The 63,201-nt window shown below is 39.6% G+C and overlaps 1 protein-coding gene across 1 annotated transcript; it reads left to right on the top strand.

Moving 5' to 3' along the window:
• The first annotated feature begins 19,718 nt into the window (after positions 1 to 19,718).
• On the top strand, positions 19,719 to 49,563 carry LOC150087891 (nose resistant to fluoxetine protein 6-like). Its single transcript, XM_090370497.1, has 15 exons — positions 19,719 to 20,055; positions 24,227 to 24,456; positions 24,644 to 24,758; positions 25,467 to 25,560; positions 31,553 to 31,644; positions 32,505 to 32,675; positions 37,743 to 37,839; positions 38,804 to 38,887; positions 40,288 to 40,453; positions 40,644 to 40,723; positions 44,272 to 44,394; positions 44,993 to 45,113; positions 45,211 to 45,397; positions 48,927 to 49,069; positions 49,258 to 49,563. The coding sequence occupies exons 1-15, from the start codon at positions 19,737 to 19,739 to the stop codon at positions 49,525 to 49,527; spliced, it is 2,292 nt and encodes a 763-aa protein (XP_090226623.1). The 5' UTR covers positions 19,719 to 19,736; the 3' UTR covers positions 49,528 to 49,563.
• The last annotated feature ends 13,638 nt before the right edge of the window (positions 49,564 to 63,201 follow it).

The raw sequence follows: 63,201 nt of genomic DNA, 5'->3' as shown, positions 1-63,201 counted from the left end.
GCAGCCACATGTGGTGCGTCAGCAAATGTGGCACCACCACTCTGGAGCTAGCATGTGCACGATTTTCTCAATAAATAATTTGCTAACCTATGGATTAGCCTTGATGGTCCCATTCCACGGCCTCTTCGTTCCCTGGATATAACGTCTGTGGATTTCTTTGCATGGGGCTACGAAAAGGAAAAGGTCTATGCAAAAAAAAAAAAAAAAGTTAACAACGTCACAGAGTTAAAAGAGCTGATTGAAGAGGCAGACTAACGTTTCTCAAGAGACGCTTTAAAATGCTTGTAATGAAATCGGCTACCGTCTTGACATTCTACGAACTACCAAAGGTGCCCATGTGAAGTTTCACTGAAGTGCGGTTGTGGGATAAGAAATTCTTTGAGTTGCTTTATTAAGTGCAGCAAACCATTTTACAATACAGAATACAACAAAAGTTTAATCGAGCTTCATAACGGGGTGAATAATTTATAGACACCCTGTAAATTAAAACTAAGGGGAGACCCAACATCGAGCTCTGAGGGTTCTTACTTGTTACACTGGTTTACTCTGAAGACTGTTTGTTTGTGATCATCCTCTGTCCAGGGGCCTACCATTGGCTCTTACCTTAAAATCCCAGTTGTTGTAGGTCATATTGCAGACTTCTACGAGGAAAAATATCAAAAGTGATACTATAGTCTAATTATTACCTGCATTCATTTGGCGGTCAGTCATGACCACCACTTAACGAACGCGTGCCGGAATTTCTTCAAGATACCATTCTTGTTGAGATGTTATTGAACAGCATCCTTAACTACAGCCTCAGTGATCTTCACTACCACAAACGTCAAATTCATTGGCCTATGCACGGCCCTACTCATGTGGCAGATCGAGAAAATTATGATAGGAGGGACACCGAAAAACGACTGGGGGCACTTGCCCCGATGGCCCTACCCTGAATCCGCCACTGGCCCTTCCATTAATATCCGAACACCTGCCTTTTGACAAAAAAAGAGCTTTTATTGTGTAATTTAATATTTTGTGCTGAAATCTTTATCTTTTATAACAGCCTTCAATCTTCGCGGCATACTCTCAACCAGCTTTTTATAAATGTCACGTGATATGTTCCTCCACTCGGCCTTTAACGCAACCACCAGTTCGGCCTTGTTCTTTGGACGATCTCGACGTGCACGTACACTACGATCCAGTACATCCCAAAGATACTCGATAGGGTTCAGATCAACACTCTGGGCTGGCCAATTCAACTTTTCCACACCCATGTCCTCAAACCCCTCTGCTACGACCCGAGCAGTATGGCATGGCGCATTGTCTTGCTGATACAGGTACGGGAATTCCCCGAAGTATTGCTATAACGTTGGAAGCGCATAATTGTTCAGGCTGTCCTGGTATTGCACAGCATTCATGGTTTTTTCGATAACGACTAATGGGCCTAAGCCAAACGATGAAAGCAGCCCCATACCCTGACACTGCTTCCCCCAAACTGCACTGTTGTGAGAATACAATCAGGAAAAAACTGTTCCCCTGGCATTAGCTACACCCAGGAACGGCCATCAGACTGGTAGCGTGCGAAGCTCAACTCGTCTGTCCATAGCACTGCTTTCCACTGCTCTTCAGTCCAGGATTCGCCCTCCTTACACCATGTTAATTGGCGTCTGGCATTTATTGAGGTGATCAATGGCTTGTGAACAGCTGAATGGCCATTGTAACCCATATCATGGAGTGTCCTTCGATATTAGTCCCAATGACATGTCTGCGTGGGTAGCACAATGGTATCGTCACCGTCCTCCCCACACCGGGTGGAAAAGGCCTGGGTTCGAATCCCGTCGATGACGCGAGGAACTTTAATGGGCTTTTTTCACTCCGTGGCTGAGTTTGTCGGTCTCAGGCGTAGATAGCAAAGTTTTTCTCCCCAGTAACTGAGGTTTTTTCGTCCGGTAAAACAGGCAAATCGACCATAGAACATACGCAATTTACAGACACAAATACGCGTTAAGGTATTTAATTACGGGCAACCCAAAAATAATATATATATATATTTTTTTTTTTAGTCTCAATGACATGGGTGTTGGCGTTTGTGTGACTTGCGACAATGGCAAATCACGATTTGGCGCACAGCACTTCGCAGAATTCTCTTGTCCCGTTCTATTAGTTTTCGGGGTTTACCAGGCCGATTTTTGGCAGGCTCAGTCCGATTCCTCTGCCATTTGCATATGACGTCACTAACCGTTGACCTAGACATCCCCAGAGTGACTGCAATGTCTCGTAAAGAACGCTTGCTTATGTGTTAATTCTGTTGAACGTGTCATCTTGCATGCCCAATTTGCAATTGTCTGTTCGAAGTCCAGTGTGCATATTTATAGTAGTTTCTGTGACGTGTTGCATGCATGGGACCTGTTTCCCCTTTCCCCATGGAGGGGAGCGCGAATATTAATGGTAGAGCAGTGCAGCTCACCTTGCACTATCTTTGTGGATTTGGGAGAATTTGCACTCTGTCAGTCCATCGGAATTTTTCTGGTGTTTAATGGGGCTCTTGTTAATATTCTCAACAGATTAATATGCACCTCACCTAATTGTTATATGCACCAGTATACTCTTCTATGCACAAAATGCGGCCATCGTTGCACTGTTCAACCGTCGCGGGTAGCAGTGTATACAGTCACCTTCTCTTCACTACACCGGATTGGAGAGGGACAGGTTCTCATCTTCTCAATGAAGCGAGGAATTTGTATCGGCTTTATGCACTGCCTTGTTGAGTTAGTGGGTCTCACGCGTAGTTTGAGTGTGTTTTGTCCCTGAAAATCCCATTTTTAGTCCAACAAACAGGCAGATCAACCACAGAACGCACGCAATTTGCAGATACATAATAAATGCGGGCAATATAGTCTAATATGTGCCTAAAAACCTAAAACAACAAAAGCACTATTCAAGGTTAGTGAGCGTTGATTGAGCTAGTTAATGTTTGGCTTATGCTTCGCCATTGCTTTGCCATTAAGAATGAAACTTTGCAGCTCTGTTCAGATCCCAACTGCTGTTGGCGTCTTAAACTCCTGAGTGATGTTTGGCAAGGATGTCTGGCGATATTGTCCTACAACCACCTGAGTGCGCAGTGATCACGTGGAATTGGTTTCCATTGACTTCATACGCGTTACTAGAGTGTGGTGGTACTGTAAGGCTTCTGTGTCATTCCATCGACAGTCCAATTTGGATGTTGTAGGCTATGTGTAATTGCACGAATGGACAAGTCAGTAATGTGACATCCAACAATAACGCCATTTTCAAAATCAGCGAGCTCAGCCCTACATGCCAACATCAGAAACACTAACTTTAAGTGGCTCAAAAGCCTTCCTTCTATACTGGTCTGAGTCACTTTTTTACCGGAAAGCCCAACGCGCTGTGAAAACAAGGCTGTAAGGTTCGTCATCGCCGATTTCTACGCTACGTGTTTTACAAAGACCCCCAACAAATGGAAGACAAAACAAAAAACCTTGGGAATGTGTAGTTTTTTTTTTTTTCTGGTAGTTGTTGGCGCATCGGCTTCTGTGGCCATAATGCACCTCCCAAGTTTTTGCAGTACTTTGATCAAAGCCCGAGGCGGGATTCGAACCCGCGACCTTTGGGTTGCCGGGTAGGCACTTTACCCACCCGGCTAGTCCGGTCGGCGGGAATGTGTAGTGAATGGACAAGGTCATCCATTTTTCAACGGTCAAGTCGCATGTTTGTGTGCTCCCAGTTTAATTACTATGTTCTAGTATTAGCTTCACCAAACTGATCCATATTTGACATCTACGGAATCCAGGAAGAGTACGCTCTACGCCAATCCTTTCCATTTAATTCCACAAGTAACAGGTACAGTGCAATTTTCAATTTTAAAATTAATATTAGACGACCGATAATGTTACTGCTGATTGCCAGAATTCTGGAACAATAGGCTTCCATGGTCAAAAGTGCTAGTATCGATCCTGCTGTTGGAATATTCCAATCAATTCCCTTAGGAATTTTCCCCCAATTCCAATTCCTACTCAGTCCAAGTATTGATCTACAAGTATCCTTAGGGCTTGTAAACTGTGGGGGGGGTAAAAGAGTGTTATTTTACTTGTCTCTTCTTTTTTTGTATTAATTTATATTTATTTATTTATTATATTTATTTTATTTATATATCCCGTTATAAACCCCTCCCACTTTAACACCTGACTTGATTGATCTCAGAAAATCCCAGACTCACGGGGACCCCAATTATATTAGGTATTCTTCCACTGGACTGGCTGAGTTTCGGAATAACAGGCACACACACATGAATGTAGAATATACAATGTTTATTAACATGTCATACATAAAAACTTGCAATAATATCTAACTGATTATAATATTTGGTTGGAAACTTGTTATCTTTCTAACTTTTAAATGTGTATATATCTTGATCTCAAACCAATTATTTCACCAACAATTATCCAATTCTAATACATATTCTTATACATTATATCATGGTGTCTCTTCATGTTTTTACATGGGCTTCGATAGGGCGTAGTATTCACCTCATACAATCCGTCTCACTCTACTCCTAAACAGCCTGTATAATGGAACAACAAACTACCAGTCAATGAACTGGCTAACAAAATCCTTAAGAGTTCGTTTCTCAAACTTGTAAGGAAAGTACATTTATTCAATCAAACATTTTCTTGTAGCCAGGTTAACAGTAAACATTAATCAACTCAATTAAATAGTACCCTTCTGATCAATTAGTCCACAACTCCTTAATAGTTCACCTGTTAATCAACTCCTACTCCAATCAGATATACTCACAATAATTCAACTTTCATAATAAATTAAAGTTCAACCTTTAACTTCACACTAGTTAGAAAACCTTTACTCAATCGTAACAATTCTTAGTTAATTATTACCTCTTTTCTTTCTATCAAACTTTAATATATAGGACTTCACTTCCAATTACAGATTACTTACGCCTTAATTATATTACACTTATATACATATATTCATCACTTAGACATCCCTCCTTAACTATATAGCATTCTCCTATAGTCCTTCCCTTATTAATATAGGTACATTTATTCTCAGTAAACTTCCTAACACTTACGTGATTGTCTGGACTTTTCTCCCTGCTCGGATTCCTTTCCTATCTGCCCTTCGTGTACTGGAATGCGGAAGGCGCCCATCCGGGATCACGGTAATCTTTCTGATGTTTTCCTACAGGGTACTGCGCGGCTGGATTTAAATCTGGATCCTATATTCCTTTCTAGTCGGCATTTTTTTCTTCCGTGGACTGAGGTGCTTTCCTAGTAGGCCAGTCGTTCGACTGCTCATTTGATTATTCTTTGCCTAAAGAATTCTCAGAGTGTGTTTCTCTTTTTTCCTTCCATACTGCTTCAATGTCTACAGGTGAACATTCCTTCCTATTGTAGTCGTACGCAGAGTTCTTATCACAACTTCCATCTACCCCAGGACTTAGACCACGACTCCAACTTAGACCACGACTTTCCTTCCTCAGAAAACTTCCTCGAACCTCCCCAGTATCAATTTTTTTCAGACCCTTCTCTACGTTCTCTCAAAAATCCCTCCGCTTTCTTCCTGGCCAATCGTTGACTTCCACATCCTTTCCTTCGTGATTCTTATTCGTCTCCTTTCATTTCCGTGGGCGTGTTTTTTCATCCTTTTTGTGTCCGAACTTCCGTTGGTCTGGAAATTTCTGGCAAATTCCAGAAAAATAAACGTAAGTTCCGGTCAACTAAGCAAGTTTCAGGCCTTCTTTGTGACCTCACATTCACATCCATTACTACCTCGCCCACACCTGCTAGAGTCGCACCGTGAAATCTTTAAGAGGGCCACTCCCGCACTCAGTGCCCTTTCTATAGAGTATATGCTCCTGTCTTAAGTGGGATTTGTTTCGGTCTATTATACTTTTACTGACTCGCTTAAGGAATCCTTTACAACCGAGATATAACTAACTGGGAGTGTCTGGAATAACCTTCAAATTCCAGTGTTTCCTAACCCATGATATTTGATCTGAAAACTAACTATTTACACTACAATTAATTCTCCCAATATTTAACAAAACTTTATTAAATTATTGTAAGGATTGGTCCTTACAAAACAATTGTCTGGAAATCTCCATTTGGCCAACAATGAAGAAATCTAAATCTTCTACCTGCCCACGAAAGGAATGTGCACAACTAAAACGGTTAAGTGACAGGCCAATATGTGCCTCTGGTGTCCAGCCAACTAAATGTAGCTCTAGCGTTTCTATGAATAACTCCCCGACCTGCACCACTGGCGCTTTCAGATTTCCGAACAGAAAAACCACAATGAAGAAAACACTTAGAAAAGCAAAGAATACGCGAAATAACATTACAATTATTGGAGCGCCTGATTCGGACGGCATACCTGAACCGAGGACGCCCTGAGCAGTAACCCACACTGAAGACCATAAACCACAATCCGCTGCGATCTTTGAACCCGGTACCAAAAACAGAGATATAAAAAGAAAAAATTCAGAATTGCATGCCACTTGTATTAGCGAGATAAATAATTTTGAAAAAAATATCTCGGCCAATGGAAAAAAACTAGAAAACTGGGTACAACGTCTCGAGAAAACTGAGGATTTAATATTGCACAGAGAAGGGCATGGAACAAAGGGCTTTGAGATGATACTTGAAGGCATTAACAAAATAGCCGATACACTTGAAACATACCTAAGAACCCCGAAAAGCCCAACTAAAGAAGAGGAAGCCATACTCAAAAGGAAAGTGGGTACTCAAACATCAGATCCTGTCTCTTCCTCGCCTAGTGAGACTGTACCACAGCAATCTAAGGTGCAGAGTAATAATAATAAACCTGCTCTTGAGGTCTCTAGTCCTCTTGAAGAAATGCTAAGGAATTCTGACTATTTAGAATTTATCAAAAAATCACACAAAGAAAAACTCCAGATTCCTTATTAAGAGGTGATAGATCCTCTCAGCTAAATAGACCGAACTAGACTACACACCAGTTACCAGCTACACAAGGAGAAATAATGCATCAGAACACCAGAAGACCAACTAAAGCGGCCGTCAGAGGTTCAGAACTGAACTACAAAAAATCCGAACAGCCCAAATCGAGCTATTTGCAGAAAAACATACAACAGCATTACTTCCGACCAACAACGAACAGTAATGCAACAAACACAACTGATGGTCACAACATGCCGTTTGAAAGTAGCTCCAAGAAGACAGTTGAACCAAGAGCATGGAGAATGAAATCAGCACCTATCAACAGTAACGTCAGCACCTATCAACAGTAACGTCAGCACCTATCAACAGTAACGTCAGCACCTATCAACAGTAACGTTACTTCCAAGCAAGACAAGATCTTCTTCACCCAAGCAACTCAGAATCGTGATGCAGTTATTGGCTCTAACCCTAACACACTGGGTATTAAAACGGTGCAGCGTAGAGAAAGGAGGGCAAGCCTCTCCAGCATTTTTATAATTCGACTATGCCCGGAAACAACAGTAGAACAAACTGAAACTCTTCTGAAGCAGCTCAACATACCCGGAACCCCCATAAAAGTCCATACCAGGAATCGATCCTCTTCCTCTTTCCGGATTAAGATCAAAAGTCCCAATATAGAAAAATATCCAGATATCTGTGTTTAGAAAGATATCTAAACACAGATATCTGGCCCGCAGGTCTCTTGGTAATGCCATCGTTTGGCAATCATAATGAACAACCAGCGGTACAAGCGATCTCGAGACCAAAGACGGGCAGTGTGCCTATCTCTGCATAGCTAGGCAGCGAACCACTCTGTCCCTTCCAACTTACAATCATGCAGATCAATGCACAACACTCTAGATGCGTTGCTGATGAGATCAGGCTCATTGCAACAGAATATTTACTTGGTATTATATGCATTCAGGAACCTTATGTCTCTAAGCACATTTATGGGCAATCTTCCAAAGTTATGGGATATCCCATGACTACAAGAATCATCCAGTCCTCTGCAACAGATCCTAAATCTGCCATCATCATATTCAACAACAAGCTAGATATCACCGTTAGCTCTGGCTTGTGTAATCAAAATCCACCTGTATTTTAGTCTCTACATCAACTGTCTCATTCTACTTGCTGTCACTATATTGTCCACCATCAGCAGATATTAATTTATCACAAAGATATCTAGAACAGGTGTTTGCTATTTGAAATCCCACATATTTAATAATTACAACTGATTCAAACTCAAACTCTTTCTTATGGTTCAGCAGTGCCTTGGACAACAGAGGTAGGATTTTCGAGCAATTTTAATTCACCTACAATTTAAATCTGCACAACTTACCCAACCAACCGCACACCTTTTCAAACGTCCGCGAAGAATCAAACATTGATTTAACCATTTCAACGTCCGCCATGTCCTCGAGGATCTCTGATTGGACCATACATACTGACTACACAAAGAGTGACCACCGAGCAATCACTTTTAAGGTATCTCTCCTTTCAAATACTACAGGTCCCCCTCCTTCTCCTCCTCCAAAAGACCTTAGAAGATTTTCTATCAAAACCATCAAATGGCCTTTATTTATGTCTTCAATTTACCAGGATTTTAACGTTGACACTCGCCGGTCTTTGAACCAGTTCAATGCCTCAGAATATGCATTCTATGTACAGGCTGCCTTACTTCGTGCTACAGAACGCTCCGCTAAGAAGAAAATTAGCAAGCATACTGCAGTTCCATGGAGGACAGCTGAACTTTCCACTTTGCGTAAAAAAGTACACAAAGCACGCAGAGACTTTCAACGGAGAAGGTACTGGCCTGAGCTAGAAGGCACCAGACTAAAAAATATGTATAAAGGCCAGCAGAATGAATACATAAATACAATTGCAAAACAAAAACTTGCCTCCTGGCAACACTTAGTTCACTCCACAGGAAATTCTGATCCCTGGGGTCTATTATATAAAATTAGCAAAAACAAGTATCACTCTCATGAAGTGTACAACACTGTACAACAATACAGAAACCACTAACTGGAATGACTCAGTTAACGCCATCCTGGATCGCTTGCTTCCCCTGGACGATCTCACCACAGAAACTCCAGAACAAATATCTATCAGGAATAGCAACTCAACTTACCACTCCTCATATGAAACGGATCTCTTCACTCTTCCCGAGCTAAAGCTGGCCCTAAGCAAAATAAATATCCATAAATGTCCGGATTTAGATTTTGTGGAAAATGCTGTAATTATCAAATTTTCCGAAATCTTTCCAGAAATACTTCTAACTATGTACAACAAATGTCTTATTGAGGGAATATTTCCTAATCTGTGGAAGGTAGCTCTGATCAAAATTATCCACAAGCCGGACAAAAATAAATCAGATCCCAAAGCATACAGACCCATCTCTCTTTTGGCAAACCTTGGCAAACTATTCGAAAGATTGTTAGCACCCAGAGTAGCAGATTTAATTGAAGGCCAAAACTTAATGTCTCCATCGCAATTTGGCTTCAAGAAGGGAAAATCCTGTGAAGACGCCTAGGTCTCTTTAGTTAACCACATGTCAGCTTCGCGGGCTAAATATGAAATGGCCATATTCGTTGAATTCGAGAGAGCTTTCGATTCCCTTTGGTGGTAGAACGCTCTCAGTCGTCTTACCAAAGCCAAGTGCTCTCAGCAACTGTTGCAAGTTATTAGAAGCTACTTCCAAAATAGACTCATCCAAGTAATGTCGAAACAGCAGTCTCTCTCAAGGACCATCTCAAGAGGATGCCCCCAGGGATCAGTACTGGGACCCCTCTTCTGGAACAGTTTTGGAGAGCTGACTCACGCAAAAACCTGACAATATCTCTGCCTTCGCCTATGCCGATGATTTGGTTCTTCTAATTCCAGGTCGATCGCGCCTTCAACAATCAGCCAATATAACTCTTTCTGAGCTAATCAAGTGGTCAAGCATACATAAACTGCGAATATCTGCCACAGAAACAAAAGTGATGGTTTTTAAGGGCAAGTTAGATTACAGAAGACCTCCAAATATAAAGATAGACGGAAAGCAAGTCCCTTTTGTTCCTGAATTAAAACATCTTGGCGTAATTTTAGATGACAGGTTAAACTTCTCCTCTCATATTAATCGCCTCGCCTCGAAGATTAAGAAGTTCACTGCAGCAGTTATCCGAATTTCCAAATCGGATTGGGGACTAAATAGGAAGACTCTCTTACTATATTATACAGCAGTATTCGTACCAATAACAACATATGCTTCGGGAGTCTGGTTTCATAGAGCTGTCAATGTTAAACTCCGTTCCAAACTCATTTCCATTCAACGGATTATGCTGCTTGCCATGCTCCGGGCCTGCCGGACAGTGTCCTCGGCTGCTCTGCAGGTCCTTACTGGAGTCTTACCACTAGACCTGCATGTCATCTTCAAAGGACTATGCTATCGTCTAAAGCAGGGAGTTCCCGGCGAGATTCTCGGCATCTCGTGCAACTTAACTGCTAACATCAAAGACGAGAAACGGAGAATCTGGAACTGGAATGAACTTATCAGTGTGTGGCAATCACGATGGGATTCCAGTACTACTGGTCAAGTCACCCGCTCTTTTGTTCCTGCAGTTACCTTCCCTCTCAACAAGAACGTCCGCAAATGGTTTTCTCCCAGCCTAACAACATCGTATATACTTACTGGGCACGGCTCTATCAACTCCAAAGTATTTCAATTTGGCTTGTCTGACACCAATCTCTGCTTGTGTGGTGTTGAGGAAACCTGGACGCACATTCTGTATCGCTGCAACCTGCACCACGACGGCAGATCTACACTACAAGCTGCTGTCAGCAACTTCTATGAAGGAAATGAAGTGGCGCTGATCGTTCAGTCGTTCTCAGCTCTACAACAATTCTGCTCCGCTGTTTTCACCAAAAGAAAGCAACTCTTCTCAAGTTTATCAACATATCAACAACAAGGAACCAACCCTTTGAAAACGTTTTGAAAAAGGCCGATGAAAATTTGTCTCGTCATCGACGAGACTCGAACTTAGGTCTTTTCCACCTAGTGTGGGGGAGGACAGCGATTCTACCAATATGCTGCCCAAGAGGGCTATTGAACTGAAGGCACTATGAAGAAACTTGTATGGTCATCAGCGTTTTCACCATACACAGCTCTCTTTTGCTGATGAATTTCTGTAGAGTTAGTTCCATAGTTCCATTGTAATGCGGCATCTTCCTATTAGAAAGCTAAATGGAGCCAAGTTTTCACTATTTCTCTCTCATAACTAAAATACTGACATCTTTCTGCAGATTGTGAAAGACTGTGTTACTGCATTGCTACAGTTTACTTTACTGCGAAAAAGAACTGAAAATTGCTGAATAGATTAATTTAAACATAAACCAACCAATGCCATATTTTCACTCCACTCGTCGTAAAGAACAATGCATCCTTCAAGGAAAGTTCTCAAGTGCAGCCAAACATATCACATTTGCCCCATATATCAGTAGAGTTATAAGAATTGAAGGTATTACACCTGATAGTTGTTGGAAATTGTAATTTAGGGACAAAAAAGTTGAAGGGTAGAGTATTTTAGGATCGTGCGCAAACACAATAGTAAACTTACAATTAATTCGTTCCACTGCTTGCTAACTTCGTCCTTTCTATTATAAATAATGATAATTGTCACGCCATGCCTGAAACGTTTTCAGAATTTTATTTTGTGAACATCACAAGGAAATCCTTATTTTGTATACGCATCAGTAAACGTTTGACAGTTTTCTCAGAATAGTGATATTTGATTAAGTTCAAACCCACTGTCAACAATAATTCAGAAATATATGCGTATAGTTGGCGTAAAATTAAGTCAATGTAAGCCTTGTACTTGAGGCGTTACTTCTACTAAAATGCAGGGAGCCACAGGCGGTTCAAGGTCACTTCTCTTCTCACTGCGTACTAAAACTATTAAATTAACGATTAAATGAACACAGGAGAGTATATAAATCATTCTTGTAACGAAAACTAAAACTTGCAGCTGTGGTGCAAAACCTTGAGGTCCATTTCAAAAAAAAATAATCTCGCGTTATTCGTTGTTTGATAATAAAAACCTGTGGTTTCTCTACCTTCCTTAATATCGAAAAACCCAAAACAATTCTACTTAAAATTGTATAAAAAATAGTTATAGATTTTAAATATAAATATGAAACCGTTGATCTTTTCATTTTGCCGTTTAAAAACTGTTAATCGTAGTAAACTAACTACGCGTGACCTGAATTTCTTTGCAATGAATTCAAACGGCAGCATCGCAATCATTCACCAGCCTGCTGTTTATTTTTAATTCAATGACAGGGAAAGGTTTTTTCAATTAACTAAATGCGACGTGTGTCCCAATGATTTCTAAAAAAGGAACATCATCGGGTTATTTCACGTATTGCTGACATTCGGAACAGATCTAAAGGCTTTGAAAATAGAAGTGTTTTGTGAAACTTCAGAGAGAAATTATTAAAAATCGCAAAATTCTAGACAGTGGCGAAACAACATTGGTGTGCAAAATTTAAGGACCAGTTGGGTTTTCCCTTGTAGCTTCTCATAGGAGTGGCCGGATATAGGAAAATCATACCAAACGAACCTCGTGAGGTACAGAAATGATGACGGAAGCAAACCAACACAACAACGGAAACAAAACGATATAGAGGGACTTTATTCAAAAATGGCAACATAGCACTGGCTGCCATGATACAGATGCATCACTGCTAAAGATGGAACAAAGGGAAGAGGTGGTCCTCAGTAGGAGATATGGCCACCCCTAATGTCGATGCAGGCTTTGCACCGCCTGTCCATACTTAGAACAATGTTGTTGATAAGTTCTTGCGGTAACATCGTCCATTCATCTGTCAGTGCCATCTTCAGCTGATGAACATTTTCTGGTGGGTGTGGACGTGCCGCTTGGCGTCTCCCCAGAGCGGATTCAGATCTATTGAACGGGCAGGCCAATCCATCCGAATAATGTCCTCGCTTTTCAAAAGCATATCAGCAACTGCAGTGTGATGGAGTGTGGAGTTATTGTCCAAAAAAATGAACACGGGGCCAATGGCACCTCGGAACAGACGCACATGGGGAAAGGATTACTTCAGTACAGTAGCGTGCACCGGTTACATTACCACCTTCCAGTATCTGAAGTTGTGTACGTTCATCCAAGATAACGCCTTCCCAGACGAGAACACCTCGACCGCCATATCGATCGCTTTCAGTGATGTTTGCGGGGTGGTATCATGTGCCAACCTCTCGCCAGAATAGCTGACGTCCAGAATTGCTGCCGAGACTGAATCAACTCTCATCAGTAACGAGTACCTTACGCCACTGCGCTGCTGTCCAGTCCTTGTGTTCGATGCACCACTGTGAATGGTGTCTCCAATAGGCACGTGTTAAAGGGACACAGCGTACTGGCCGTCGGACAAACATAGTGTGCATAGTGTTGGGGGAAAGGCGCCTCCGGTGGTTTCCCACATCTGCGCCATATATACTCTGTGGAGACAAACAGTATCTCTGTGAAAGCCAGAAAAAATTTTCGTGTTGTAAATGAAGTATTATGCTGGGTTCTGTTGGGTGTCCTGGCTTTTGGCCGCAGGGCCCCTGATGGGACCCCACGTTGCCCGCACACACCACTAGGAGGTAGCCAGGCTGCCCATAACTCTGTGGCTAGTCTCCTCCAGGTCACCTGAGTTTCCTGGAAAGAGACCAAGTAAAAAAAAATAATAAAAATAATAATAAAATAAAATAAAATAATAGGGTACAGGGAGTACAGGATATATACTGGAGAGGGTAAAGGAAAGGAGGTATAGACAGAGCGACGGAGGATGTAAGGGAAGGCATCCTCCACAGGTTGGGTGGGAATTCTCTCACTTAAGCGGAAGTGGAAGAAGAAGCCTCTCGAGAGGGTGGGAAGACAATCACGTATCAAGAGGGACACGGATGAAACAATTCAAGCGATCTGAGTGTCAAGTCCAGTAGCTAGAAGGTGTCACAATCTAGGTGAAGATGTTCAGTATATGAGAAAAGGGTGTTGATCAATGTGTATCAGTTCCAGGACGTTGTACCAGTGATCTTCTTCTGGTGAAGAGATCATGGGCGAAGGCAGAGAAAGCGTAGTACTGGTCTTCCTCATTGATCAGAAAATGTTCATTTCCTCGAGGCAAGGCATGTATTTTTGATATGAGCAACGTTCGCAGGTCCTCGTAGAGCGGACAAACATAGAATAGGTGATCCCATTCTTCGTTTTCACCACAAAGACAGCGAGGGTCATCCACGATGTTCATAGAGGCAAGTTTGTGATTTATGGATCCATGGCCTGTAATCAGGAAAGTGGTATATAACCCTGGGCTATACCATGCTGGAGCTTCAGGGTAGATCTGGGCTATTATATATCAGGTAGATCTGCCTGAGAGGGCATAAATTCAAATTGAGGAAAGACAGATGTAGGATAGATGTGCGGAAATTTGCCTTTAGCCAGCGGGTGGTTGGTAGGTGGAACAGACTTCCATCCCTTGTCGTGGAAGTTGATAGCCTAAATAAGTTTAAGGCTCAGCTGGACAGGTATTTCGAACGAACAGAGGGGTGAAGTGGAAGTGGTTATTTTTATTTATGTTACTTTCTTTTTTTTTTTGGCTGATGCTGCATAGGCTTGCTTTCTTGCATCAAATGCCTCTACTAATGCTAATGCTAATGCTAATGCTATTTCAGGTAAGAATTTTTTAGGGATGGAACCTTTGAGGGTGGTATTCCATCTGTTTTGCCAGACGTTAAGAAGGTAGACTGCAAGGCGCTTTTTTTCTTCTTTGATGGTGTTTGCTGGGTTTGTAGTGAAATCCAGGATGGTGGTAGGGAGTCCCTTTGCGAGCCGGTAGTGCACGCCTTTGCGAATTATCTGCAGGTCCAGAGGGAGAACTCCTGCCAAGACTTGGAGCGTGAGAAGGATATTACGCTGGATGGAGGTGAGCTTCCTTTGGTTACGAACAATGAATGCACGATGATACCAGACACCTGCACAGTAGGTTATAGTGGGAATAAATACAGCTTTGTATAGCATATGCAGTGAGCGGCGATTTAGGCCCCAGTCAGACCTGCTGATCCTCACTACCATTGCCGTGTAGTTCCTGACTTTGCAATGAAGGTAGTCTATATGCGGGTAAAACGTGAGCTTGGGGTCGAGAATTACCCCAAGGTACTTCATCTCAGTTGTCAGTTTGATAGTTCTACCAGCAATTTTAACCTGCGGCGGCCTGCTTATTTGAAGGGTTCCTCTGAGTAGAATTGAAGTAGTTTTCTCAGGGGATATATGTAGTTTATGGAGGCTGGCCCATTGTTGTTGCTTTGTAAGGGCTCCGTTGGCTGTTGTTTCCAGGGAAGCTCTGGAGTTTCCAGTGACTGTCAGTATCAATTGGGTAGAAACATCCCCCACGTCTAGGTTCAGGAACTCGTCCATGACCACATTCCATAGGAAAGAACCAAGGACAGAGCCCTGGGGGCATCCTCTGTAGACATTTCTGGAGACTTGTCGATAGGCATTTCTGACTGTAACGCTTCTATTGTGAAGATAGTCCTGTATGCAGCTGTAAAGATTTGCTGGAACGCTAGCGTCTCTGAGTCTTCGTAGTATACTTGGCCACCAGAGCAAGTCAAAGGCCCCGGCGAAATCCAATGATATTATTAAGAAGTATTTGGTGGCTGAATTTTTGACTGAATCTGTGAGCTGTCGAAGAGCATCTTCTGCTGAATGGCCTGCCCGAAAACCGAACTGGTTTGGGAACTGGAGATTTGCATTTTTATAGTGTTTTTCCAATCTGGATAAGAGAAGACGTTCAAATATTTTGCTTAAAACGGGAAGGAGTGCTATGGGTCTGTATGACCTTGGCTGCTCTGGTGGTTTACTTGGGTTCTTCAAAATGAGGCGTAGATTGGCCTCTTTCCAGTCATCTGGGAAGAGTCCAACTTCCAGACAATGGTTGTACAGGCTGAGAAGGAGATTTGATTGCGTCTCTGCAAGCTTCTTAATTACTTCTGCTTCAATGAAGTCTAACCCTGGGCTTTTTTTGTTTTTCCAATGGAAAGTTTTAATTCATCTAAGTTGAAAGGCTGTTCTATAGAAGTGGTGCTGTAGGATGCGTTTTCAGTACAGATTTCTTGTTGCTGGCTGGATTGAGGATCTGTGTTTAGCGGGAACAGGGTGTCCAAGATGTTGTTTACTGACTCTTCCCATGTGAGGATTATGGTGCTCTGCGGGGTGACCGTCGGGCAAACAGTCCACACTTGTGGAGTCGCCTGGCCACAGTAAACCGCGATATCCTGCGGCATGTGCTCCTGTGCAGCTGGTTTGCAATGGATCCGCTGTCTGGTGTCGGTCCCTCTTGGCATGTAGGAGTATATAGTGGTCATCATTGGGCGTTGTTTTTCGTGGACGACCACCACTGGTCCTTCGAACAGCTGTACCTGTCGTTCTGAAGGCCAACCATGCACGTGAGACGATGCTATGGGGGATACCGAACTTGCAGCCACACTCCTCGCACTTCGACCTTCCTCGAGTTTCCCAATTATTCGACCTCGGGTAAATTAATCCAGATGTTGTCAAGTGGCCATTTCGTTGTCTGTAGCACTCTATGAAACCAATCGAACGTTTGTAACAATTGCGCTCACCATTCGGTAATTTGCACATAACTGCTGAACTACTGCTTTGATCTGTTTATGTGAGCCCTCTCATCACGATTCAAATTTTTGAATGTACACCAGCTTTCTACTGAACGGCCACAGTTATGCAATTGCCACAGGCTGTTTCGTTTCATTTTGTGGTTGTAACCTTTAGAAATAGTGTTGGTCCTTAAGTTTTTCCAACAAGTGTAGTATGCCATCAGATCTAACCTTCCTTGAAAAGTCAGCGGGTTTTTTTATTTAATTAATCAGAAGTGTGGCGTGCGAAATAACTGAGTTATTCAACTCAAAGAGCGCTTGGAGCAACTGGAGTAATTGTTATAGCGCTAATCCCGCCCTATCCTTTGTTTTAAAATTACAGGGCAAAGTAATGACTTAACGACTTAATTTACCACACCCACCCCCCAAGATATCTTCCAAAAACTTCAGTTTAATAATAACTTTGAGTACTAAATAAAAAGTATAAAGCAGATTAAATACGTAATTTAGAAACGGCTCATGAATTTCAACTGGCAAAATCTCTTCCAACTTCCCGTAAACGATGTCTTAGAAGCACTTTCGGATACACTACACTTTATTGCTCTTGAGGGGCCATCAAAACGCATTAAAATTTCCGACTGGGCAAATTCCTGGTTTAGTCCACAAGTAAAATATGCTTTCAAGAACAAGCAAAATCTCTTTAGAAAATGAAAAAACTGAACACCCACCTGATTATATTCCATATAAAGAAGCTAGACACGGTTCATTCGATTGAAACGCCAAGCTCACTATGACATGGTGCGATCACATTCACAGAAAGGAAGCAGGATGTATAATAAGAAAAGGCGTACTGATATAATGCCCGAGCACAGCTTCTCAGAATGGACCCAAGCCACCTTTGAAACACTTCTGGCAGAAAATATAGTTGACAGTGAAGCCAACACAGAGAAAATCCGTGAAGCAATCAGCAAACTGAAGATAGAGGTCTATGCTGAACTGTCTGAAATCAATATCGCTGGAGATGACGTTAAAGCCACTGTGAATAGCCTCAGGAATAAAGCTACAATTGTTTTTGAAAAATTCCCCCTCTTCATGATTAAGATCAGCAGTGTATACATCATAGATCTGCTCCTTTACATCTTCCACAAAATTTTAAGTGAAAACCACTTTCCCATTATATGGAATTCGTACTTCGTTAAACCTGTTCTCAAAAATAGCAATCCTAATTCTGCCAAAGACTACAGGCCTAGTGGAATTGGATGTTCGCTTCAAAACCTATTTGAGAAATCCATTTTAAGTACCATCAACCATCACTGCTTCGGGCATAGACCGGAGTACCTTCATTCAGTGATCCCACAAAGATCGACTACCACGAATCTTATTGAGACTCTATTTCGAATTCAACGCGCCCTTAACTTCAGACAGCAATTAGATATTGTCTTCTTAGACGTTGAATCCTCTTTCGACAGTATATCCATCTCGTCTGTTACTATCACCTTGGAGGAATATTTCCATATAATTGGGCACGTATTAGCAATAATAACGAGTTCTTTGAGGGAGAGACACATCACTGCCATAAATGGAATTTCCAAAAGACCGTCCAACTCAACAGGGAAGTCCCACAGGGTGGTGTGCTCTCTGTTACTCTCTTTGCAACAGCACTGCATCCTTTCCTGGCCCAAAATCAAAAACAAATTTGTGGTATATGCAGACAACGTGAAATTTTTCATCACCTCGAATGAACAAAACACATCTTTAGAACGCAATCACGAAGTAAACTCCAAAATCGCCTAGTTGCAAGAATACCTTAAGATGTACAACGATCTTCAAGCAGACCCAGAAGAGATTTACACAGAGAAGAGGTACATGAATGAAATGTTTCAGAATCCATTACTCCAACAATAAATGTTGAATGAAGACCACAGATGAAAAGAAAACACAATGCATTTAAGCAGTCTATTTTATTGCTGTTACAGTATTTTTATTGGCATATTTGAAGTATAAAATTAAAACATTACTGTAGGTAGTTTATTCTTTTATAGTATTTTGCACATTGTGCAAATATAGTTTTTGTTAAATTTGTAGTGAGGAGGAAGAAGAAAGGAAACTATTAAATTTCAGTTAGTTTCCTTTGGAATGATCAGCTTTATACATGATTATCCTTACTTTTGTGCTATTTCAGTCTACAAGAGATGGTTGAAATATGCTCATCATATTTTATGTTACTGTCATGTTTTGCACATCTTAATTATAAGTATTCCTTATACACCTGGAATGAGATTCACTATCTTTAGCATTTGAAATATTTGTTTACGTTTTACAACTTATCTTTCTGTTATCTCGCTGTAAATAGTGGTGTAGATGTGAACATTTTCTAATTCCTTGTAAAATTGCATATTATGCTTACGCTCTCTTTCTATCTGCCTGTCATGTAAAAACAAGGCAATGAAATGTATAATACAAGAAATTTATAATACAAGAACAGCAGGGTGGGAAACATCAACCATGTTTCGCACCCCTCGCATATTTGTATAACTGAAGTTGCAACACCCTTTGATAACTCACATCTTGGCATATAAAATTTTACAGAATAATGTGAATAGTTTTACATTTAAGTCCAGCACGGGCAGACCGTTCTATTTAAAACCACCTATACGTTTGTATCAGCTGTCCATCTCAGCTGCAGATCTTACTCGGATGCAGGGGCTGATATCACGTGTGCTTATTACGATTTTTATATTACTTCATTTAATTTTGAAGATACAAAACACAGTGGTTATTCGATCTGCAGCAAAAAACAGTTCCTTTACCAACAAAAATTGCTATTTTATCCTATCAAAAAACGACAGTGAAAATATAAAAAAATAAGACATGCACGGATAACCGCCCGTGTAGGACGCGATAGCGCACGACGTCACCTGAGTCTGCGCGCATGTACTCTTTTTTTTTTTCCATCACTCTTTCTCTATATAAACGTACAAAAGATGAAATCCTTTCATTGGAAACACGTGAGTTTCAGGATCATTTCGATGAAACAGGAGCAATACGCGCAGGCTTCGTACACTGAACTTTCTTTTGTTTATGTTTAAATCTCTGTTTTGGAGATGGGGATTGCTACAAAGCAAGTTATTTGGACTTTTGTAAGCGTATTGCTGATATTTGCTCTCGGATGCAATTGTAGTATTTCGAATAGCAGCGAAGTGGAGAATGTTACCACGAGCGAAACTGTGAGCACATACGGTTATCGGGATGACTGGATAGCGTTTGAAGAGTTTATAAGGACAGCTGTGAAAAAAATTGTGAAGATTTTACTTCCTTTGCTTGTCAAAGCCGATTCTTCTCTTGATATAACAAAACCCTGTATGGGCAGCATTCAAAAGCTTGTGTTCGACCTACTGAAATTAAAATCGTGGGCGTTTAAAAGTGAGTCGGATTTCATTGGCTTTAATTAAAGAATTATATAATAATCATTAACTAACATTTACTGATACTAACGGCTAGTATTTACAAATACTAATACAAATTAATCTAAGAGCGAGATGACATCCACGTAAGAACTCCTAATATACAAGTAGGTGACAAAATAATGGAAACAGAACAGTTTCTGTTTACACGGAAATGGGACATAGTCGCCACATTAGCCGTGTTCAAGTTCTTTTCTCTGGTATTTTAGTGACATTCAAGTTTTAAAATTAGATTTTATTTTATTTATTTATTTTTATCTTGAATAATATTCTATTTTTAGTTTATTTTTCATGATAATCTGAAACACGATAGATTGTTAGAACCAGACAGCTGTAGTACCTCTGTACAACGGTGATCTCTTGCTTAAAATAAATAGATCTCTTACCAGCATTCCTTTCGTCGTGTACAACGGGACTGAATCTTGAATTAGGTATTGAAAGCTAGCTTGGCTTTGGGAAGAGACCTTAAGATTGTACGTTGATGCGCGTTCTGCTGTGTAAATTATTGTCAAAAGAAACTTTCCAAAAAAAAGTAATGCCAGTCTGGTGAATTAAAGAAACAAACGTCAACGCCCCATCGCATACAAGGTGCTTGAGGGTGCACAGTGGATATAATCACATTTCTTGAAGGGATCCGCTTCATCGGAAACAGTTTCCAGATAACCTGTGGCATCCACGTGGTTCTACAACTGGAATTAAGGGGTCCAATGTTCACCATGAAACAATCCACACGCCATTACATCGCCATCACCAGCCGGAATTATTAATGCCTGCCTGGATGGATCCGAGGATTCATGATATGTTTTTCCCAGTCTGATCCTCCCATTGTGAAATAGTCGAACCTGGATTCGTCAGACAAGGCAAAGTTTTTCTACTACTCTACCCTCTGATGTTGTTTCTGAGCCTATTGCAAATGCACCTTCTAGTTTTTGGCTGGTAGGAGTGTAACCCGGTCCGGCAGTTGGGCTGCGATATCCCCGATTACAAGGTGAGGCTAGAAGTGCATCGTGCATTCTGAAATTCTTCCTTGGTTAACATTGTTTTCTGGGTTGTTATATTACTGACTGTAGCTTTTCTGCTATGCTTCACAAGCCTTGTTAGCCTTCCTTTGCTTTTCGCATCAGTGAGCTGTTTCCGACCACAAGATCGCTGCTGGCTAGATCTATTTGGTTATTGGACCAATTTCGGTTCACCCGAGACATGTAGTAGGTTTGTGAGCAAAAGCATTATCGGTGAGAGCAAAAGCATGAAGGCCAAATGCGGAATAAATCGAAGGATATTCACAAAAAATGGTGGAGTGTGTTGCACGGAGGCTAGAGACTGTGCAGCCCTGAGTAGCACATTTGGTGTAATCACCATCCTTCCTACAGCTGATGAAAAAGACCTGAGTTTGAATCCCCATCAATGACGCAATAAACGTTATGGGCCTTTTTCACAACGTGGCTGAGTTAGTAGGCTTCATGCGAGGGTAGCGTGATTTTTCTCCCTGAAACTCGTGTTTTTCGTCCAGAAAACGGCAGATCGACCACAGAAAACACAATTTACAAACATGATATCCACAGAAATGGAATTGTCTAAAGTAATTAAGATTTCGCACCAGAGAAGGGATATTATAGAAATCCTTGCGGGATGATTTCATTTATGTGCGGTGAAGATGATACCAGTGAGTCTTTTAAGATTTGATGTACCATTTTGGTTTTAAATTGTCCACCTCGTTATATATTTATTTAAAAATCGTCGTTGAAACAAATGGACTCCGTAGACGATTAGTCAGGAGTAAGAGTGCAGAAACACACGCTCTTTGAGTAGACTGGAGTTCAAACCCCTGACTGATAAATGCGGTCGATCCGCCAAACCACACTGGACCAGCGTGGCAGATTACGGTCCATTTCGCTCAACATGAATTGTTTAGGAGGCTTCGATCCTGCATTGGATTGATAGTGGCTGCAGTTTACCGTTATTATTTTTTTACAGAAACAAGTACTTAATGTTTCCTTTTGCATTTTGAAACAAGTTACAAGAATAGAAACATGTTGCCTTTGCATTTTGAAATCTTCTTGGAATGAACTCTAAATGGCCTTATTATTATTCAACTGATTACTGCAAATATTGTTTTCGTTCAGGAGCATACGTACAAAATCCTTATCTACTGAAACTATCTTAGTTTCAAGGAAGCAGTGGCCTGATAATTCAGTTAATACTTTACAGGAAATCACCGCATGACTTACTGTGTGATAAATACTAAAAATTATTGGAATTTAATTTTTCAGCACAGTAATAAAATTAATGAGATTTTATCGAATCACTGTAAATAATTATCTATTATTTATAAATAACACCATTCCATTTATTCATGTTATCACTGGTATATTGCAAGGTGTAGATGCTCCTACTTTTCAGTGAATACGGGCGAAGATGAAACTTCATGTTTTTGAACAAATAAATAATCAGTTGGAGCCATATATGCGTTATAAGGGGAAAAGATGATTTAATTGTTAAATCCACATTCATGAATTTAACCTGTGCAACCAGGGCTTTGAGCAATGATGCATTCTGATGGAGAAGCAAAATATTTACTGGTATTTTTTCCCACTTGCAAGGTAATTGATTAATAACAATCCTTTTGTATCCCAGAAAACTAAGCCAACACTCTTCCAACTGATCGTTGGGTTGGAAACTTTTTGTGGTTGCAGATCCCTTGTGCTTCCATTGCATGCTTTCTAATTTGGATTCAGGATCGAAATATGTTTCATCGCCAAATACGAAATGGAGTAACAATCTATCTGAAGTACAAGAATTAATTTTAAATTCTATTTTGATGACCCCACTCTCTGATGTTGGTCATGAATGGAAAGGTTTCAGGGAACCCATTTTATTTTGCCCAAACTTTGGACATTCCCAAATATCATATATTATTGTTAAAATTCTCCTATGGGAAATGTTAAGAACATTTCAAGTTCAGATATTCCTCTATTTTCTAAACTTTTTAATTCAAGAATAACAATCAATTTTAGAACTAATTACTTCAATGGCTAATCAATGCTTGGATCATGCTTAACTGACTTCCTTCATCTTTGGAACTCTAATAACCATCATACAACAGTAGCATAACTCGGTCGGTGATATTTCCCCATAAACTAGTCATTCTACCATTGATTTCTTTAGCATTTCTGCCCTCTTTAGTAAAACAATCTATCTTTAGACAAAAAAATGAGCTTTTATTGTGTCATTTAATATTTTGTGTTTAAATCTTTTGCTTTTATGACGGCCTTCAATCTTCGCGGCATACTCTCAACCAGCTTTTTATAAATGTCACGTTATATGTTCCTCCACTCGGCCTTGTTCTCGACGTGCACGTACCCGACGATCCATTACATCCGAAAGATGCTCGATAGGGTTCAGATCAATACTCTGGGCTAGCCAATCCAACTTTTCCACATCCATGTCCTAAAACCACTCTGTTACGACTCGAACAGTATGGCATGGCGCGTTTTCTTGCTGACACAGGTATGGACCTTCCCCGAAGTATTGCTATAATGCTGGAAGTGCATAATTGTCCAAATTCACCTGGTATTGCACAGAATTCATGGTTTTATAGATAACGACTAATGGGCCTAAGCCAAACCATGAAAGGAGCCTCATACCATGACACTGCCTCCACCAAACTTCATTGTGGTGAGAATACAATCAGGAAGGAACTGTTCCCCTGGTATTAGCCGCACCGAAGAACGGCCATCAGACTGGTAGAGTGCGAACTTCGACTAGTCTGTGCTTTGGGCTGTTTTCCACTGCTTATAGTTCAGGATTCGAGCTCCTTACACCATGGTAATAGGCGTCTAGCATTTGTTGAGGTTATCAATTCTGTTGAATGTGTCATCTTGCATGCCCACTTTTGCAATTGTCTGTTCGAAGCTCAGTGTGCATACATGTTTATAGCAGGTTCTGTGACGTGTTGCATGCATAGGACCTGTTTCCCCATCCATGGAGGGGTGTCCAAATATTAATGGTGTATATAAACATTAAGTTAGAAAAATCTACAAAACTTTCTAGCACAGAATGCAAATTATAGTAATATTTATTTTCAAACAAGTAATCTTCAATATGACAACTGTATTTATTTTCTTTTTCAGTGGTTGATGCTTGGGGAAAACCTGCTGGTGGTCTCTTGTATGGAATAATTACAAGCTTTGGTTCGTATGATGAATGCGTAGATATTGTGGTGAATGACAGAAATGAAAAGGAAGCATTTCGAGGGGAGTATTGCGCCTTAGATATCCACCCTAGTTTGCCTCCAAAGAAACGATGGTATACCATAAGCGAAGTTCTTCCAGAGCTTCGCAATATTTCGGCCCCTGACTCCGTAAATATTCTTTCTGCAATAATCTGATGACGAGAAATTACTATTGGCATTATTTCCATATTTTCCATGACACAGAAATTAATAAATGCTATTAATTTAGTAATAATACTTATTTACTTCTGTGTCAGAAAATTTACCGTATTTTCTCTAATAAAAAAATATATTCTGTTTTATTTACTACTTCTAGGTGATGAATGAGGTTGTAAGTTTTGCCCAAATCTTCCACTTTTCGTCCATCCGCTTTGGAACGTGCTTTCCTTCAACGTGTAGTAAAAAGGATGTTCAAAGGATTGGACAATCAGGTAAGGTCTTGTATGAAGTTTATTTAATATTACATTTTTCAGACTGAATTATTTATAGAAACTCTAGAGAACTTGCAAGTTATGGCCATAAAAATAAATATAAAACACTTCCTTAAACCAACTACAGTTAGATTTCTTCAACCTAATAAACACCAAACAATATTAGCCTTAATTATACACTGTCTTACCAAATGCAATGGGTAGCCTTTTCAGTACGATAACGGTCCATATTACAAAGTATGGATTGGGACTGTGAGGTTTGAACAGAATAACTTCGAAACATTGTGGAGGTCAGCACAGATCCGACCTCAATTCGACTAAGCAACTTTAGGGGGGTTACTGACTTAGGGGTTATTCACAAATTTTATAACTGTGTTTAAAACCTTTTGAATCCTCGTAACAACTAGAGGAGTTTTGACCATCTACTGTTACATTAAGAAATACTCCAAATTAAGTCACATTAACAGTTATAAATTTTTATTTCGAAATATTTATTTTTATTTAAAAATAACGTGCGATTTTTTTATTCATCGTGCAAGCTGCAGGGGAGGTAGAAGTACACCCACCTCCTCTTTAGCTTGCACAGTGGAGGTGGAGCACTTTTGCCCCTTTTTAAACTAGATATATTTGACATACAGAATTATATTTTAAAGGATGGATTAAAAGATATTTTAAAGGAAACATATTAGAGCATATTTTTTTATTTAGCTATCAACATGATTGGATTGAAAACTCGTATATCAGTACCATTTTGCGAAACCAAACAATTCCTGAGCGTTAATGGTGAACAAATTGCCTTTCTGTAAGTATACTTAAGTTACTTTATACAATAGATACATTAAAAAAAATGTTCTGATAATTTTTTGTTCGGGTGTATTATTTTTTTTTGTTAAAAAAATAGTATTATTTTTTTTTGTTAAAAAAATAATACACCTGAATCTAAATAGATACAGACTACATAAATATGTATTTTATGTAGTCTGTATCTATAGCAATAATTACTGTACTTCGATATTTAAAAATGCACTGATAAATATTTAGAAACGTGTAGAAATATAAACTCATTTCAAACTGGTTCTTGCACAGCAAGTGTTGTACATTTTATAAATGTATAACTCGGATGTTTGGGCTTTCACATAGACATGTAAAATTTTGCTTTAACGGAAATTTCATATATAAAACAAATTAGAATTTTCAATGCAAAAATAATTAATATAAGTATTCATAAATTTTAAATATAATTTACACTTTTTTACCTCCACAGTTTCAGCATTTATTTTCATGCAAGTGACAAATTTGATATATCAATATCGAAAAAATATATATATATAAATTGATATGTAATAAAGTTTAAAAAAAGTTAGCCTGGAATATATCAGATACTAAATATCGATAACAGTCTGGGAATTTCAATTTCCTTCATTATTTGCCATAAAAATAAGAGTGAACAAAACGCTCCAGTCTATAATGAAACTGTTGTATAATAATTTCAGATAATAATTTCTCTGGCTTGCCTATTTAGACATTTTCCATGGCTAAAAGCGTAATCAACGCCATTACATTACAACTGCAAAGATTGTCAATAAACCAAATTAACAGTAAAGGATAATTGCGCATGCGTCAATTTCTGGAGAACGGTCATTGGGCATGCGTCATTTTTCTTCAATTTTCTTATGTTACCACACGGCACAGTTTGCTTTTCTAGATATGAATTTCAACAAACCGCACAACTCAATTTTTTTGCACTTGCGTAGTTCCCATTAAGCACTTAGCCACAAGATAAGACGTGGTGTCTTAAATATTTTATTTTTAATTATATTTAATTTTAAAAATAAAAATAAACTTTTATAAAGTTATTAATTTTTTTAAAATAAGAAAGAATAGTTAACAATTTCGTTATTTGGACAGAATGAGCGGTATTGTTTCAAAAACCAAATTCTTATAGATTATTTTTTAAAAAAATCCTTTCCAAAAATAGAATTTTAAAAAATAAACGTGGCAAGTTAAAAAAAAAGAGTTATTTCGTATTCCTGTGTTAATTACTCAAAATTTTGTTGATTTTCTTATTGGTGAAGTTTATGAGTCATAATAAACTAAATATCTTTATTAAATGCAATTAACGTAATTTTATAACTTAATTATCAATGAACCTGTTGTGATAAGAAATTAAAAGCCGATCTTTATCTTGTCCGGTTACTTTATTCCATTTGTCCAATATTTTATAATTTTAAACTATAATGGTCCTTATCTGGAGCTCAGGGCATAGTGCACATAATGGACATAGCGTGGTTGTTTACTCGGCACCAGAGCTTTCCCACAAAATGACACTGAGAAGATGTAATATGCAAAGCCAGAAGAGTGTGAGGTGTGTTAGGCACCGCGAGTAATATGTTGGTCTGTTGTTTGTGTTGTTCATCTGACCACTTAGCCACTGCGAGATTCCATCACCAAGGAAAGCAACCTCCGAGTATAAGATCCCGATAACCAGATTGAGCCAGGACAGTAAAGGGACTTTTACAAGGATATCCTGCTGCAGTCAGACAGGGACTGTCTTTTTTTTTTTTTTTTTTTTTTGTTAGTTGTTGGCGCATCGGCTTCTATGGCCATAACGCACCTCCCAAAGTTTTAGTATTTTCTACTCTGATCCATGCCCCGCGACATTTAGGTTTCCAGTCAGGCACTTTACCCACCCGGCTAGCCCGGTCGGTGGACTGGTTAATGAGAAAAATAAAACACAGCATAGAGAAGACGAGATTAGGCAGGGTGATGATAATGACAGATAAGGGTTTCCCTGGCGAATGCGCAGTTTTAATTTCAAGCATGTAGGGGCTCTGAAGAAGGGTGGGATAGTGTGTCAAAAAAGCAAAGGTTGGTCAACAGAGCGTTCAATGAACATCCTACTCTTGAAGGACTCCGGCATCATCCAGGATCTCCAAACAGGAAGGGAAATCACCAGAAAAGTTGTATTCAGTCAGCATAATGGAGTGGAGGAAACCATGATAGAAGAGAGTCTGTAGTATGGTGGGTCAAGTCCACAACCGGCCATCCCACCTAGGACAGACCCTAGGTCAGCAACAGTTTCGATGCTTGTCTTCATAAGGAAATACTACTTACACAATATACATTATATACAGTCTGGAAGGTCAGGCTTTATTGGCATAATGTTCCACCTAGAAAAACGAATTCCATTTCTGCTGGAAGAGAGGGTACAAGGCAAAAGTTCCATGAGGAGTGCCTAAGAATGATCCCATCCGGTAACAGGAAGTTCAGGTCATTTTTCCGAATATAATGAAAGTTGATGGTATCCAGAGTTGAAGTAATTATTCACATGATATGCAGTATACACGAAGCGAAAGACAGGCCACAAAAGGCTGTCTTTCGCTTCGTGGCTTTTCAGATTCCAGCTGGAGCAGGGGATTCCAGGGTAACAGAGAAGCAAGACTAGAGCACCCACCGACAGGGCGAAGCAACAGAGATTCTAAGGTTAGGATACGATCAGGAGGAATCTGTCTCGTGTAGAGGGCCCAGCCAGCATGGTATATTAAGACTGAAGACTGTGGGAGACCATGAACGCCTGTGGTAAGAGATACCACAGATTCTGAGCTTGATGTAGTACAAGTGGGCGTTCAGAGATCAACGCTTGGAAGGCTTGTTTGGATGTGATAAACTGTTATTCCGGTTGAAATTTCGTGATACTTAGCGACTGCAGCAAGTTCAGTTTAAATGTAAGGACGGCACTTAGAACGTCCGTTCAAATCATCCTCGTGTCCATGTTAGTTGAACTGACTCTATAAAATAGGCCAGCCGTGTATTAATGTCATATTTGTGTAATGTGTGTGTGTGTAATGTTGACTACCCAGAAGCAGATATCACTAGGAAAGCTGCTTCTGGATATTCGTCCACACAACGGGAAGATGGGCCAAGTCCAATAGATGGAACACTCTTTTGATCTCAGAGGAGACCAACAAAACAAAATAAATAAATATATATATATATATATATAAAATAATATATATATATACACTGTGCTGCCACCTTTATTAGGTACACCCCTGCTATGCACACAAATTGTTTGTCCCACAACGTCGCAAGTCACATGACCACAGTTGTGGATATAAATATAGCAGAACAACCTTTCTAGTATCAGTTAAGCGTAGAAACCGTAGCATGAATGAGGGAAAGGAGTGATCTAACGAACTTCGAACGTGGCATGGTAATAGGTTCAAGACGTGCTGGACAAAGGATCTCTGAAACGGCAGTTCTCCTGAACGTTTCACGCACCACAGTTTCAAGGGTGTATCGAGAATGGTGCAACGAACAGAAAACATCCTTTCAACGGCACTACGCTTGTTGATGAGAGAGGTCAGAGAAGGATGGCTAGAATTGTGCAAGCTAACAGACGGGCCACAATGTCACACATCATGTCAGAATACAACCTTGGTGCGCAGAACAAAATATCGCACGGACCACTAGTCGCACTTTGCTGTGAATGGGCTACAAAAGCCGACGGCCACATCGCTTACCTCTGTTATCAATGAAGAACAAGAGAGCACGCCTCCTGTGGGCACAGCAACGCCAGCACTGGACTATCGAGGACGGATTGGAAAACAGTTGCTTTCTCTGACGAGTCGAAGTTCCTGGTGCATCATGTTGATAGAAGGCTCGGAATTTGGCGAAAACAACATGAATACATGGAACCCGTTATGTCTGATGACTACTGTGCAATGTGGTGGGGCAGTGTTATGGTGTGGGGGAATGTTTTCTTGGCACACGTTGGGTCCATTGATACCCATAGATTCACGTCTGAATGCCGCATCATACCTAAACATCGTTGCTGACCAAGTGTATCCGTTCATGTTAACAGTTTATATCAGTCAGATGGTTACTTACAGCAGGATAATGTGCCGATGCACAAAGTCCGAATCACTATGGAATGGAACAGGTTCAGGAACATGACAATGATTTTTCTTTGCTGCAGTGGCCCGCTCAGTTGTTATTGTTGTTATTTGGTTTGTTTAGGAGCATTAGCAACTAAGGCCATATTGCTCCGGGGATATGAGGTGATCATTCCCTTACCTTTCTGCATCCTCCGTATTTGGTGGTCACGGGTTCGAACCCTGGTCTAATTAAGAAGCTGGCCAAGCGCTGCTGCTCCTGGCCACGTTGCTACGTAGGCGCCTCCCGCTCAGTACCTGGATCACAATCCTATTGAAATGAGCTGGAAAGGGCTGTTCGCTGCAAGCCTACACCACCGTAGAATCTCAAGGAACTGCGTGACACACTTATGTCTGCATGGTACTCCATTCCTGCACAACGTTTTCAGCATCTTGTTCAATCCATGCCTGGACGAATTAAGGCTGTTGTGAAAGCTAAAGGAGGCTCAACACTCTATTAAGTAGGTGTACCTAATAAAGTGGCGGCACAGTGTATATCTATATATAAAATAATAATAAAAATAATAAAAAAATAAATAAAAATAAAATAACATTAACTTAATAATAATATTAACTTAATAATATTAAAAATTAATAACTTAATAATAATAATAATAATAATATTATTAAGGGTGAAGGTTGGCATCAGGAAGGGCATCCGGCCGTAAAAATTGCATGCCAAAACAATAAAAAACGCTGACCCCATATAATATTGGGAAAAAAGGCGAGGACAAAACAAAAAAAAAAAAAATCCTATTGATAACCTATTGTAGCTGTGCATACTTAGAAGATAGTAATGCTGGGGCCTCTTGTTCCAGAGGGCTCTGCATTGAGGTCCAGAGACTGAATGATTGGATAAGACTTGATTTTTTAAATGTCTGACTGGAGACCACATTGATGACAATTCCTTTATTTTTGATTTTCTCACCCACCTGACTTTTATGTTGCTTAATTGTGGTTTGGTAGTTTCGAGTACTTCAGCCTTCACCTCTTCACTGGCGTTTAACTTATTATCCTCTTGCACTTTCAAAATTAACACACATGACAGTGCTTTGGCCTTTTAAGCAAAGGCTGCAAACGGAGGTTGAGATGGCTGTTCCAGGGTGACGCATCTGGTGGCGTATGATTAACATTAGCTGGTAGGCGTTCAGCCATTAGTTTTTTTTTCAATATCTTTAGCATTCTGGTTATTTTTAGGGCAGCTTCCTTGGAGATAGAATTCAGCTTGCGAGGCAACTTTCTAACCTCCTTCTGAGGATTGCGACTCTATCAAACACCGTGGGGTATATCTGTTGGAACGTCATACATCTATGTGGTGGTGACCTCCAAGTCCCCCTCATGTGAGCTCTTGTGAGCTCACATGACGTCATGTGAGCTCACAAGGGCTGTGAAGCGAGATTTATGGGACTTCGTCAAAATACAAATAAATTTCTTTAAATAGATTGTATTTATTTTTGTTATTTGATTTCTATATAAGAAAACTTTATTTTGCTTTTTAAAAAAAAAATTAAAACACATTTTCTGTCTAACCGGTGTTGTCTGTAATAATTTCAAAATTATCAAATTTATGGTTAAAATTAAATCTACTTTAGATATTCTGGCTGTGATTTAACATTTTGCATAATTTTTATAGCCTATTTATTATTATTATTTTTTTATTATGTACACTAGGGGAATTCAATAAGGGAGTTGATAATAATAATTGAATCGAATATTTAAATAAATATTCGATTCAATTTATAAGGCTTTATCAATGACGTTTTCTTCCAAAAACAATATTTATCTATGCATACATGGAAAGTAAATATAATTACAGAAGCTTTGATAGCTTTTACGTAATTAATACATTGTGTTTTACAGATGTGTTGTGGCTGTCTTGGTCTCTTTAGTTCTCCTGGGAACAACGCTCGACATTTTTATCAGACATGGATTCTCAATTTTATCGCCAGAACGTGAGTGTATCTTTAAAAAAAACTGAATTTTTTTAGAACTGTAAAAAGAATATACAGTAAATTCTACAGCACTCTCGGAGATTAGAGGCGCCTTTTAGAGTGGAACCTCGAGCTCTTTAAGAGGAGTACATTTAAATAAATACTAGGCACTAACAATCCAATTTATTCACATCTTTAAACATTTATAATTTTTACCCTGTTCTTTCATTTGTTTTTGCGAGCAGTATTTAAACAGCATGGATAATGAAATGGTTTTATTTCTCAAGGAAGAATTAATTTGCCTTTGTAACCCTAGAACTGCTGCACAACCTTCAACAAATAGCTTCAGCTACATTACAACTTTGAAAACTGATTTCGTATATCCAGGACAAAGCAGTGGTACCCAGGGGTCGGGTATATGGTAGTTTTAGCCCCCATTCTTTTGTTATATTTATCTTTCCTTTTAAATTAAAAAAAAACAGAGAGAGAAAGAAAAACACTGCTATTTTTGGGTGTTGTCACTAGAAACCGACTACTTTATAATGAGGGACCAGTGACTTCTAAAACAGGCTGTTATAGCAGTCTCATCTTTCAAGCAATTGGCCAATTAAACATTTGGAGAGGCCGTCTAGTTGAAAGTAGTGCAATACCAGGGCAACTTGTTATGTTCAGCTATGAGAATCCCGAATTTAATGAGATAAGCTAGGAGAATTTAAATCTGTGGTGATATTAAAAATGTACAAAAATAGTGTTATTAAAGATATTAATTATTTAGTGTTATTAAAGATATTAATTATTTATGCTTATTAAAGATGTACAAAAAATCTAACGCACTTTTCAACTGATCATATGAAATTCTTATTATTTCTGAATCATTTCAGGTGTTTCCAGTAAACTACTGCTAGCATTTTCTGCTTACAGAAACACAGTAGAACTGTTTACGACTCAAGTTTCAACAAAAACGTTGACCCCTCTTCATGGACTGAGGTCTCTGTCTATAACATGGATAATTCTGAGTCATACATATTTATATTTGAATCCAAGTACTTTTCGTAAGTCTTTTTTATGTAAGAATTTTTAAAATTATTATTATTTCTTTTATGAAAACCCCAAACACGAGAGGTATTAGAACCGAACCTATAGTACTTAGTACCGTGCTTGGGTTGGAGTTTGCGAAGACGAAAGAAGATATTTGTTGACATTAGACTTCAACTTCTGTAGACTGTAATTTTCAGAAAATACGTAGGAAAGAAGGTTGTTCCAGAAAACGGCAGTTGAATGAATAAATGAGGAAGATGAAAAGTTGGTTCTGCGGGTTTGAAGTTGGACAGTAAATGGATGTTGGCTGGTGGCGGCACGTGTTCGGACTGTTTTGAAAGAGAGAGCGGGAATTATAGAAGCCAATTCAGAAGAACAGTGCCCATGGAAGTATCTGTAGAAGAGGCATGCAGCAGAAACAGTACGTCTATGAGACAGCGAGTGGAGAGACTCCGATAGAGATGAATCATTATTTAACTTAAATGCCCTCTTCTGAATGGAATCTAGAAGCCTGAGAGAGGTTTTAGGGGTACCGTCTCAGATGTAGGAACAATATTCCATGGCAGGGCGGATTTGCGATTTGTACAGAGAGAACAGCGGTTTGGAAGAAAGTAACTCCGTGAGCAAAGTAAGAAGAAAAGTAACACCGAGAAAACCAAGTTTTTTAGATGTAGAAGAAGCAATATTTTTAATGTGCTTGTGCTCAGAGAGAGATTAGAAGTCAGGATAATCCCCAAAAGAGATATATCATTTTGCCTAGATATCTGAGTGTCACCAAAGATAAGCATAGGAGCAGAAGAATCCTTTTTGCAAGATATAAGACAAGACTGTGTTTTAGAAGGATTGAAATCAACTAAGTTGTCTTTGCCCCACTGGAGAATTACCTGAAGATCGGCATTTAAGGAACTGGTAGCGGATATTCGAGAAGTTGAAGCTGATTGAGCAGGACAAGGTTTCTCAAAATGGAAAGTGGAATGCAATGTGCTATCATCGGCAAAACTATGGATAGGATTTCCAGTCAATGGAAGAAGGTCATTAATATACAAGAGGAAAAGAGTCGGGAAAGAACTGAACCTTGGGGGACACCAGCGTTAGTGGAGAAATTAGAAGACAGAGAGCCATCTACCATCATCCTCAGTGAGCGATCAGACAGAAAACTGGATAAGCAATTACAAAAAAATTTGGAAAACCATAAGATGGAAGCTTGTTTAGAAGATCTTTATGCCAAACACGATCGAAAGCCTTTGAGATGTCAAGAGAAACTGCTTGTGTTTCACCCAACTTTTCCATCGAATTAGTCCATAAATGGGTAACATAAGCCACAATATCACCAGTGGATTGAAACTGACGGAATCCATATTGGCGATCGTTGATCAGACGGAAGGTTTCTAGGTAGTTTAAGAGTTGGCGGTTAATTGATTTCTCCATTAATTTAGAAAGAGTGTGAAGTAATTGCAGTGGGGCGATAATTGGATGGAAGGGATTTGTCACCCTTTTTAAGAACTTGCTGGATATGAGCAAATTTCCAAGCAGAAGGAAAAACATCTTTGGAATAAGAAAGTGAAAAAAAGGCGGCAAAGAATAGGAGTAAGTACAGGCGCACAGGTTTTGAGAACAAGTGGATAAATACAATGAGGACCTGGAGCTTTCTGAGCATCAAGTTTCGTCAAAATCCTTCTGACATCCATTTGATGGAAGATCACAGGAGGCATTGAATGTATCGCTTTGGGAATGGTGGGAAGTGTTTTACCAAGATCATTAATACATGAGTTTTGAAGAAAAATGGAATGCTAGCAGGTCAGCTTTATACTTGGCTAAAGTGAGAACAGAACCATCTGGTTTGGACAGAGATGGGAGCAGAGATAAGCAAAAGTTTTGGGAAATAGCTTCCGCGAGAGACCAGAATGCTCAGCTACCATTAGGACAAGAAGCAAGTTTTCTACTCTTAGCCTATTCAAAATCTAGTTTGGACTGATTAATAACTGCTTTACAATTGTTGCGAGCTTTTGTTTAGGCAGAAAATGAAACTGAAGAATTGGAAACAAGCCAATTACGATATGCAACATTCTTTTCTTGAACAGCCTTAGCACATTAATTGGAAAACCAAGGTTTAGGTAAAGGACGAGATTGTGAAGTGGAGTGTTGAATAAAGGATTCCATTAATAAAAATAATTTCACTGACACGATCTGAGCAAACATTGACATCAGAAGTTTTGAAACAGTAATCCGACCAAGAAAAAGAAGAAAAGAAATCTAGCAGGTCATCCCATTTTGCATTCTTGTAATGCCAAACAACTCAAGGTTGGGGATAGCATGGGATAAAGGCTCCATTGGAGAAGAGACGTTTGTGAGAAAAAGATCATGCATGTTGGCTGTATGGTTAGGATTGTCCGGTATTCTTGTAGGTAAATGAACAATCTGTGCGAGGTCATTAGTAATTGCAAAAGCCTCAGCACCTCGACCAGATGGGTTGGTGTGACTAGAAAATGGAAGCCAGCTGGAGATGTGAACATTAAAATCACCAAGGAAAATTACCTCTCTGTTAGGAAAGTTGGACTAGAGAAAGTCAAGTTGCAAAGAGAGCAAGTCAAACAGCTCCATGTGATTAGTGGAGTTGGGAGAACGGTATAGACACCAGATGAATTTGACAGAATGAGGTAGAGAGATTTTAAGCCGGAGAAGATCGAAAAGAGAAGATTCCAAATTTTCCAAGCAGGGAATATCGGAGCGGAGATATGCACAAATACTACCTTTGAGGCGAAAGGAATCATACAGCGAATAATTTGGGCAACTGAGATGAGCAGTAGTTGAATCAACCGATAACTGAGATTCTGTCAGAAAACGTACATGGGGTTTGGCGGACTGCACCCAAGCGTAAACATAGTGTTTCCAAAACCCCCGAGTTGGTTCCAACCGAGGCTCCACTTCACCTTTCTGCTCACCGGGCACGGGCCATTTAATGCAAAACTGTCTAGCTTCCGAATCACTCAGGATCCTCGTTTCCTCTGTGGCCCAGAGGAGACATGGCAACATCTCATGTATGATTGCGACCACTATGAGGACCTGCGACATATGCTCACTACTGCTATCACTACTGCAGAACATGTAACAGCACTTTCTCGACTTTGAACATGAATACAATGCGCTTACCATCTTTGCACAGAAACTGTTCACTAGAAGAAGAGCACTCATAACAAACCACCATGTACAGCACCCGGAAGATGACGATGAATCACGAAACCAGGACTGGAGAAAAATGGAATACACAAGAAAAGTGACTCCTTCATAAAGATGATCACCAACGAAGATCTGGTTCAGATCACTTGGACTATTCACTTGTTCTCTGCTACCAATGCCTGATGACCATCTGTACCGGGCTCCCTTGCCTGGTACTTTTACTCCCTTTCCCCTGGCGGGGAGAAGGAGACAGTTTGGTCTTCTCTCCTCCCCTGCCATTCCTTATTCTTCTCCTGGTGGGGCACGGGCCTGCTTTACTGAACATCTTGGGGTCGCCTTCTCTATCGTCCCCATACTTCTGTCTTTTCCTCCAGCCTGCAGTCTGCACCCTACTCTGCCTAATACGCCAATGTATAACCTGACACAAACTGCATAAACTTAATTTCGTCAAAATTAAACCGCATAAATCCCAATTGGCTTTTTTAATTCCAGCGCTTACCCTTACCGAGTTTTTTTTTTTTTTTTTAGGCCTTGTTCACTGAAATCTCAGGAAACACCTGGACGGTCACCCACAGTCTGCATGCGAATGGGGGTTATATCTAGGAAATTTTATTAGTTCTACCATCGTGAAGGCGCAAGCAGAGGATCTGGCTGTCACAGACCGTCCGGACTTCGAAGAACAGTGCCCATGGAAGTATCTGTAGAAGAAGCATGCAGCAGAAACAGTGCGTCTATGAGACAGCGAGTGGAGAGACTCCGTTAGAGATGAATCATTATTTAACTTAAATGCCCTCTTCTGAATGGAATCTAGAAGCCTGAGAGAGATTTTGGGGGTACCGTCCCAGATGTAGGAACAATATTCCATGGCAGTATTCTCCAGTGGACAAAATTGTGTCCACTTGGCTTGAGTTTCACCCGAATATCAATTCCATCAGCGTTTTAGACTCCCAGGTAGCAAGTACAGCTTGTCTGGCATATCTGAGAGAATTTCTACGACAACCTCAAGGACCAAATTATTGCTGCAAATAGACAAAATTTGAAATACGAAACAAATATTTCTGTTCATGGAACAAGTGGACAGTTAACCATTTGTTCCATGAATAGATGGCTAACTGGCCATGAACAATATTATTCAAGGACATTGCTCAAATCAATGTTACATTCAAAATGACCAGCACACTAGGTCAGATATTTCATATTGTGTACATAATGTACATTTTTTCACAATCTTATCAAGCTCTCACTTTTGTGAGAAGTGTCAGCTGTTGCACTGATGTCTTATCTTATAATAAAAGTGAACGTAAAATTTTACATTCATATGCAAATTGTCTCATTTATATTCTTAATCGAAAACAGCTAATTGTAAACAACTCTGACCTAGTGATCGTGCCGAAGTATAAGGAGACTATTCTATCTTTCTCAAAAATTAAAAAAAAAATGAAAATTTGATGTTCTAGTTTGGTAAATCTGGCCCACATATGCTTCATATATTAACGTATGATCTAGATAACAGTTTTAACATTCTGTACAAAAGTTGAAACAAACTGTCCTTGGAACACATCTGCAGGTTACCCAGGCGATAAACTCGATGCCAAATTGCCTGAGTTTCCTTGATGTTAACCAAAATAATTTAATATATTATATGGAATAACAACAGCTGAAAAAATACACAAATAAATACAAAAATACATTATCCTCATCAAATATATTTACATCAACATCGCGTCATACCACGTACTATAATTTTTGTATATATGAAGTGTTTTAGTTTAAAAATATAAAATAGGATATGAACATTTTCAAAATATTTTACTGGATACTTTCAGCCAAACTTGAATACCACTGCTTTTGATGATTAAATTTCCCTATTCGTATCACCAGCACAATTATTATTTTATTTTCAGGAAAGTTAGCGAGTGTTCCTCTTCAACACATACCAAATTTTGGCTTTCAGTTCATAAATAATGGATTTGTCGCAGTGGAAACTTTCTTTTTCATGGGGTAGGTTTCAAAAAGGACATTGTTTTCCAAAATAAATGAATACAGATATTGTTTATATTCAATTTAACTTCTTTATGATAATATTTGTTTTACTGCACTTGAAAATATATTACGCACGATTAGGTATTTATTAACTGAAGTCTACATAACAATAATTATCAAAATAAGACTCACAGGCACGTTGTAAATTGTAATTTATAAAATAAGGCTTCTCTGGTCTTTGTGAGATCTAAGACCATAGACGCATCCACTCGAGAGGAGCGGGTTTAAAGTACCTCAAGAACACTTTTATGTAATTGTACTATCAAGTGCTGACACTTGAAAAGTAGACACAAGGGTGAATAAGTACACGTGCCTTGTATTTAGCAATCATGTAATGATAAATGACTGCTAAATACGGTGCTGTTTATTGTGTTCTCTCTATCTTATGAACTCCTCTGTCTGTGTGGTCGCCCCGAAGAATAAACAAAAAAATTATTTATAACTTTTGTTAGGTTAAATATCGGTATTAATAAAACACTTATATAACTTATAAATAATAGTTATAAAAATACAAAAGTAAACAAACTACTAGAAAATAATAAAATATTAACTTTTAAAATAACGAATATTAACAACAGTAATATCCTTTTAAAATAAGTACTCTATTTTAACTTCAGTAACTGATACTCTAATCTCGGATTGTCTTTCTTAATGGATAATCCAACCATTCACAGCAACAGGGTCATTTTAAGATGGAATCCTGCACCATCCCGTATTGGGTGCAAAATTAACACACCAATGTGGTTGCTTCATGTACTGGAATGTATAAGTTTTTTCGAAAATGATTTTCAGAGTGTCTCAAAATGGCACTCTTCGATTCATACTATTTGTGGAATTACTTAATAGAGAAAATGAAATAAATTATTTGAGGTCCATTACTTTGGATCACTGCAATATACTGACGTTTTAATTCTCTTGCTAGAGGGCTGCTTTCGGCTTACAGAAGAACAATTAACAGAGAGAAACCTTTTAATATAGGCCAATATTTATTCTCCAGATTCTGGAGGTAAGATTAATTTAATTTTATTTTAATATTTATGTAAATTTTTTTAGTTGTTGTTGTTGTTGGAGGATTTCAGGAGCATCAGCAACTAAGCCCATATTGCTCAGTGTATATTGTCTATAAATTGTTCTATGTTCGATTTTCTGTTTGCTGGACTAAAAACTCGAGTTCCCAGGAGAAAAAACCAAGCTTCCTCCGTCTGAGACTGACTAACTCAGCCACTTTGTGAAAAAAGCCCATAAAAATTCCTCATTTCATCGATGGACTAGAACTCAGGTGTTTTCCACCCTGTGTGGGGGTGGACGGGGATTTTACCAACTGTCCAATCCACGAGGGCCTGAAGCGGGGAATGTGGTTGTCTCAAATAGATAATTAACATTTACTGTAATAATAATCGCATAATAAAAACCCGAAGACTATTTTAATGCTATGGAATCCAATTATAATTCGGATTGAAGGAGATTTAATTTTTACAATGTTAAGAAAGGATTGAGGTAAGATAAGGGGATTACGCATGCCTAGAATTGTATTTCTCTCACTGTTTAATAATACATTGTATGTGGGCGAATTAAAAGTTGCGATCGATGATACAAGATTGAATTCAAATGACACGACATCAGTGATGACATCGGTAAAAAGGATTAGGTTAGTATGTTTAAAAACTTAAAGATTTAAAAGATTTATGAAGACTATTAGTTCATTTAGGGATAAACAAATACAACTAATGCAAATTATGCCTTTAGTAGTATCCAAAAAAACTGAGAAACTGATAATTGTTGTTCAGAAGTTCTCCGATCAACGCCAATTTGCGATTAAAATCGCTGAACAGCTCACATCTGCTACGGACTTTCAAGATTTATTATTGAGATAGACATCAAGACAACTTACCAAAGAAAATTTCGAACAAAATGCACTTTAAAATTGCGTTAAGATTCTAACTTAACATACTCTTACATGGAATATCAGATCAAACAAACAAGGAAATTTAGCATTTTTAAGGCTAGTTGGCATTTTTAAAGCTCGTCTGTTTGTCAGTCCGTCCGTCCGCATGTAAACATCTCGACTCCCAATGGATGGATTTTCATTAAATTTTAATTTCAACCTTTTCAAAAGATTGGTCGGGCCATTCTAAATAACATTTAAATTGGATCAACAGAAATCCTGCAATTTTAGCTTTTTAGAAATATTTGTCGAACCATCCCAAAATTCATTAAAATCAGACCATTAGAAATCCGACAATTATTATTATTATTATTTTGGCTATCCATATACCGTATATTATGTTTTTTGCCATGGCTAGTTGGAGGAATGAATGGATAATGTGGCGGATGAGCAGAAACGAAAATTTGGAAATATGTTTATAATTTAAATGTGAATAACCATCTGAAATATTTCTTTTCCAGAATTCTTCCTTCATACATGTTTGTGATAGGATTCGTAATGATTATCCCTTGGTTCGGATCCGGTCCCCTTTGGCACGAGACTATAGATCCAATTGTTGACGAATGTCGACATCATTGGTGGGGAAATCTTCTTTTTATCAACAACTACATTCATAATAGCGAAATGGTAAATATCATATCGACGTCTTTTCTCTAAATATATTCGTAAAAAATGAGTTTTAACGGAAGGTTTTAACTTCAGAAACATTTTATTGAAATAAATGTCTTGAGATGCTTTCAAACAGAAATTCTTATTTCCATATGCCGTTATTATTATAATTATTACAAAGATAAGTTATTTATTACTTTTATTGCAGTGTATGGAACATTCGTGGTACTTGGCTGTTGACACCCAGTTGTACATCCTCTTCCTTATAGTGCTGATTCCCCTCGGAAGGTAACTACCCCTTGTATAAAGTAGGTTATTGATAATGGAGATTCAAAACTTAATTTTTTTCTAGTTTGATTTCTGTAACATTTTTCTATTCAATGAACAGCACTGACGCGTATAATGTATGACTCAAATGTCAGTCATGACTTCGATGAATCATGACTCATATTATATAGGAGTCATGGTTATTCAATGAACAGTCATTGAATAATTATGATTATTCGGGACTTAAAATCGGTGACAACAGTAAAATATATAAGTATAAACCGTATACATAAACAGTAATTAGTATACATTGCCCTACCATTAATAACCGGACATCAATGCTGAAACCTTTAATGGAAACCTCTAATTAGTCTTGTTCGACACTTTCCATCAGTTTTTTTTTTGGTAGGGGGAGGCAGTGATTCCTCACCTGCGCCCGACGACCCATCAAAAATATCCTGTAGGACTTAGGTTAGGGTTCCGGACTGGCCAGTACAACTTTTCGGCGTTCATGCCCTCGCACTAACTGCTCACATCGCGAGCAGTACGATGTGGAGCATTGGCCTGCTGATACAGGCATGGCCGTCTTCAATGTGCTATCCCTCTTCACCTACTATACCGATCAGCAGCTCACCTCACCATGTCAGCTTGGATTCAAGATAGGCTCCAGCACCGAATACGCTATACACAACATGATTACCCAGGCTACACAGACAAATTCACACCCTAGCCCTCATGGGGGACTTTGCTGGGACCTTCGATCAACTATGTTGGCCGAGTGACCTTTGGAGGCTTCGGCAGGCAAACACGTCCAAGAACCTATACAATAGTTTAAAATCCTATCTCAGCAATAGAAAATTACAAGTTGTAAAGAAATACCAGACTATCACAAAATGTGTTCACCGGGATTGCCCTCAGGGCCATTCCTGTGGCCCATTGTCTGTACGAGTTTCTGGGATTGGACCTGACCTTGGCGGGGTCAGACCCTTGGCCTTTGTTGATGATCTTGTCCTGGTGGTTCAAGCCGACACAAGAGCGTCACTGGAAGCAAAAGCAAATACAGCCCTGAAAAAGGTCCAAAACTGGGCAGCACTCCACAATCTCTCAATTTCTGGTGAGAAAACAAAATCGATCCTCCTCAAGGAAAAGGTACAGACACCCAGGCCTCCAGCAATGAGGTTAAATAACATCCCCATCCGTCTCTACACAGAATCCAAATACTGGGAATCTACATTGACACCGATCTTACCTTTCACTCTTATCTGAAACACTTATCCACGAAAATCCGAAAGTATGCGGCCATGATAACAAGAGTCAGCAGAGCGAACTGGGGTTTGAAGCATAAAGCTTCATCTCTCCTCTATAAAGCGGTGTTTATACCAATTGTTTGTTATGGAGCCTCAGTTTGGTGTACAAAGGCTACACTGGAAAAGAACAAGCGTGACCTTGACTCAATACTGAGATCCTTGCTGTTGTCTATCTGCAGGGGTGCTGCACTATCAGCACCCCTGCCCTACAGGTTATCACTGAATGTCTGTCGCTCTATCTTGATGTGATTAAAAGGGGCCTTTACCATCGATTAACGAAGAGAATTCCGAAGCAGTTGTTAAATCTTCCACTGGAGCTTACCAATGACCTGAAACAAGAAAGAAAACGTACTTTCAAACGCCTTCAAGGACTTTGGCAGCATTCAGGGGAAACCACGACACAAGGAGAAATTGCCAGAAGATTCCTCCCATCCATTGACATGGTTTTCCCAAAGTCTCCTCTCTAGTTTTCACCTGGTCTGCAAGTTACATTCCTGATCACAGGACATGGACCTTTTCAACAGAAATTAAAGCAATGGGAATTGAAAGATATCCGTTCTGCCAGTGTGCTGAAAAGGAGTCATGGGGGCACCTCATGTATGAATGTCGTGCTTATGATGATTGGAGGCTCAAATTTTTTACTGAAATCCAGGAATACCCTCGCAACCAGGAAACATGCCTGCTTCAGAATGAAACCTCATACAAAGCCCTAACGAGTTCCGCACAAGCTGTCTTTACCATCAGACGGGCAAAGCTTGCTGAACTTAGATGTGCTCAGAAAAACCACCCCCAAGTGCAAACACAAACTGGGGTCGGATAGCATTTTCTCAGCCGATAAAAGATTAAGACAAAAGATTGTACTGAAGATTAAAATACTATGCTGGCATCATCATGGTTGGCACTCCTTGGAATGCCGACTGCCAGAGAGTACTTGGCCTTTGGCATCTGCCCTTGTGAATTTTGATCCCTCTCCCCTACCCCTATTTCGCCTTACTCGGGTGGACTGCGTTGTCTATCTGTCCACTTTACCTTTTTTGTAACATGGTCTTCTTCCAGGAAACTCAGGCGACCCTGGCAGAGGCCAGCCAGAGAATAAAGGACTGCTGCCTACTTCCTAGCGGCGTGTGCCGGCAACGTGGGGTCCCAACAGGGGCCCTGCATCCAAATGCCAGAACACAATAGAACCTAAAGCAATATGTTATGTACAACACATAACACTTTCCTGGCATTTACAGTAGTACTGTATTACTTCACAGCATACGTATGGCGCAGATGTGGGAAACCATTGTGTGTGTGTGTGTGTGTGTGTGTGTGTGTGTGTGTGTGTGTGTGTGTGTGTGTGTGTGTGTGTGTGTGTGTGTGTGTGTGTGGTATGGGTGTTTAAAGGTACACAAGCTGCTGAGGCTATAGTGCGCCTCGTGGGAAAGCACAGGTGGCGTCTGGTCCTAACACTATGCACACTATGTGCTCTCACAATGTGGGTAAAGCATTATTGTCCAGGACGTCTACATAAGCCTCAGCATTCATGGTTTTGCCGAAACAACGTCCCAATAACGATAAAAATCATTATTGGGACGATACAGTCTGGCAGGTGGTTGTTACTTCAAAGCTCAAATTTCATTGGTCTTCAGTCCAAGGACGCCAGCCCTTTCATCAAGCCAGACAGCATCTGGCATTAGTCGGGGTGATTGTCTTGAGGAGTGCTGCACATCCGAGGTGACCGATATCACGCACAGTCCTGCGCACTGCATTGGTTCTAACATGTCCCATCGTCTCACTGAAGGCAGGCTCTTCTGTCAGCTTAAGAAATTTACTAAATTGTTTCCCGATGATTTCAGCATCATTCCGCTTCCATTTGCAGATCGCATCACCAGTCGTCGGTCTAGGGATCTTCAGTGCCATTGAAATGTCATATGCAGACCGACTGCTTATGTGTCACCCTATTATAATTCCGCGCTGGAAGCCTGTTAACTCCATCGATGATGGCATCTTGCATTCTCAGTCGTAACACCGTCTTTTTGTACGCCTCCGAACCTATTTATAGTTAGGGCTGACACATTGTGCTTAGGTAAGACGTAACCCAATGTGTGGTGGTCCAGATATTAATGGTAGTGCAGTATATATGCAATCGTCATATTAAGGTTATGCACAGAGATGATCGTGAAATATTTCTTGAAGAACATTAGTTTTGCTTTCTGGTCTATCTTTAATTAGATATACTGTAATCCTTTCTTTTATGACGTGTGTTTAAAAATCTTCCAGATGGCCAGTAACTGCTCTGATCATCAACTTCTCATTGCTGGTAACAGCTACTATAGTTACAGTAGTCTTAAATGTTTATTACAATTTGCCTCCTACTGGATTGCTACTCTATCCGGATAAGCGGTAAGTTTGCTTGTTTTTTTAATATATTGAGTTCACTGAACTGTCATGATTGTTATAAAATTTTACGTAGATGGCTTGCTGCTTCTACAGCTGTCGATAACTGCAAACACCGAATAATATGTCATTTTGTTTGCACGCTCTGTAAAAATTCAACTGCTGTCGGAGACAAAGCAACGTTCAAAGACCACGTTTTCCTCCCACGACTTCCGAGGAATAAAAATCAAGGTCAGTGTTCATTTAGCACTTGTTAAGGGAGCTGGTTGGTGCTCCCTTGAAGGTCATTTAACTCTTAGGTTTTGCCCCCTCGCACAAAAGGGTGTAACCACTGCAACTTGGCAAGTAGGTGATCTTTAATGAACGCAGTAAACTCTTGCTTATAGGACCTCAATTTTGTGAACTTCTGATATAACGGATAGCGTTTATTGAGCCAAGCTTTTCATCAGTACTGGATCCGGATAATGGCTGGTTCCCAGTGACTTCAGATTAGCTAATGAAAAGAAACAGAAAAATTTAATTCGTAAACAGATAAAAGTAATGTTGATTTTATGCATGACTCGTAATTGTTGTTTTAGTTACCACAATAATTTTTATTCCTCAGTGATCGGTTCCTTTTTGAAGAGATATTGCACAACAGACCGTACCCCCATTTGTCTTCATACGCCATTGGGATAGCCGTTGGATATTTCCTGGCCACCCGTCGGTACATCAAGATAAACCGAGTGAGTTTCTTTCTTTCATAGTTTTTTATTTTTTATTTTTATCGAAGAATATTTTGAGGCATTTGCTTCTAAATAAGATTTGATTTTTCATCCCCAGCTGGCCCAGTTCTTTGCGTGGCTTCTTTCCGCTGCCATTGGCATGGCATCGATATTCAGTATTTACAAGTGGAACGTGGGGGTTAGACCTACCGTAGCAGAATCTGCAGCATACGCCTCAATGTACAAGATTGGTTGGATATTGTGTGTAACCTGGATCACCATTGCCTGCATCACAGGAAGGGGAGGTAATTTTTTTTTAAATTTATTTATGTTATTTATTGTCCTAGACCGTCCCAGCCTAGATTCCTGGCATCCCCACACTATTACATACTGTACAGATCAATACAAATTGCTAAATTACAATATATTGAATCTCTGTACATTGACACGCACTGTAGGGCTGCAATACATTATAATGGAGTGGACAGGAGCCCTACAGTTCATGTCATGTAAGTTTGAGTCTCTGCCAAGAAAAACAGCTAGTGGAAAAGTCCTTGCACTAGCCCTCTTGAATCGTTTCACCTTTCTTCTTCCGTTATCTTTGCCGCAGCTAAAAGAAACACAGGTAGTTTTATCAGCATTGTTCTTGCTCCATTTGCACCAGGACTTGTTGTCCCTTGAAAATTTGTACTGCAAAATTTTGGAAAGCACCAAAATGTGTCTTCAGTAGAAAGGACTCACATCCAGAAGTCAGAGTTTGCACGCTGGGGGTTGCATCAATCAATTCCTCTCGTAGATCCTGGTACTCGTGGCTCCTACGTAGATGTATCTAATCTTCTTTTTCTCCACAAGCACACCATGAACGTGTTGAAATTCCTAATTCATTTACTTTTCCTAAGAAGGATCCTTTGTCTTGTAATTAGGAACGTTGAATAGTGGTTTTGTTGAAACCAACTTGGCATACCCTTCCAAAACTGTTTAATGCTTGGAAGAATTCTTTTGGTTATTAAACCCTTGGTACAATTGTTCCATCTGTCTTGCCTGTGGTCAATAAGAAGAGTCCATAATTGTTTCCCCTCCTCGTCATAACCACAGTCACAAATAAAAGCATATTGACTTTAATACTAAGACCAAAAAATCCTGTTATCATTTGCAAGTCTCTCATAGAGAGGAGAAATAACCATATGTAGAATTTTCACTGTAAATATCATCTCAAACTAAATTATTTTTGTGTACAGCATATTCGAGCTGATGCCAATATTACATGTTGATGATCGACTAAAGATTCAACGAAACTGGTCTCTAATATGACAAGAAACCCTGCAAGTTCGGGCTGTGGCATTTGTCTTGACTGATGCTTTGCCATTCGAGTTAGCTATTATAACTTTTTTTCTTCTGTATTTAATAATATTATGTATAATATATACAGTATATATTTATTTAATGGGTTCAAAACGTGACACTGGTATGCGGTTTGGCCCTTCATATGGCTGCTTGAAATGCACATTCTTCTCTAGGAGGGTTGCTACAACTAGGTATTCCGTGGGCAAGTCTGCGAATTGCTTTTTTTTTTTTTTCCACAATGACTTCCTTGCCAGTTTAACGTACTGACAAGGAAGAAGGCGGATGAGATGTGGACTAGAAACGGGTTATGGACCAACGAGATTCATTGCCTGCTAAGGGGAAATGTGAATATCAATAATTTTCTGGCATTGGAAACATCACTTTTAAGCCAATGCCAACACGTTATTGCTTGCTGTGGGTTCTCAGCAAACTTCATAACTGGACCATTCCTCTTCGAGGAGGCTGGAGCACGTAGTTCCGAAAAGTGTACCGTTGCGGGCTAAGTACTCTGATATCTGACACCGTGTTAGTCCTATTCTTGAAGAGAGAGAGAGAGAGAGAGAGAGAGAGAGAGAGAGAGAGAGAGAGAGAGAGAGAGAGAGAGAGAGAGAGATGTTTTGATACAGGAGGGAGCTTCACCACTCGTACCTCTTGGATAAAACAGGAAATGACCACATCATTTTCTGCAATTCTGTTAATGCTTGACTACCTAGCTCTCCGGATCTTAATCTTTGCGACTTCTGGTTATGGAGATAGAGCACATGGGACAGAAACGGCAATATTCAGCCTCTGCCTGACCTGAAGGAAAGCATGACAGATATATTTGCAATACAAATGGCCATCAAATCGAGAAATGTTGCCTTCACCACCAGCAGATTCTTCATTCTGTATTTAACTTGACGAAATGAATTGTGCTGCATACATCTTAAAATGTACCTTGGTGTCACGTTTTGTACCTTTTTTTTGTATTTGTGATTCGTTTCCGTATAGTCAACATACTGTTTATTACAAGTATCTATCCAAGAGTGTCTTTATTCTAATCATCTATCGAAGAATCTGTTTATTCCAAGCAGCTGTCCAAGAGTCTGCTTATTCCAGATCTCAACTCTGGGAGATCCATGGTTTGCTACAAGATGCCAAGGCGACCCAGTTTGATTATATGTGTAACCACCCTGTAGTTAGAGACATAGGTTGCAGTTATAATCCGAAAGAAAGAATGTAAATTATATAAATTAGCCCTAAGATATTATTTAATACACTTACTAGACAAAAATTTAGAAACCTTTTGCAATTGGCGTCAATACATAATTAAACGAACGTTAAGCAAATATAAATAGGAGCATGGTATGACCGAAGGTCATCGTTATCGGATAAATGCGGTACGCTTTCCTGGGGCTTCTTAGTCGGTTAAGAAGTAGACAGGTGATCCTCCAGATTTTCAGAACGGTGTTATTGCTGTAGCACACTTACCATGAGACACAATTGAAAAAACAAAAGAAATCATTGGTGTGTCGAAAGTAACCATCTCAAAAAGTGTGCAATGATTTGAAGACGAAAGGAGAAAATTCAATTCAAAAATTCAAAGACGAAAATTCAGTTTAGGCAAGGCAAGATGATTTTCAACCGAATTATACCGCTAGCTTCGAACAATCAAGGATTTGGTAGTCGCTTTCTTATACGAAAACCACTTCTTTTTGTGAAAAATCGAAGGCTTCGACTGGAGTGGTGCCGTCAAGGCTAAGACTGAACTGTGGTGCATTGGAAAAAAAAATCATACGGTTCAACCAGTGTCAATTTACACTTTTCTCCACCAATTGTTAGATGAACGTGTGGCGTGAACCACGTGAAGCCATACATCAGCACTACCTCATGTCCACCACTCAAGCGGCTGGAGATGATATGATGGTATGTAGTATGTTGTGCCACACCGACTTGGTCTGCTCATACTGTTAGGAGGTCGCTTTACCTCCAATGAATATCCTTGTGTCGTATTGAACTAACTTCGCCTTTCAATGGTTCTTTTTGACCCGGATTGCGATGGGTCCTGCCGTTCAAAAATTGTATCTGAATGATTTCGATGAACATTCCCAAGGAGTCCAACATCTACTCTGGCCACCTAATTCTCCAGATCTGAATCCAATTGAGAATGTCTGCAATATGATGGAAATGAAAGTTCGACTTAAAGTTCTCTACCGACCACAATATAGAAGCTGACAAATATCATGATGGAAGAATGGCCAAATGTGGAGCTATATTCTCTCCAGTACCTAGTAGAATCCATTCCACGACGCGTACGGGCTCTACTCCAGACAAAGGGTGACCATACTAGATTCTGAATACTAGTTTCTAAATTTTTGGCCAGTGGGGGCATCGTTGCTTTGACACTTCGCTTCGTAAATCATAACCTTTATACATTCGCAATAAGGAAACATTTTTGAGTGTTTCAAATACTTTTTAGTCATTGCTTATAATTAATTTTTTTATTATCAGGAGTCGTAAACAATTTCCTAAGTTGGGGCGCATTGATTCCAATCAGTCGACTGTCATACCTGGCTTATCTAATACATCCCTTGATTATATTTATGGTGTATGGATTCTTACATGAAAGAATATACAGTCATCAACTCTTTGGTGTAAGCATTCCAATTTATTATTATTATTAATATTATAAAATAAATTTCTGACTTAAAACTGTGTATTGCATTTTTAATTGCAATTGCAGGAATAAATAAGTTGTTTATACAGTATCATACATTTACAAGGAAACTGTTATAAACGATAAATGTTAAGAGTAATCTTGTTTTTGTTTATTTTCCTTTAGATATACTATTTTTTGGCTCATCTGGTGACGACGATGTGTGTCTCGTATATTTTCAGTCTTCTGGTTGAATCTCCCTTCATAAACTTATGGAAGATGATCGAAGGCGGCAGTAAAAAAAGGCATGGAGGAAAGAATCAACCTGCTACAACCAAAGTAGAAACTGTTACTGACACTCCACCACTTACTAAGTTCCATTTAGAAGAAAATGGCTCCGAGAAAACCTTGTCTCATAAAGATGGAATTGACAATAGCGTTTTCGTGAGACCATGACTCGGCACAGATTTATTAGTATGGCTGTGAGTTATCCAACATTGCATTATGAAACGAGTTTGAATCTTCAGCTAAGTGGTTGATAAATAGGAGATGAACTTTTTTAGCGAAGCCATTCGTTTTGAAGTAGTTCAGTACTAATGCAACTCGTTGTGAGCGCAAAGTTGTTCTGCTATGTACAATAAACTGCTTATGTCAAAGAACTGTTTTAGCTATTCCATAGGCATCAATAATCTTATATGAGATGTTTTTATGAGATTGATTCGTAATTTTCTTCTTTATTGGGTTTCAATAATCATGACAACAAGACAGACATCGATATCCATTTGGGGTTCTGGAAGTTCACAAGATTCAAATTACGCGCGGTTCACAGTGTTCTAAATTTGTAATAAGCTTTAAAATATTGAGAATTATAAGTAAGTAATACTTTCTAAAATGTTATATAACTGTCTGATATTTCTAAAATTATTAAAGTCCATTTTACAAATAATAAGAAGAAATATACCAAGATGCACACAATAAGCTGAAATACGACGCACTGTTCACTTTTAAATTTTTATACAATTTTATACAAACGGTTTTTAAAACTAAAGAAAAAATGGAAGAGACAGGGCAGTTTCATCTCGAACTTTTATGTTTAAGATGTTTTCCTTAATCTTTAGCAGAATTATTTTTTTTTTGTTTAATATCCTAAATATCAACCCTACAAAACTTTGCACAAGCAAAAAATATAGAAAAGAAGTCCTCGAAAACTCGTGTCTGCAGATACAGATGTAAGGAAACATACAGCACCCTTGTCTTCCAGACACGATCAGTGGGCTATAAGAATCCCAACCTCATCATGAAATAGATTTCAAGGTATGACCTGATGCTCCTAAAACCCTACTACTACTTTTATATATTATTATATAATCAATTGCTAATTAATTAGTAACAAAGTAATTAGCTATTTACTCTACACTTCTGTTAATGATAGAAAAAAAAAAAAAACCGATTATTTTAAGAAATGAAACATGCCCAAAATGCCAAGTATTCAGTAAATTGCCCAATGGTTGACTGAAATGTAAAATGAAAATTTCTCCATCCAGTCAAGATTTCTCTCTAATCAAAAATAGAAATTGTATTTCACTGTAGTTCGTTATACACCGAAAGCATATTGAATAGGATCACTTACCCTGATGGAAACAAGTAGACCACGCAACGAAAATAAAATCTCGGCCGTTTAACCCATTAAATAATCGATGCATAATTTGTGTACTAGTTCTCTACTCCCAAGAACTAGTTCTCTCCCCAATCCCACAGGTGACCAAGCCACTTCTGTCCTCTTACATCAATGAGCAATTTCTAAATTAACTGGGCAAACTTCAGAGTTTGCCCAGTTAATTTCTCTCTGGGCATTTGTGAAGTACCTGCAGGTACTTCATAAATGCCCAGAGAGCCCGTGCAGTTTCTGAACAAATAAAATTAATAATGGAAGAGATATAGATTGATATTGCCTGTTTCCAGGAGCCCTACACCCATTGCAGTCGGTTTGAAGGATACTCCAGAAGCTACGGAATAATTTAATACTCCATGGACACTACGTGGGCCGCAGTACTGATTAATTACACGTACTGATCAATAATAAAGAATACAAAATTAGAGTAACCAGGATAAATAACCTTTACACCCTCTTAGCAGCATGAGGTCATATTCCCCCCCCCCTAGGGTCTTTTCATGTGATATCACTGTACCCAGCACAGGCCAAAGCATTGGTCCCAGTATACAGCACCCGCAGACTGTTCTCAGCCTTTTGCCTAACAATAAAATACAGTAGAATACAAATTTGATTGTATTTTGTAGTCACGGGCTTGAAGAACTTTGATCCGTTAAATTTCTAAAGAATCGTTATAAAGTTGGTGACCAAACCATACGCGATATTGCAAAAATACGATTTAAAATCGACATCGTAAAAAATAAAGGGAAGCATCGTACTGGTAAGTTTTTTTCGTTTTTTATCTATCGCCATCAGGGCCGGATTTCCCATTCGGCTCCATACGCACAGTGCCTAGGGCCTACGTAAGAAGGCAAGAATTTAAAATAAAATACAGCAGTTCACTCTTTTCATTATGACTAACAAAAAACGAGCTGAGAAAACGCGTGTAATTGGCTGTAGGTGCTTCAATTCAATACGCATATGCTATCTAGTGACTGTTCTCGAAAATAGAAAGATTGAAATGATGGTCGTTCCATCAATTGAGGTTGTTTATTATTTATTGTAGTTGAAATTTGAGTCGCGTTAATTAGTAGTAGTAGTAAAATAAATTTTCTGTTTATACTCCGAGGCGACCAAACGGTCAGAGGAGTTCACAAGATAGACAGAATACAAGAAACAGCCCCATATTCAGCAGTCAGGGGCTTGAACCCCGGTCACTCAACGCACGTGTACTTATGCCCCGCGCGCGCCTGACCACTAGGCTATGAACTGGGTGAGAAGTAGTAGTAATAGTAGTGCAACAAAGCAAGTGTATGAGCTTATGCAGCATCAGCCAAAAAAAAAAAAAATCACACCATTCCCTCCGAATGCCTGTGCAGTTCCTCCTTAAATTTATTTAACCTATCAACTTCCACAATGACAGATGGAAGTTTGTTCCAGCAATTAACCACCCGATGCTTAAAGCAAATTTCCGCACATCTATTCTACATCTGTCTTTTCTTAATTTGAATTTATGCCCCCTTAGATTCGTAATCTGAACAAGTGGAAGGATCCCATCAGAATTCAGCGTGCTCAACCCATTCAAGGCCTTATACACTTCAATCAGATCACTGCGCAGGTGCTTAGTCTCCAGCCACTGCAATTTGCAGGACTTAAGCCTCTCTTGGTAAGAGGATCTCTTTATTCCCCTCACCAATCGTGTTGCTCTTCTCTGTACACGCTCAAGCAAACCTACATCCTTCCTAAAATGAGGCCTCCAGACCTGTACGCAGTACTCAAGGCGTGGCCTCACCATTGCCTTATACAGAGGGATAATCACCTCCTTTTCCCTGCTAGCAAAATTCCTATATATCATTGACAAAACCCCATGACTTGCCCTGGCAGCCTGTCTGCATTGCTCAGAAAACTTCATATCTGCCTGTACAATTACACCCAGGTCTTTTTCATTTTCTACCACTTTAAGTGTAGTACCACACAGTTGGTACGTTTCTCTGGGGTTACTTCTACCCATATGCAGTACTTTGTATTTGTCAAGATTAAACTTCAGTTGCCACTTCTTAGCCCATCTGCCCAAATTATCTGGATCCTGTTGCAGTAGCACATTGCCATTACCGTCATTAACAACCTGCCAACCTTTGTATCATCTGCAAACTTCGACACCAAGCCTGTTATACCTTCATCAATATCATTGATAAATATACAAAACAACAGTGGGCTCAGCACCGAACCCTGTGGGACTCCACTAATAGCATTAGTCCCACGAAGAGCAACACCCATTAATTACCACCCTCTGTCTTCTCCCACTTAACCATCCTTTTATCCATTGTAGCAACTTACCCTTAATACCATTCTGCTCCAATTTGTACAATAGTCTTCCATTCGCAACAGTGTCAAAAGCTTTAATGAAATCCAAATATATGATATCAAAATTATTTTTTGCATCCAGTTCCTTTTTAACCACATCATAATATCAGGTCTGTAATTACTCGTGTCACCCTTCCATCCCCCTTTGTGAATTGGAGACCCATTTGCACATCTCCAGTCCGTGGGGACCTCCCCTGAGTCTGAGGATGCACTCATAATTATGGCTAAGGGTTTGCTTAGTTGCTTTGCCGCCTCCTTTAATATAACTGGATAGATCCCATCCACCCCAGGTGCCTTTCTTATGTTTAACTTCAACAATTTCTCCTCCACTTTGCTCTCAGTTATTACAAAATCATTAAGCACCCTGCTACAATTTGATTACCTTCTGACAGTTTCAAACTTTTATAACTCCTCATGTGTGAATGTAGATGCAAAATACTCATTCGGTTTGTTTCCTATCTGAGCAGGATCATCAACAGTCGAACCACCATTCGCAGTCAAATTCTTAAAATAGAAGAAACATTTTACTTCCCAACCACCCTTTTTAGCACATTTCTGAATAAAAGTGCCTACTGCTTACAAACACCAAAATCCAGCCCTGGCACTGACTGAAAATTCTCAATCGTTCTCAGCCCTACGACAATTCTCCTCTGCTGTTTTCGCCAAAAGAAAGCAACTCTTATCGATTCTATCATCATCTCAACAACAAGGAACCAACCCAACACCTGCAATGTCTATCAATAGCTCTAAAAACTGATATCACTTGATATTAATATCTCTAAAAACCAATTACTGTTCCACTCACACAATATTAATAGTTCGTTCTGTCCCAAATATAACTATTTCCAGTCATCCCACTTACTTGAGATACCCTTCCATTCTTGCTGGGATTTCGATTGGCAGCTCCTTCTGGAGTCTTTGAGATATCCCCATGTAGTAAAGGTTCAGAATTTCAGGGCGTTTGCGATCATTGGCATCCATGGGCGGCGTGCATTCTGGTGATGCTGTATCCAGGTACGTGATTGCGAGTTCCTCTTACTCTTGAAAGGCGGACAATATATTACTTGTGGTTGCAAGGAGGTTCGTCACTGTGGATCGGTTTCGGATTGCGTAGTGGACCTGTGGCGGCCTATCTCCAAGAATCTGATTCATTAAGGTGGGCATCATAGTTTTTTTTCAGGATTTTCAGGAGCTTTGAGGAGGTTTATATCGGCCAAAAGTGCCTGGATAGAATGGGGTTTCGAACTTTTGGATGTGGTCTGTCAAGGTAGCTATTCCAGGCTTTAGGAAAAATTCTTGTGGTTAGAATTCCGTTGAAGATGTACTTGAGCGGTTGGAGGATAAGCGGACTGAGGCATTTTACCATGAATTGTGGCACCTTGTCGGCCTCCGCGGTTGCTGTCGCTGGAAGGGAGTTTATCGCTGTTGTCAGCCGGCATGTAGAGACGGTGATGGAATGCAAGATGTCTTGTTGTAATTCATTGTCGGGACATAAATGAGAGTTTAGTTTATCTGCACGCGTAATGAATCTGGTAATATGATCTAGCCTTTGAGCTGGGTCTAGCTGACTAGGAAAACTATGGGATCTGAAGCGGTATGGAATTTTCCTTTTTTGAAATTGGGAAAATCAATTTAATAGGGCTCATCCCTATTAAATTGAGCTCGTGCTCCTGAATAAGATATCCGGTCGGAAGTCTCTTGAGTTCTTTTCCAGATCTGGTGTAGCTGCTGCTTTAACAGGAATGCCATGCGTACATTTGAATTCCACCAGGCTTTGGAGTAAGATGAGATCCTTATCTTCTTTGATGCGAAATTTTGTGCAATGGTGTTCACCCAGTTTGTCAATAGTGTTACAGCAAGCGAGACGTCACATGGTTCAATCACATGCGAAGGTATAAGGGTGGCGGATTGCAGGAATTTTTGGATGTTAAGGAGCTTGGGGCTGACGATGACGGCGGTTTGAACGTTTTTTCAGGCAGGTGGTCCCCGAGTAGGAATAATTAATTTTGCGTAGATAGGGTCGTGATCCAATTTGTTGTGCGTCTCAGGTGGTTCTTCAATCATACATGCTAAGGAGGAAAATAGCAACTCAAGGTGGTTTTCTTCTCTAGTAGGGCAGTGATCGATTAGGTGTATATTTGCTGACTTCATGTAGTCAACAAGGAACTTCTTGTGGGCAATGAGATGTGGAGTGAGGTTGAAATCCTCGATGGCGATATGGTGAGCTGAGGGGTGAAAGTGGATGATTGCCCAGTTGGCTGCCTCAGTAATGATAAAAAATACATTTATTAAAAGTAAGTGTATGTAATTTCATATTATTTTACTTGTTAGTTTTATGATTTTTTTTTTTCAATTTTAAACTGAAATAATTTAATTTAGGGTTTTGGGATTAATTAATTAGGTGATTTTTAATTAAATACCGGTCAATTTTTTTATATATGAAATTGTGCTAAAAACTGTATTAATTCCGTATACTTTTTCCCCAAGAATTAAAAATCATTAAAATCGAAGTAAAATGAAAATAATGTATTTATAGTTTTATTCTAAAAAAACATTTTCTTATTTGTGTTTCCCCTCTTTCAGAATGGATATAAGGAATTACTTTTCTTCCCAAGAAAAAAATGCAAAAAACGTAAAATAGAAATTGAGCAAGAAAAATGTGTGCCTTCGGATGCACAAGTTGATCCGATTCCTGGAACATCGATTCAAGATGACTCTGTCGAGTCAATTTTATCAAATAATTTATTAGAATACGATATTGGTTCTTACGTTGGAGTTTCTGCTATAACACCAACTTTAAAATTTGAAATCCTTTCTAATACTTACGTTCCCAACAAGGACTATGATTTCAAAAAAGATTCTTCTGGAAAGAGAGAGTTTAGATTTGCTTGGTTAGAGGAATACTCGCCACATAATTTGCCGTTACGGGGAAAAAGGAGTGATTCTGGAAATTTACATGATTTATTTCAATTTCGGATCGAAGCGGGAGACTTAATTTTAAAAGATCATTTGATGAAAGCTTCTGCAAATGCCCGGTACACCTCTGTAAGAACTGAACATCAACTAATAGAACTTTGTGAAATGGAAATACGAGAAAGCATTGTATCTACTGCAAATAAAATGAATGCGGATTCTAATCATCAACGAGTGATTGATATAGACAAAAGACCAGATGGATCTAATAGGCGTCCTCGTCCAAGGAGTTCCCTCGATATGCTTCAACCCTCCAAGCCTAATTTTCTTAGGCACGAAGCACCTCCCGACTTTGCAGTTGAAGAAAACGAATTTATGCCTTCCCCTCAGCTTACATCCACTTTAAACTCGGGGAGGAGACGACAGACCTTCTCTGCTGCTGACTGATTTATCCATGGGGTTAATGATCAGTCCAAGATTAACGCGCCTCCTGGATTGTCACATGTCTTTGTTACACGGATGGACCCACACACATCCACCAATGAGATTAGAAGTCTAATATAACACATTACTTGTGTCCGAGTTAACGTGTACAAGGTGCGTACCAAACATCTTTCTTATGCATCTTTCGACGTCGCCTGCAGACCTGTAGATCTTGATGCGATTCTTGACCCACGTCTTTGGCCACTAGGGTCCGTCATCCGTGAATTTAGAAAAAGCCCGGGATTATTCACTAACGTTGGGAGCACATAGCTAAAACCTGGAGATCGAGCAACTGGGTGTTCAACCTCTCTTACTATTTTTGTCGAGAACGTCAAAAGCATACATAAGAACTAGAATATAAGTTCTTTATAACCTACAGTCAGCCAGATCAAACAGTAATAACTAACAGGCCAGAAATAGTAAAACCCCACAAGCGAAGAATTGGTAACCAGCTACTGATCAGATTCCCCTATCAATCACCTTTGAAAGTTTTCTACCAATACGTGCGTCGTCTCCTTAACAAGCTTGACACCCTGGAACCTCTCTTTTTTCGTCGAGTATGGAATATATTTTGTTTATCTGAAACATGGCTCGGGCTGGACCAAGAGTTAATTAGCAGGGCCAATTTAACCGAGGACTCAGCGTTTTTCACATCAAGAGTCCATTCTATGGGTGGGGGGGAGGTTGCCCTCCTAATAAAACATCAAACTACAGCTCCTCCATGCTGCCGCTAGTAACTCTCTAGGTTTGAAGTCCTGGTCATCACTGTAAAATATAATACTCGTCTAATTGACATCGGAGTAGTCTATTCCCTCCCAACACTTGATGTCATAACAATCAATGAAACCTCGGGTTGGATCTGAGGAGATTTCAACTTACCTTTGGATGTAGATAATCTGTTGCAAAGTCTAGTAGCTTCCAAGATTAATTCCTTCAATGCTTCCCATTTAGAACTGGTTGATGGTAACATCATCAGTTTGGCCCACTGTACAGAAATTAAAAACTGTCTGAGACCACTGTAGTCACCTTTACGATAGCAAAAACGCTTCCTTTGTCGTTTATGGTAGTTACAACTTTAAGTAAATCCCACATGATTACACTGTGATCACTGCCACCTAGTGGTTCGTTTATCTTCAGATTCTTAATGCATGAATAATCACACCTAATAATCATATCAAGAGTATTACTCCCTCTGGTTGCCTCTCGAGCATACTGCTGTAGAAAACAGTCATCTAATTAATTAACAAAAGTTTTGGTAGTGTGCAAGTGACCAACCACAAATTCCAATCAACATATGGAAAGTTAAAATCTCCCATTATAAGACACTGACTTACTGGCCATTTTATTTCTCTGTATGGTCGTACGTTGCATTCATCAGAATCATTGGGCCTGTAATACTCTCTTACTCTCATTTTATCTCCATCTCCCAGTGCTTATGTCACACCAATCTGACTCAACATTGCATTGTCCGCCAACGTCAATTGGATGCACTACCTTAGATTTTGTGTGCTTCTTAAGAGAGAGTATAACCTCTCCTCCCCTCTTTCCCTCATGAGTAGCACAGTTGGTAGGATCACCGTCCTCCCCACATCTGGTGGAAAAATGGACGTCAGAGCACACGCAATTTAAAGACAATATATATGGAGCAATATGGCTCTATTCGCTGATGCTCCTAAAACCCAGCTAAAACAACCTCCCCTCCATCCTGTCTGTTCTTTTGTGCCTTTAAAAATATCTGCACAACGTCCTCTACGTTTGTTCCTCGCAAACATACTCTCATCCAATTTCACCCACCTTTTTGCGCAATATATTTCCCGTGTGCCTGACAAAAAAAAAATAGATTTATTTTTTATCTATATTCGTGTTTCGCGTTTGTTTATTACCTTTTGAGTGCCAGTGTGGTTACAAACGTGGCCAAGCAGTCTTCTCATAACAAGACATCCGACAGTCTCTGGAGATGAAATTCCAGTAGGATTCGATGAGGGTGTTCTCGATGAAGGTAAAAGGAACAGGAAAGCGATAATCTTATATTAATAATCACGTGATTTTTCTAACCATAAGTTTTTCAGCCTTTCGTTTACAAGAACTGTAGACCGGCTCCTAATACTGAAGATGGCACTTCCAATTGCCTTTGAAATTTGGATCATAGACAAAGAAGCAGCAATTACGTAAGCGGAAAAATCGAAAAAAATATTGATAAGGTTCCTCTGGCAGCCAAATCTTATAAGAAACCAGGAAAAATTGAATGAAATCCATGTGTTGTTGTAGTTATTGGGTTTTAGGAGCATCAGCAAATAAGGCCATGCGCCTCCATGTATATTGTCTTTAAATTACGTGTGTTCTGTGGCCGATCCTGTAAAAAAGTGAAAACAACAGGTACGTATTCTGAGGAAGAAAAAACCAAAATTTTTAGAGATTTTCAAAGTCGATTCGCGTGATTTCCGTGTTTCGATGGTAGCCGACACATTCCACGGGCAAAATCTTGCTAAACGAAACACATTGCATTTAAATTCACTTTATAAAAGCAAAGGTACAATCAAGTTTGCCCATGTACATTTTGTACATAAAATGTACTAAGAGTTAGTGTACAAAACAATCGGAAAAATGTGGGTCATGGAAATGTCGAATGTTTAATGTACTTGTAAATTCTTTGTCACCTGGAGGAAGTTCTTGGAATATTAAATTTCTTATTTATTGTTTTCTTAATAAAATTTACCAATATCATTAAAATTTTGCATTAATCGATTCATTTTAACATCACCGAATACACTTTAAGCAGATCAAAGGATCTTGCGAATATGCAGATGGTACATTATAATTGAAGGCATTTAAGATTCCATTCACGTGTCCAATGATGAATTGCTTCATAGCTGGTGTGTTACTTCATTAGCATTGACAAGACTAAATTGTTCTGAAGATGACCTAGAAATCAACCATTTAAAATGTTATTTTAAAGTGTAAGGATCTTTAATTGATATCCAGAAGTTGTTCGAAAGTTTTGTTATTCTCACGTTAAAAAAAAAAAAAAGGGAAGTGATGTAACTAATGGCATTTCAGACAACTTGTTTGGATGTTACGGCCACTTCTGTTTTAATGGAGCAACATTGACCACTGTCACATGATGGGCTGCTGGGACCTTTCCTGAAGACACCTGATTTGGTGATTTCCGCTTACTCATGGTAAAATGAACCAAGCACTGTCTTCTCTAAGTCATCCCGCCCAAACAAACGACACCTGCATTGAAATGAATCATAATATTTGGTGGATTTGGTTGGATTCCTTTTTCTCAAAGACGTTTGGCTCCTTCTTTTTCCACAAATAACATTTCTCTTTCCTGCGTTATGATGAATTGCACGCTCTTCAAAGAATTTTTGAAAAACTCCAAGGAAACTTCACGGACAGTGGAAAGAATTTTACGAACACCCTATATAAAGATGTCGTTACCGTAAAGAATGATGACATCTTCTCTATACGAATCAATTCAGTCATAAGAACATGTGTTGAATGTGCAGTACACTCTTGTAAATGATTCTGGCACGATGGGCTGTTGCATTGTCAACCATAAAGTGGCCATCACCTTTGATATAAATCTGCAACATTGCAGGGTGCGGTAGACCCAGTCTGTGGGAAAAAAAAACATTCCCCATAGTATGATATCATCTCCAAATATTTGGGCTCTCTTAACAATCCAAGCAAAGTCCATCCTGAGCCACAGCACTCCAAAGCCAATGGGAGTGCTGTGGCTCAGGGGAGAACTGAGGGGGGCAGTTGCCCTCTGAATCGCAGCCTCTTAAAATGCACTAATTGCTTGATGTTTGTGGAGCAGTCAGATACGGGACATGATACTGCCATGGGGGATGTCTTTGTATGTGCGCGATGCAAGGAGTGTAAGGAAATCAGTCGAAAATTCAGCATTGTTATGGGCCTATATGAGAGCTTGAAGGAAAGGGTGGATGCCCTCGAAGGATTAAAAGTGAGGGGCCCATCAAGCTCTCAGCTGCCCACACCAATACCAGAGTGTGCACTTGGTCATCGCGCAACACAGCGGCAGCCCCCAAGGCAGAATGCGCTGGTCCCAAAGGAACTAGTAGTTGTTGGTGACTCTATTGTCAGGAAAACAGGAAACATGCTTGGTAAAAAGGATAGGTGGAACAGGACCATGGTATGTCTGCCAGGGGCAAAGGTTGATGACGTTGTAGAGCGGATATCATCTTTTAAGGGCACAAAAGGTGATATAGTTGTACACGTTGGCACTAATGATATTAAGAGTAGGAGACCGGTGGAATTACTTAGCAAGTACAGGTCACTGTTGAAAAAAAGCCGTGAATTAGGGTTGGATTTGAAAGTGTCTGCAATTCTGCCCAGACACGATAGGAAGGAGTATATGATGAGAGCCTTGTCGATCAATTCGGCCCTGGAAAGATTGTGCAAGGCTCAAGGGATAGAATTTTTTTCAGCCTGGAATGTACTTGTTAACAGGACAGATTGCTTCTACAGAGATGGGATACACTTAAATAGAAAGGGTGCAAGAATGTTTGCTGATGCTATCGAGGCAGTGTTAGGTGGGTCGGAAAACTGCTAGATTGGGGGGAGACAAGGACTAATAGATTAACAGTAGCCACTGGCAGAGGTGAAAATGATTCTTGCACTGCTTCTATTGGAATGAGCAGCAGCCTGGAAAATAAGATGCAGGATATTTCAGAGACTGCTGGGAATCATTGGGGTACAAATAAATACATAGGTTGTGTTAGGGTAGCTAAGAAAAAGAACAGGTGCATGTATACTTGTGTGTACACCAATGCTAGGAGTTTAGTAAATAAATTTGATGAATTTGAGGTATTGCTCAAAACATTAAAGGCAGATATTGTTGGGATTTCAGAGACGTGGTGTCACACAGATATAAGGAATGCAGAACTGGAATGATAGATACAAGTTGATCTGTAACCAAGTTACAAAGGAGGTTAGGCAGGCGAAGGCAGAATACTAGAAATCTTTGGCATGGGATGCAAAGAAAAACAGCAAAGAGATCTTTACTTATGTAAACTCTAGAAGGCAAGGGATGAATCAGATTGGTACACTTGATATCGATGGTTCAACTGTTGATGATCCTACTCAGGTAGCTAACAAACTGAATGAATATTTTGCATCGACATTCACACATGAGGAATTATTCAGGAAGGGGAATGCCAGAGGTGTATTCAACTCTGGCAGTAATCTAGAGAATCTTGTAATAACTGAGAGTAAAGTGGAGGAGAAATTGTTGAAGATAAATACAAGAAAGGCACCTGGGGTGGATGGAATGTATCCAGTTATATTAAAGGAAGCAGCAAAGGAAGTAAGCAAACCCTTAGCCATAATAATGAGAGCTTCCTTGGACTCATGGGAGGTACCCATGGACTGGAGATGTGCAAATGTGACCCCAATTCACACATGAGGATCAAAGGGCGACACAAGTAATTATAGACCTGTGAGTTTAACTTCTGTTCCTGGAAAATTAATGGAGGCACTGGTTAAAGAAGCACTGCAGGATCATCTAGACAAGACTTCAGTTATATCTCAGACACAGCATGGTTTTGTTAAGGGGAAGTGTTGCCTGACCAATTTGATTGGATACTATGATGCAGTCACAAAGGAACTGGATGCAGGGAATAACTTTGATATTATATACTTGGATCTTAGAAAGGCTTTTGATACTGTTGCACATGGAAGACTGCTGCACAAATTGGAGCAGTGTGGCATTGGAGGTAAATTGCTGCTATGGATAAAGGGGTGGTTGAGGGGGAGAAGACAGAGAGTGGTAATCAATGGACACTGCTCATCGTGGACTAATGTTATTAGTGGAGTCCCTCAGGGTTCAGTATTGGGTCCATTATTGTTTTCTGTATTTATAAATGATATTGATGATGGTATATCAAGCTTAATGTCCACGTTTTCAGAAGATACGAAGGTTGGCACGGTTGTCAAGGACATTACTGACACTATGCTACTGCAACAGGATCTGGAAAGGTTGAGCAGATGGGCTGAGAGGTGGCAAATGAAGTTTAACATTGACAAATGTAAAGTATTACATATGGGAAACAGCAACCCCAGAGCAATGTATCAACTCTGTGGTACTACACTGACAGTAGTAGAGAATGAAAGGGACCACCTGGGGGTGGTTGTGCACTCAGATATGAAGTTTTGTGAGCAGTGCAGACGGGCTGCAAGAGAAGCTCATGGTGTATTATCGATGATATATAGGAATTTTTCTAGCAGGGATAAGGAGGTGATTATTCCCTTGTATAAGGCAATGGTCAGACCGCACCTAGAGTACTGTATACAGGTCTGGAGGCCTCATTTCAAGAAGGATATAGAGATGCTGGAACGAGTACAGAGAAGGGCAACAAGATTAGTGAATGGAACAAAGGGGTGCTCTTACAAAGAAAGGCTTACGTTTTGCAAATTACAGTGTCTGGAGACTAGGCACCGGCGAGGTGATCTGATTAAGGTGTATAAAGCCTTGAATGGTTTGAGCATGCTCAATGCTGATGGGATTCTTCCTCTTGCTCAGAATTCAAATTGAGGAAAGACAGATGTAGGATAGACGTGAGGAAATTTGCCTTTAGCCAGCGGGTGGTTGGTGGGTGGAACAGACTTCCATCCCTTGTAGTGGAAGTTGATAGCCTAAATAAGTTTAAGGCTCAGCTGGACAGGTATTTTGAACGAACAGAGGGGTGAAG

Source organism: Mastigoproctus giganteus, chromosome 3, assembly GCF_048544385.1.
Source record: "Mastigoproctus giganteus isolate SK-2022 chromosome 3, ASM4854438v1, whole genome shotgun sequence".
NCBI classification, from domain to species: Eukaryota; Metazoa; Arthropoda; class Arachnida; order Uropygi; family Thelyphonidae; genus Mastigoproctus; species Mastigoproctus giganteus.
The sequence above is the reverse complement of the archived record's forward strand: the minus strand, read 5'-3'. Positions and strand labels throughout refer to the sequence as shown.

What these genes read in the sequence shown, in the direction of transcription:
- LOC150087891 (XM_090370497.1), top strand. Translation starts at nt 19,737, where the DNA reads ATGGGGATTGCTACAAAGCAAGTTATTTGGACTTTTGTAAGCGTATTG. An exon ending in AAAATCGTGGGCGTTTAAAA is followed by an intron (nt 20,056 to 24,226) that starts GTGAGTCGGATT and finishes TTTCTTTTTCAG; the next exon opens with TGGTTGATGCTTGGGGAAAA. An exon ending in ATATTTCGGCCCCTGACTCC is followed by an intron (nt 24,457 to 24,643) that starts GTAAATATTCTT and finishes TACTACTTCTAG; the next exon opens with GTGATGAATGAGGTTGTAAG.